A 72,089-nucleotide genomic window follows, 5' to 3' on the forward strand; every position below is an offset into this window, starting at 1 on the left:
GCAAATCTCAGTACTACTGGCCCTTTCGGCAACAGTCCGCAGAGCGCCAACTGAGGTCTAACTCGAAGTAGTATGGGAGGATGCTGGAACTAGGTTTCCGCACCATGGGGATGTCTAATATGGGGTGATAGGTAGACAATTCAACCTTCATGCTTACCAGGTTACGCGCACAAGAGAGATCCTTGCATCCTGTGGTATTGCCTTCGCACAGCTCTAGCCATAGTGTGACTAGTACTAATTAACCAAGTCTTCCTTAATTAGGTAATGTTTGCTAAGTACTTAGAGGTTTTTCATACATAAGCATTCATACCAATTTTTATCGAGTGCATGCATATAAGTAAACAAATACAATTAACACATAACATCAAAATATAGATCCACGAAATAGATGCACAATACGCCGAATCAAAGTTATCTTTATTAATAATTCTCTTCAAGTTCAGTTCAATACAGACCTGGCTCCACCCTGCACACTCTGTTGTAGGGGTCTACGCACTCAGTTGCAGACTCTACTAGGCCTCTGCACACTTAGCTATAGAGCCTCTACCTACTACTATGACCCAATACACTTCAAATCCACTTCTATCTTCTAACCATGCCTTTGCATCTTTCTATTACTTTCTTTCCAAAAACTAACTTTACGCTTAGAGCCTCACTCTATTTATACAATCCCATGGTCCGTGGATCTTGGGTAGGCAAACACAACTTTACATTAAATTACATTATTTTAGGGCAGACAACCCTATGACTCATCCTATACTCTCACGCTCCGTCCCTGCATTTCATGGGGTATTTACATTACATTGACCAAAACTCGGGCTTTACGCCCCAAAACCATGCTGTTAGGGGATTTTCTACCCAAAAAGCCCCCAACACAATCATCGTGACTCATCCTAAGTCATTGTGTGGCGATATTGGCACGAAGCCCTTCCAACTATGTCTGGGCTACGCAAAGGTCTACAACACACTACACTGTCATCTGCTAAATCTGCTCTACTTGCTCGACTGAATGCTCGCTGCCAAAGGCAAATCCTTGTCGTAAAGCTTGCATCACTTTCATTTGCACAAGTTTTTCTTCAATGTCAGCAGTGATGAGGAAGGCCTCATCAATCGAAGGTTGGACGTGTGCTTTAAGTAATGCCTCCTTTTGGTGTGTGACATCCACTTGTTCCTTCAATGCCTTCGCATGCTATAGCTTCGCTAGCCACTGAGTCAGGATCACTGTCTGCATCATCTCACGCACACTGTTATATTGCATTTGAAGCTCCCACACCTCTATTTCCAGGCGCTGTATGGTGGGGTCCTCTTGTAAGATAGTGCCCAAAGGATTCTTCCAACAGAGTTGTACAGGTCTACACTACCTATCCTATTTACTCCAACCTCTTTTGGATAGTGTCAATGTGATGTTCCCAAAGTTCCGGGGGCGTGGACAACTGTGCCTTTAATCACAGTTCGACAATCTGCAAGTTGAGGTCTAGCTGGATCCTCGCTGCTTCCTCCTTTGCCTCGTGGAAGCCACTGGCCAATTTGTGGATCCACACTCCTATTGGTAGGTCGGTCGTAATTTCTAGCTTTGGGGTGTAGTGACATGCTTCCTCTATGATCTACTCCAACTACTAATTCTGCGCCAATGCTTCATCACGTTGTAGGCTACACTACTCGATGTTGATTCACTGTTCACTAAGCATTTGCATTGCACGTCCTTCCCTAGTGCGGAGTTCTGCTGTTGCCCCATCCTGTAGCTGGTATAATATATCTTGTGGAAGGGTTGCCAAGTTTAGGCCAAGTCACTTGATCCGGCCCACCATGGCTTTGTCCTCCGTGCTGTCTGCTATCAGTGCTCCTTTCAGCAGCACGACAGTGTTGGCCATTTTGGCTCGCAACAGCTGCTTTGTTTCCAATGTACCCACGACACCTTAGGTGACTACCTTTCCTTCTTGTGGGGGCCACACCTGAAGTCCTTGCAGTTGCACCCTGAGGGCCCCCAACACATTCTGCTGCTCCGTCATTGCTTCCTAGAGTGCTTCCTTGGTGACCTCGCAAACTGTGTTGCTGATGTCGTATAGGTCACCCTCTGTCAATGTAATAGGTTCCCCATCCAGCTTGAAAGCTTTGTTCTTCTTTCGTGGCCCTATTCGTTCTGTACTGAGCGGCCGTTTCAGTTGTGTAGATGTCATGCTTGGGTCCACACCTTTCTCCACGTCATCTATCCCCTATCCCGTGGTTAGGTCTGGGCCTCTTTCCTCCTACATCGTGGTGGCCCCAGCTGCTGTTGCTTTTTTAACAACCTTGGTCTACTCTATGGTGGCCTTCACTACCTCGCGGGAAGCCCTTACCTCTGTGACGAATTACTCATTTAGCTTCTGTTGTGCCAGCAACTTTGTGGCATCCTTTCGTCTTTGTATCGCTATCTCATCGCATGCTGCCAGATCCGGGGTGTGCCATTTGGGTGGCCATGAGTCGAGCACTGTGAAAACAACAACATCAATTGCAATGAAAGGGAGTTTGGTCCAGTTCTACTCTGGATCCTTCTACGCCCTGATATACACATTGTGCATATCCACCTTAAAGTCTACAAAGCTCTGCAGAATGTCATACACTATGGGGGATAGGCACGACCTTTGTTTGATACACATTTACATGCTTGCCTCCATGAGTATCCAGAAGATCTTGGTCTCACGGATTCGTGTGGTGTCCTTTGTCACCCAGAGTGATGCATACTTTGTTGCCTCTGGTAAGTCTTGTTCAAGAGGAGGAAACTAATTGTCCTCAGGAAATTCCCCTACAACCAACAAGATGGATAAGAACAACCATGCATAGTGGAAGGTCTTACCCTGCTCCTGGGCCTCCTTACAGTTTGTCAAAAACTCCTCGCAGAGGAACTGCACCCAGTTGAATTGTACCCCCTCTACGCATTGTTTGGCTAGCAAGATGACCATTGCTGGTACCTCATTGCTACAACATTTTCTCATCACTTTTCCTTCCAGCAGCTGGGTGGCTACACACACCGATTTGTCTTGAATTCTAGTAATGACGTAGCCCCTCTGTTTTTTCTCCAACTTGTATTTCTTCTTCATGGCCTATCCGAGTGCCAAGTCTCTGCTTTTGCCAACTATTTCTACGAGGTCCCTTCCCATATAGGGAAGCTAACAAATCCTATGAATAATCTCTGTTGTGATGGGAATAGGCTCCTCTAGCCACAAGTACCCATCATGCACTAGGCCATTCAGTTTCCTAATGACAAAGATCGTGATTGGTGCCCGGTGACAGTGTGGAATCCATAGTAAGTGGAGTAGCCCGACCTCCTCCACCCTGCACAGTCATTTCCATGGTTGTAGCACTGTAACTGACCCCTCCTTTCTTTGTTTCATGTGTTGGCTGGTCTCCAAATGTGGGAACTTTTCGCTGTCTGTGAGGTCCCTCTTGGGTTGTGTTATATTCTTTCCATGACTAACCTACGTAGTGAACCAGGGGGTTAGAGCCGGGGTGGAGCTCCCCCTTCATTGCGCTGATTGCATAGTGGGGGGTTCACAGGGGATTTGAGGGGGGCAGGTAGCCCCCCTCTATGGGGTCCAGGGAAATTTTTTTTGGACCCTCTATTAGGTTGGACGAACCTACCTATGGTTTTCGGTCCATGGTATTGGACGCAATGGTTTTTGGTCCACGGTATTGGATGCTTTGGCATGTATAAATATGTATTATAACTTTGAAAGGAATATAATGAAAAAAATCAAGTTGGTAGTCCTGGTTTTGGGATCCAGGGGAAAATCTATGTGTATATATGTTTTATGTCTTATGCTCTCGCATTGTTTAATTTTTGTGTTTTAGAATTAGTATGTAGGTAATTTCTATACGAGGTTAAAACCTATAGTCCCAGTCTTCAAATTTCATCATGGGCACACGTCCCAAAGCTGATCCTTCAAATAGAATCCCATCTGGAAGAAGTGGGGTTTGGAGTGCGCTCTTAATGGCATCCAAATCTTTGGGTACTATTACTCTCCCTTTCTGCGGAGGGACATACTTGGGTAGTTTTGCTGCAGCGTGCACTTGCTGAATGTCTTCCTCCATTTCTTCATCTACCTTGATTTCTTCTACGAGCTCTTGGAGATCCTCCTCGTCATAATCTATCTCAATATTAATAGTCTTGCCCTTGTCTTCCATAGATAGTTTACCGAACCATGGATTTCGCAGAGACATGTGGACCAGTCCTACTACCTGTGGGTCCTTTTTGGGCCTCGACGTCTGGGGCAATTTAGGAATTTCTGGTGCATCCACCGGCGACATAGGGTCTACATGGCTCCCTTGGTTGTTGACATCATTGTGTTCAGGAAATCCTATGTCTCCTTTGGCAATGTCTCAAACACTGAACTTGGTCTCAAAGCCTCCAAATTTGTCAAGTCCATACCCACTTGATAGCACATCAACTGAATTCTCAAAATGCCAAGAGTTTTTCGATGGAAAACCACTTTTGATTTATAGGCCTTTTTTTATTCAAATTTTACCATTCCCCCCTCATTCAGCTCATTAATACGAGATTGGTGGCAAATCTTCCCAAATCTAGTTCTTAATTCGTGTCTTAATTGCCCGTTGTCGGCTCCTTTTTGCTTTAAATTGGACCTCTTATCATGAACAATGACACCAACAATCACCTCCTAGCCTACCCGCATGGTAGCGCAACCCCCTATTCATGGCCACAACATTTGTGACATATTGATCCTGTGCACAACCTCCTTATAGCGTAGCTCCCATACAGACTCTTTTATAGTCCTATGCTCTCTTTCAACTACTTGGAGCATTGAGACTGTGCTCCCTACAGATAATCAGGTGGTTGCACCACCTATGTGAGGCTCTAGTCCACCTTCCAGCCCGGTCCATGGGCACTCCTTAATTACCCTTGCAATAGTCAACACCGTGTGTTCTTCCTTATGTGGTGCACTACCCCGGTGACTTTGTCTGGTAAGGTGTGGTCGCAGCCATGGTAGAAGAGCCACAAATTCTCGATGGCAATCTTCTAATGCAATAGTATGGCCACTCATATCTTGTCCTATCATTCATATTTTATCTTGTGTGATTTCATTTTCCAGTTTGTTGATTTCTTCGATAGTTTATCTTGTGCGATTTGGTTTTCTAGTTTGTTGATTTCTTCGTCCATTAACCTGCTTTTCTTCCTCAACCGTACCAGATCTTCTTCAAGTTTGTGAAGTTTAATATTCCCTTGCTGAATGGCTTCCTATAACTGCATATGTTTGACCTCGTGTGACTGCATAATTCCTTCTTCCTTGCTCCCGCGTATTGTTCCAACGATGTGAGGATTCCTTCCTCCCAAAACTATGGCCTCTACTCTGCCCGTCATCTTCGAGATCGTCTTTGCGCTCAAATTCTTGTACATGGCCCTAGAGGCCCATCGGACTGCTGGTACGTGCAGGTCCCAATTAGTTCATCTGGCCTGGAGAACCTTATTCAGGACCTTGCATACCTTCTTGAATGCTTCTACATGGAACATTTGTGGTGTGCATCGCTTTTCCTGCTGTTGCGTCTAGTTCTGATTTTCGATCCTTGGTCTGGAGTGTGCTTGTGTGGACTGCACAACACACATCTCCACCCAGCGACACAGATGGGAGTGCAAGCTGCTTCATCCTAGTTTCCTAGCTCTCGTTCAACATTTGGGTTTTCCAAACCATAGGCGCATCCACCTTCTACATTCATGCTAGTTTACAATAGTCCCCTGATGTGTACTCCACCATTGTGTAGGTGGTGCGCATAGTACCCATTCCAGTAGACGTACTGTTGTTGTTCTAGTACAACACTTTCAAATTTGTCTACGAATTCTTCCACCACTATCACTCCATCATATGTTGGTAGTTCCTTTGCCTCTGTCATTATGCAACGCAGTGATCTAATCATCATGTTTCAATTCAGCATTGTCACTTCGTGCAACCGGTTCTGCCAATGCTCTACTTCTTCGTCTGAATCCGAAGTACAAGAGTTGTCGCACTCCCACAAGATTCTCCCATCTACAGTTAGATTCATCTGATCCTAATCTCACACTGTTATCTGGTAAATACAATCCAGCTCATTGTCGCTTTAATCGTTGTGCACTGTTTCAGTGTAGTGCGCTCCTTCGGCTGGGTCTAGTAGGACTACTATGCGTAGTGATTTTTTTCGAATATCATCTTTCGCTTCTTCAGGTTGATGAATCCATTCATATCAATGGCCTAGTCTATTCCTAACAACACGGGATAGGGATTGCTGTCATCAAGAATCTCTATCACTTCAAAGTCTGTCTGTGTGCTCGCACCTTCAATATCAACTGTCACCCCCTGCAACCTTCCCATGGGTAAAATATTTTGTTGGTTCGCCATTTGTAATTGAATAGGGGACCACTGCAATGTGGGCTTGCCCATGCGTTCCCATGTTTTCTTGGGTAACACATTCACATCCGACCCCAAGTCTATGATTACCTGATCCATTTCGTACTCACTAATCTGCACTATCAATCTCATTTCTCTCCCGGTGCACAATGCATGCTTTTCCAGTTCTTGGATTACACGTGGTTCTCCTGACCTTGTGCACCTAGTGATCAGATCCTGTAGTCCCTTAACTGCCTTGTTGTCGTGCAGTAGTTTCATGCATGACTCTAGAAAGGTAGTAAGCATTGAAAGATCCATTGCTGGCTCTAGCTGATCCTTACTACCTGAAGTGGAGGCCTCCGTGAAGCTCTTCTTAGCTTCCATGAATGTCTCCTTTGCACATTCTAGGTCAAACTTAGGTTCCTTCGCGGGAGCCTTACGAACCCATGTATCTTCCTCCAGTTGCTTCCATTTATCTTCCCCTATGGTCGCACCACTTCTGAGCACCATGTTCACATTTGGGTCTTCTTCGCAGTTCAGACCTCATCATTTGGATATTCTGAGTCGGAGGAGGCTAGAGTACCCCTTTTTCGTGCATCTGTGTGATCAACATAGGACAATATATCATTTCATGATCAAGTTGAGCACAGTACAAATAGGATATCCTCATCGGGTTGGTGTAATCACGGGAATAGTGCCCTGGTCCTCTGCAATTGTCACAAATAAATTGTCCATGGCCCCTTCCTGGTCCCATTGCTCCTTGTCCTTGACCTTGCCCTTGAAATCCTGCACACGCCATCCCCGCAGCTGGGTCGAGGGCTCACGTTTTTGTCTACACCCTATAGGCTGGGGTTTGATCCATCATTAGCTCATACCTACGCTAAGTGCACTTGTCATGGCCTACTGACCTACAAAAATTACAAAACAATTTTTGGGGAGTCTATGTATACTTCTGCAACAAATGACAATTGTTTGTCGTGTGTTTTCCTCCTATTTGACAGATCACACACCATAACACGGGTGTCGCACTCGACCCTGCCTATGCCTCTAGTCTCAATGGCATTGGGCCCCCTCCTACCAAGTAGTTTGCGAATAATGGACAATGGTCCTTGTCATGGCCCTGACCTTTGCATTTTATGCACCATACTTCCTTGCACGCCTCTGGCCGTGGTGCCCTATCTTGCTTCAAACTCTACATTTCTAGGCATAGATTTTGTAGTTGCGTGTGGATTTGTTGAACTTCCAACCCAGGGTCTTGTATTGGGGTCTCATGCAACCTCATCGCCATTTCCAATGCTTCGGCCTGGGTGGAAAGTTTCTGTTGTGACAGTGCCATCCTCAAGTGCGGTGTCAGGGATGCCACAAACCATGTGCAATGTTGGGAATCTTTTAGCATCATATTGGCCTCGCTGATGGTACTCTTCAGCCACTGATCCAGATCCCAGGGGGTCTCACCTGGAAGCATCGTGATTTCTTTAAACCTTATTATTGACAATGTCTCTGATTTCTGCTGGCTAAATTCTTTGTTCAACGCATTCCTGATCTCTGCTATCCCTGCATTTGGGTGGTCCTTAGAGTCCTTGATATACCATGTCAATGCACGATCCTGCAGCACGCTCAGCAATGTAGCCTTCTTAATGTTGTCATCAGTGACCCCTTGCGCTTCCCATACTACTCTTACCATGAGCCAGAATTGGTCCGGATCCTCATTCCCTACTCCTCTAAATACCGGTAGTTTGATCATGCTCGCCATACCGAACTGTGGAGGTGGTGGAGGTGGAGTCAGCATGGATGGAGGTGAGGGAGGTGAAGTGGGTGGAGGTAGGCATTGAATCCAATGCCTTATCAAACTGACTGCGCTTCTCAGAGAAACTTTCACGAGCTCCTCCTCGTTCTCCCGCGAAGGTGAAATTAAGGGACTATTTTCTAATTCCTCACTACTTCCACTTCTGTAGATTCTTCTACTCCATGTAGTCCCAAACATTAATTTATTCACATAACTCACTTTTCACATAGAGAATCTTAATCCGGGTATTCAAATATTTAATATAAACAATGTAAACTTTGAAACGGGAACTGATACTGTTACCCGTTTCGTAGAGATAGCTAAAAAGTGACCTGATTTTGAAAAGGGGTGATGCAGAATGCACATGTTTTTTTTTAGCATAGTTTTTGGCACTTTAGTTTTTTTTATGTACATCACGTTTTAGAATGGTAGTGATTTTCATGCTGATTTAAAAAAGTGAGCATTCTGCATCACACTCCTTTTTTAAAAACCCTGTTTTTTGGCTTTAAATTTTTTAATGTATAAAATGTAAATAATTATTTAGTAAATTTGATCATTTTTGAAGTGGTCGTTTTCTTCACATTTTCTTGTTTTTTATTATAATTTTAATTTTTTTTTTTGTGAGGTTTTTACTGTTTTGCATTTTTAAATTAGAAGGTCGATATTTAGACTTTTCGATATTCTACATGTTTATACATCCTTAATTAATTTTTCAATCGACATGAAATAATTGTTTCTAAAAAACAATATTTTTTAACGATGGACATAAAAATAACAATTTTTAACATAAATATAACTAAAAAACTACACGTTTTGATAATTTTTTGTTAGAATTGACATGTCAAAATCACAATTTTTATACGATAATTTTAACTAAAAATGGTTAAATAATAGCTTCTTCTATGAATTTCATGTCAAAAAAATAATAAAAATCACTTTTTTTTTCAAAAAATAATGATTAACTTAAAAATCAATGCAAAAATCACATATTACCAATATTGAACGTAAAACAACCCTAATTGAGTGTTTATTCTTCTCATAAAATGTCAAAGTCAAAACATTGCAAAGCTTGATTTACAAGCATAACTTAAATTTAATCAACAATGTCATGTAATCCAAACTCTTCGTCCTCTAGAGTTTCATCATTGTCCTCTTTCACAATATTTTTTGTTTCATTTTGCTCATTTTCCTCTTCTAATGGGTCTTTGATGTCTGCGAAACTCCCAATGTATGTCTTTCCAAACATTCCATGTAATGGTGGTTGGGGTTCCTTTGCCTTTTTTGCCACACGTGATTCACTAAAGTCCCCTTTCTTCAACCCAATTTCTTGCATTGCATCTGGAAAAAATTGAAGAGCATTAATTCTTTGTTGAATGAAATTGCACTGTACTGGATCGTTTTCAATTGCAATGCAATTTCTTCCTTTTTGAAGGCAACATGCTAGTGTTGTACCTAATTTTCAAGCACAAAAGAAATAATGAACTAAATTAGTACAATGACATATTAATTAAAAAAATAACATATTGAAATTCAATTCCATATAATAAAACTTACCTGAGCTAGAAAATAAATCCAAAACCCAATCTCCTTCATTTGAACAAATGTCTATAAGATAGTTAATCAATAATTGTGGTTTTTGATAAATGTTAACTATCTCTCCTTTTGCTTCTTTGTCTTCATATGTTAGTTTTCTCACAACAGCATCATAACTCAGTATTTGGCTATGACTCTTTCTATCTACCCGATTAAAAATCATAGACATATGGCTATCATCTTTTGCCCAACTATCAATATGAATGAACTCACAATCATTTATAAATTGTTGATCTTCATTATGAAGAAGATTTGACTTTTCCCTGTAACATGAAATAGTAAAAGTTAAATTAACTTGTACATAAATAAATTTTTCAACATTAATCAAATATACATTTTAAACGTCCTACCATGTAAGCTGCATCCTTGAATTTGTTTTCCCCTTGAAGCTTGACAATATCATTGCCAATTGTGTGTCTGAATGAAATGTCACAAATCTCCATAATGGTGATGACGTGACTTCTACAAATCCCGCAACCACTTTACTAAAAGATTGATAAGTATAAGGGTCACTATCATAGTCAATGTTTGGAATACTAAAACCATGGGGAATATCTGCAATGACTAGGGCATAATCCCTTTTAGGTATGAGTTTAGCAATTTCTTCACAGTCGCCTTGTATTACTTGATATTGAATAGTGTCTAGCCCATTCCAAATGAAATGATTAAGGTTTGGATCAAGTTGAATATCCTTAATACGTTGCTTCCTCAGTCTTTCGATCTTTATTTTTTCGATAAAGGTTTTGAAACTATCTGGCACTCCATTATCATCCTTCCTCGTCTTTTATAAAATAAACAAATATATGTGTAAGTTATAAATTAAAAATAGTACACAGGTGAATAAAAATGAATGTATAAATCAAGATACCTTTTTAAATGCAAGATAAAAAGCTTTTAATGTTGATGTAGAACTTGAATCTGGATAGTTGCGTACGACATCATCCCAACTATCTTCATTCAACAATCTAACCATTTGTTCTTGAATTTTTATGTAAACTTTGTGATTGCATAGATAAAGTAACAAAAAGTTAATATAATGATATGTATAACAAATACTACCAAGAACAACATGTTTTATTTAAAATATAATTATAATCTAGAAATAAATAAAAATATTTCAAGAAACTTACTTTTGAAATTCTTCAGACATTTCCTCCAATGATAATTCCCCTGACTTCACACGAGATAATATTGTTTTGACAATTTTTTCATCTTTCACTCCTTGCATCGCCCTCCAAGGTGTGATAGTCATATTGTCTGGAAGATGCTTCATTTCAGGAGCTAATTTACTGTTGCCACATATGAATGGCTTAGACTTTTTGACCTTCTGGTTTTTAATGGCAATGTCTTCCCACATGCCAAAAATCTCATCAATCAACCTCCAAACATCTCCAGTTCTAAATGCCAATTGGAAAATGTTATCAACACCTCTGAATAAATCACTATGTTTGCTGCCCTTTCCACCTTTTGAATTGGTTTTCTCTTCAATTTGATATCCTATTTCCATACAACATTCCTTTTGGAACTCTGCAGTAACTTTTGTCCTATCCCCACCACATTTTTCTTCAAATTCACTATGAATAAATCTAACCCTTTGGATGAAAGTCATAGACATCCTATATTCATTATCTGAATTATGATCCCATGCCACTAACTTTGCTTTTGTATCAGATAAACCAGCGTAAATGATACATTTCATTGTTTCAAAACGTGGGTTATTAGGATATTCCTCCATCAATTGTCTTTGAGCTTCTACAAAATGGTTCCCCCCAAGCACATAATAATTGTATTCAAAACATTTTGACTTATCAAATGCTTCTTTGTTGGGAACTTGAAGTGGATCAACAAGAAGCACATAACTAACCACATGAGCATATGGATTGTACCTCATCAATGTCTTCAAGTTGTGAACATGCAGATGATGTGGCTTTCTAACTTGATATTGACATTCTCCTTCACTTGCTTTATAGGTTTGCTTGACATTAAGCTGAAATGTGCGACCACCATCAATTAAGTTTCTCTTTGTCAAATTCTCTCGAATGACATTTTGTTTTGTTTTGATAATGCCATCTTCTAAATCGGCTCCTAGTGTAATGATTTCTCTGTTTTCTTTTGAAGTTTCACTAGGTTCTTGGCTGCTAGTAATGACTACTTCAAAATCATCAACTCTACTTTTCTTGGTCATAACATTCCCACCAAAGTTATTCTTGGGCATTGTTACTTTTGGATTTTTATGGATCTTCTCAGTTCCAATGTCATCTTCAGTAATGACAACATATGTTTCATCGTCAATTTCAACTTCATCGTTCTCAAAAGTAACTTGTTTACCCATGCTAGATTTATCCACCAGAGACCTTTTTTTTCTGATTCTTTGGATGTAGTTTTGTAGCATTATCAATTACTTCATTTTGCCTATTTTCCATATTTTCTTCTGACACTGAGTAAAAACTGCTGACAACTTTCATGATATCATTCTCAATGAAATGAATGCATCCCAACCTAATAGAACAACTTTCAATGAAATTCTGCCAAACAAAATATCATATGTCAATAAAAAACAAAGTTAAAAAATATAGTGAGACACTTTCAAAAACACAAAATACAAATATAAATAATAATACTTACGATGTTTTGTGTCATCTCATTTACGATTTGACTACACAACTTTGTGATACCTCTCTCGTGTCATACAATGAATATGATAGTTGGTATTTAAACCTTTCATGTGACTTGGGAGCTTTTGTAAGTACGTAAACAATTTCAGTGTCCGGTACCCAACACATATCTATGACTCTTCCCATCACCTCGAAAATTCCATTATCATTCGGTATATCGATATATAGATATATATTCACATTTGCGCTTTCTCTTTCTTTCACATACCACATTCTTGATGGAAATTTCACCTCTTTCGAATTCTTCCAGTTTGAAATCATCTTCTTATCACTTGAGGCACTTGAAAGATTTGTAGTCATGAGCTTAGGTGGAGTTCGTTCACCAATGTTTCTTTTAGATGCACCTTTATGAGTCTTTGGTCCAGAAAGATTCACTGAAATTCTCTTTGATGCCATTTTCCTGAAAAATAGAAACACATAAATCAGTAAATAATAAAAACATATTAACTTAAAGTAACAATGAAAACATATCATAAAATTTAATCAACAATTGCCCCACCCACCGCCCCTCATATTCCAAATGGACATGCATTAACATTCCAGTGTAAAAAAGTAAATGACGAATAAAACATTTTGCTCGGGCGCCCTCACCCACCCCCCCCGCACGGCATGGGTGCCCTCACCCACCCACCCCCCACAAGCATCCCAACCCCCCCACCCCGGCGACCCAGGCGCCCTCACCCGCCCCATCGCCCGGGTGCCCCGACCCAACCCCCACAACCCTCTCCAGCCCAGGCGCCCTCACCCGCCCGCCCACCCCAACTCTCTCCCTACTCCGCCCCTGCCCCACCCCCCCGCCCACCCGCCCGCCCGACCGACCGACCCAGGTGCCCTCACCCACCCCTCCGGGTGCCCTCCCTACCTCTCCCCCAACCCGTGCGCCCCGCACCCCCTCACCCGCCCGCTCCAACCCTCTCGGCGCCCCACCCCTCGGGGCGCCCTCGCCCACCGAACCGCCCCACCCCTCAGGGCACCCTCACCCAGCCCCCCGCCCGACGCCCTCACCCTCCCGCCCGCCTCACCCGAACCCCCCTCCGCCTGGGCTCCCTACCTCTCCCCACACACGCCCACCCCGCACCCCCTAACCCGCCCGCCCCAACCCTCCCGGTTCCCTCACCCCTTCAGGCGCCCTCACTCGCCCGTCCGCCCGGCGCCCTCACCCACCCGCCCACCTCAACCGAACCCCCCTCTGCCCGAGCTCCCTACCTCTCCCCCAACCCCCGCACCCCCTCACGCACCCCTCACCCACCCGCTCCAACCCTCCCGGCGCCCTCGCCCGCCCCCCTACCCGGCGCCCTCACCCACCCGCCTGCCTCACCCGAACGCCCTCCGCCCGGGCTCCCTACCGCACCCCCTCACCCCGCACCCATTCACCCGCACACCCCGCACCCCCTCACCCGCCCGCTCCAACCCGCTCGCCCTGCCCCTTCAGGCGCCCTCGCCCGCCCGCCCACCCCACACCTCCAGGCGCCTTCACCCGGCCCCCCACCCGGCGCCCTCACCCGCCCCCCCGCCCGGCGCCCTCACCCACCCGCCCGCTTCACCCGAACCACCCTCCGCCCTGGCGCCCTCGTGTAGGCGCCACCAGCACCGCCCGCGCCCTCGCTCGGCAGGCAGGGTTGCCCTGCCTGCCGGGCGAGGGTGCGGGTGGCTCGGGTGGCGCCAACACGACGTTGGGCGCCCTCGTGCAGGTGCCACCCAGGCCGACGCGCCCTCGCCCGGCAGGCAGGGCGACCCTGCCTGCTAGGCGAGGGCGCGGACGGCCCGGGTGGCGCCTGCACGAGGGGGGGCGCCCTGGTGCAGGCGCCACCCGGGCTGCCCGCGCCCTCGCCCGGCAGGCAGGGCGATTCCAGGAATCACCCTGCCTGCCGAGCGAGGGCGCGGGCAGCCTGGGTGGCGCCTGCACGAGGGCGCCCACCCTCGTGCAGGCACCACCCGGGTCCCTCGCGCCCTCGCCCGGCAGGCAGGGCGACCGTGCCTGCCGAACGAGGGCGCGACCGGCCCGGGTGGCGCCTACACGAGGGCGCCACCCGGGTGGCGCCTGCACGAGGCGGAGCGCCCTCGTGCAGGCGCCACCCGGGCCGCCTGCGCCCTCGCCCGGCAAGCAGGGCGATTCCCGGAATCGCCCTGCCTGCCGGGCGGGGGCGCGGGCAGCCCAGGTGCACCTGCACGAGCCTCGCTCATGGGGTTGAGGGAGGGTGGGTGAGGCCGAGGGCGGAGGGTGGGTGAGGCGGGCGAGCGGAGGCGGGTGTGGCAGGTTGGTGGGGCTGAGGGAGGGTGGGTAGGGCGGGCGGGCGGGTAATGGCGCCCGGGCTGGGCGGGCGGGTGAGGGTGCCCGGGGGTGGGTGGGGCGGGCGGGTAAGGGTGCCCGGTCCGGGTGGGGCAGGTGGGTGGGTGGGGCGGGCGGGCAGTGAGAGCGCCCGCACGCGGGTGGGGCGGGCGGGCGGGTTAGGGCGCCCGCGGGTGTGTGGGGCGGGCAGGTCAGGGCGTCCGTGCCGGGCGAGCAGGTGGGTGAGGGCGCCCGGGGGTGGGTGGCCCGCCCGGAGGGGTGAGTCGCCCGGGTGAGGGCGCCGGGAGGGTTGGGTGGGCGGGTGAGGGTGCCCGGGCGGGGCGAGCGGGTGAGGGGCGCATGGGTGGTTCGATCACAGGGGTGGGGCGGGCGGGTTAGGGCGCCCGGGCCAGGCCGAGTAGGCGGGTGAGGGGGGACGGGGTGGGTGGGTCGGGCGGGTGAGGGCACCCGGGTCGGGCAGGTGGGTGAGGGGGGGTTGTTAGGGTGCCCAGAGGGGCTGGGCAGGCGGGTGAGGGGGGGCGCTGTTAAGGCGCCCAGAGGGGCCGAGTGGGTGGGCGGGCGAGGGGGGTGGGGCGCACCCACGGGTGTTAAGAAAATGAGGTTGACGGGGCCCACCATGCTCACGATTTTTCATTAAACTAATTTAATATAAAAGTTTTCGAGAAAAAAAATTTAACTTACCTTTTAATTGCGAGAATTCTTCGTTGATTATGTTGTTGATAGCGATTTAGCTGCTCCACAAATTCACGACCTCTTTCAACGATTTTCAGAAAGCCTGGATGTGATGTTAGCAATAGTGATAATGAAATTTTAATATGTAAGTGAAGTTACAAGGATGTTTTACTGTACGGTTAATATGGGATAATTTGTTTTACAATATTATAAAGTGAATATTATAGATTTGTTTTACAACGGGTTGAATGTGGGATAATTTGTTTTAAAATATTTTAAAGTCAATATTGTAGTATTGGAAAGCAAATATTATATGGTTTAACTATTATAATAATTAATGTAGAAGTTGTAGTGTACAATTTTAATTATGATTTCATAAAAAGATTTAGTTTACATTTTCCAATAAATTGTAAAACAAAGTAATAAAGGTAAATAAATTTAACAAACTTTTTGGAGGGAAATATTTTAGCGAAACTTTTTGGAGGGAAATATTTTCGCTAAATTTTTTGGAGGGAAAATTTTTTGAGGGAAAATTTCATTCTTTAAGCTATATAATATCTTTAGGAGACTCTCCATTTGTATCATTCAACATCTTCTATTTGAAAGGTATGGATTGTTCTGATAGTGAAGTTTCGATTTATACACCATCAACTTCTTCATCGCGTAACAACTCTATTCATATTGATGAACATAGCGGGAATTCTTCCACTATGAATAGAAAGTCACTTCTTCCACTTAGTCCTGATTCTAAGGACTATGAGAGCAGCACTGATGAAAGAGGGGATGGAGAATTTCAAATAAATAAAGAGTCACAGATTCCACTTAGTCCTACTTCTAAGGACTATGAAAGCCGCAGTGATGAAGAGCATGATGGTGAAGTTCAAAAGAACAGAGTGTCACGATGTCCACTTAGTCCTAATTCTGAGGACTATGAGAGCAGCAGTTTTGAAGAGCATGATGGTGAAGTTCAAAAGAATGGAGGGTCACAGTGTCCACTTAGTCCTAATTCTGAGGACTATGAGAGCAGCAGTTTTGACGAGCATGATGGTGAAGTTCAAAAGAATGGAGTGTCACGGTGTCCACTTAGTCCTAATTCCGAGGACTATGAGAGCAGTAGTTTTGAAGAGCATAATGGTGAAGTTCAAAAGAAGGGAGTGTCACGGTGTCCACTTAATCCTAATTCTGAGGACTATGAGAGCAGTAGTTTTGAAAAGCATAATGGTGAAGTTCAAAAGAAGGGAGTGTCATGGTGTCCACTTAGTCCTAATTCTGAGGACTATGAGAGCAGCAGTTTTGAAGCGCATGATGGCAAATTTCAAAAGAATGGAGTGTCACGCTGTCCACTTAGTCCTAATTTTGAAGACTATGAGAGCAGTAGTGATGAAAAGCATGATGTTGATTTTCAAAAGTATGGAGTGTCAAATTGTCCACTTAGTCCTAATTCTAAGGACTATGAGAGCAGTAGTGATGAAAAACATGATGTGTATTTTCGAAAGTATGGAGTGTCATGGTGTCTAGTTAGTCCAAATTCTAAGGACTATGAGAGTAGCAGTGATGAAGAGTGGGATGATGAAATTCAAAAGATTGGAGTACCACAGTGTCCACTTAGTCCTAATTCTGCGGACTATGAGAGCAATAGTTATGAAGAGTGTGATGATGAATTTCAAAATAATAGAGTGTCACTGTGTCCTCTTAGTCCTAATTCTGCGGACTATGAGAGCAGCAGTGATGAAGGACAGGATGATGCACTTAGTCCTAATTCTAATGAGTATAAAGGTAGCAGTGACAAAGGACGGGATGTAGCATCTTCAATAAGTAAACAGTCACATTTTCAATGTAGTCCTAATTCTATGGACTATGAGAGTAGCACTGGCAATGCATATGAGGAAGAATATCCATTAAACATCGAGTCAGATTTTCCATTCAGTCCGAATTCTAAGGACTAAGACAGTAGCACTGAAGAAGCAGAAGATGAAGAATATTCTCCAAGTCAATATTTCAAAAGCAGAGCTGATCATAGTGTGGATAACATTGTATCAAGGAGATGTTGATGATGATGTTGTACAAATGATGATCAAATGATGGAGATGTTTCCAAGAAACATTGTATCAAGGAGTAGGAGCAGACCTTTTCGTATCAATGCAAGTTGTTCTAGTTATACAAGGGGTAGAGCAGAATATCTGACAAGAAGAAGTTCTATCAGTGCTCTCATTTCAAGTGAATGTTGCCAAAAAGATTGCTTGAAACATATGGATTTCAAATTTGCATTAGAAAGCAGGAAGAGATATTTGTCAATGAATAAAAGCATGCAAAATTCATATTTAGTTGGGTGCATGCAATCTACATTATCAGGTTATGATTATCATATTGGGACTTTTTTTATCTGTAGAAAAGGTTTCAAAATGTTTCATTCGATTAGGAATTTTCGTCTCTCGAGAATTCAAGAAAATTTGGAAAAGGATCCCACATTTTATTCAGAAGTACGTCATAAAAGACAGTTTGGTCCATTATCAAATACTGCAATGTCATGGATGAAAGATTTCTTTTCAAAGCATGGAGAGTGTATGCCAAATGGAGAGACAATACATATTCCAAATAATTTTTCAAGACGAGAAATCTACAACTTATACAAAGAATATGCAGAAGGTGCTGAGGGACATGGCCAGTTTATTACATATCAATATTTTTTGAAGGTATGGAAGAAAGAATTCAACAATGTCCGTATTCCTAAGAAGACAAGGATGGGGATTTGCAGTACAGGTGCTTCTCTTAAATCAAAAAGGGACAAATGTGAAGGCTCAGAAAGAGGTAATCATTCATAACTTTAACTTTTAAAATTGTATAGTCATCAACTATGAAAACATATTTGTTAATGAATCTCTTTTATGTTGTGTAGATTTAATTGTCAAACAACTTCAGGAGCATCGCAAACAACAAACAAACGAAAGGAAGAAGTTGTAAAAGCATCGAAAAAAGTATTATGATAATCCGAATAAATATTTGGGTTTGATAATTGATGGTATGGACCAGAAGAAAACACTTTTACCACATTTTGTTCACACACCCAAAAATTTACAGGAGGAAAACTTTATTCAATTTCACTTGGTCGGTTGTATGGTCTTCAATGGGAAAATGTTGCCAAGGGTGTACTTCACAACTCCAAATATTCATAATGATGCAAATCTGACCATAACCATAATTCATGATGTGATTTCTCATTGGTCTGGTAATCTTCCTGAAGTTTTGTATCTACAATTGGACAACACTTGCCGTGAAAACAAAAATCAGGTTGGTTTTGGATATCTAAACATGCTTGTTGAATTGGGAATTTTTTAGAAGGTAAAGGTTGGTTTCCTTCTTGTTGGTCACACTCATGACCATATTGATCAGATGTTCAGTCGTTTTTCAGTCACATTGAGGAGGAAGGAAGTTGGGAGCTTGCCATCACTAATTGAATGTATTAAGAAATCATACATGCCAGAGCCTACTTTTGATGTGTTGGAAGAAACTATTGACATGCGAAGGTTTATTCTGGGATCATATGGTGAGGGGAAATGCATTGAACAACTTAATGACATTAGCTTCCAACATCAATTTCGTATCAAAAAAATTGATGGGAAAACACTAATATGGGGCAAGAAGTATTCAACTACTACAGAATGGGCACCGTCATCAGGATTGCAATTTTTGAAGTTCATTCCAGATCATGCAATATTTGCATCAAAAATATTGTTATTATAATCAGTTGGTGAAGTTCAGAATGCACGTAGACAGAACAGGGCTATAAATTATTCTGATTGCCTGGAAGAAATTAAAAAATGTATTAGATATACATATGAGTACTTTGACATTGCTGATTCAGTTTGGTGGGAGTCATTTTTCAATAATCAAAGTGATATCATTTCGACAACAATAAATGAAGATATACCTTTGAAAAATCCATTTATTTGGCCACATAATGTGTCGAATGAACATGAGGAAGTAAACATTGTTGAACAACAACAATCTCAAGGTATTATTAATTCTTCACAGGCAGAGGAAAGAGAGATGTTTATTGGTTCTAGAAGATCTCGTGCACAACGTGAAGCCATGGAAGACCTTTATAGGGGTTCAGTACAGGATATTAAGGAGGGTTGCATGATTTCAGTGCTAGCAAATGGAGATCCCAATGGCTATCCATTTTGGGTTGCTAAAGTTATAAAGGTCTTTACAGAAAATGAGGATGTTACATGTGTTGAAGTACATTGGTATGCCACAAATACACACCCATTCAATGGTGTGTATAAGCCAGAGATGGTAGTTGACAAAAAAATTGGTGGAAAAAGAAAAAGAAAGGGTACAAATGTAAATCGCCGCCGCACAGACATATTAAAATTGGAGGATGTAGACATACTTGTTTATGACTTCAATTTAACAAAGAGAGGAACTCTTCGCTTCAAGACGATAGAGATTCTGAAAAGGTTGTTACCAGAAGGAACGGTGTTGACATGGGAGTCACCTGAAACCAGTCGTAGATCTAGAAGAATTTTGAAACCTGAAATGTTGGGCATGCATGTGGACTCAGATGGGGCACTAGTTGATGGAAGAGAAGAATATGGAACATCTTCGTCAGCATCCAGTCACTCATTTGAAGATGTGAATTCTGATGGTGTGCCAGAAAACATGAGTGATTTTGAATAATTGTTTAAGACAGTTTATATAACTGATGTATGCATCGTATCTTCAAATAAAATTAATGTTTTCCATATGGTGTTAAATGAGAAGTTATGAGGCATTTTTATGTTGTTGGATTATATGTCTTAGTTATGATAAATTTTATTGTTTAAAATATCTACAATGCAATATTAAATTAGAGATATAAAATATGTTTTATTCAATATACAAATAATGACTTTTGAATGCATTTAGTGATGTAATTTGTTCATAATGTCATGGTTTTTTTTATTTTATAGTTGAAAAAATTTCAATTTTTTTTGTATCTAGCATGTTATGGTTGAAAACATGTTAAATTTATACTTAGGAAAGAAAAATGATATTCTACCAAAAACATTAGTGTGTTTTTTTCCCGCATAAACAACTTTGTTTGACACATAGAAATTTGGTTTTATTAGCATTTTTTTTAAATACTGAAAACTGACCCTAAAAAAGAAATCATTGTTTCAGTGTCATCATTTTCATTTTGAAGCTATATTTTGCATGAAAATTTCATAGTAAATTTTGTAGTCTCTGCCAATTTTAAAACATGTTCAAAATTGACGCCTAAAAAATAAAAAATCGTTCCCGTATACACACTTTTCGTTTTGAGCACTGCTTTTGATGTTTTTTTGGGCTTTTTTGGCCATAGTTCCCATTTTGAGTTTATAGTTCCCGTTTCAAAGTTTACATTATTTATACTTACCTCGTGGTCCCTTGAGAAAAAGTCATTCTGCCTCATTGTAACTAACAATCATGTACACCATGACCTCAGTGATAAATCCTCCTATTATTCGGTCGAACTAGTGGTCCACAGCTCACGTTATCTTATCCTTTGAGGGTTCTAGTCTGCAAACTAGCTCCGGAGTCCACACTATCGGTTAGTCGAGCCTACACCTCTGCTGACTATTGGCTAACCTCATGATCCACTCATATAGTTTAGAAGGAAAGGATGCAAAGAAAATCTCGTGGATTTCTATATACATGTAGCGATCCAGCCACCTTTTCTTAGATACCTGCAGAGTTCTATTTTCCTATGTTGCAAACTTGTGAATCTTCTTGTCCAACCACTCTTCAATTTCCTTCTTTGTTGGGTTCTAGTGGCACGACATTAGACATCCCTTAGGAAGATCCCAGTCCCGGCAACGGAACCATTTGTTGGCTTAGTGGGACCTGACTTAGGTTCAGAAGTTATTTAGCCAAGCAAATCCTAGTACTACTAGCCCTTTCGGCAACAGCCCGCGGAGCGTGGATTGAGGTCTCACCCGAAGTAGTATGGGAGGGTGTTGGAACCAAGTTTGCGCACCCTGGGGATGTCTGATATGGGGCGATAGGTACGTTAGTTCCAATACCAATAGGTGTCATATATCATGATTGACTTAGTTTAGCTCTGAAATATGTACATACCTTTGCTTGCTGCAAATGTTTTCCATATTTGTCAAAAATTAAAAAATTAAAAAATGTAAAGAGGTTATGCCCTAAAAGAAAAATCAAAGGGCAAAAAGAATAAAGAAAAGGTCAAAAAATGAAAGAAAATGAACCCCAAGAAAAATAAAAGACCATGAAAGTGTGCAAGTCCAAATGCCACTGCTATTTTATTTTTTGTATGATAAAGATTGTATGCAACTTGTTACTTATGCCACAATCCATGGTAACCAAATAGTTTAATCTTGGTTATACCATGTTTTGAATTTCATGTTTATAGATGTGGATAATAAAATCTAACCAAACTATTTAATCTTGGCAGATAAGTAGATATGTAGAGTGAATAAAATGAGCTCAATAGTTTAATATGAACCCTTGGATGTAATAAGGATAGACTTAGATAGATTCCCATTGTAAAAGAAAAGAAAAGGTTTTAATAAGGGTTTTCCAATTTAAGTGCACCTGTTACACAAAAATATCGTCACCATGATTATTTGCAGTCAGTATGGGTCTATAATCACTTGTACTGTCCTCCTAAGCAAGTCTCAGACCTCAGCTCTTCAAGTCAAGCTTTGAAAATGGGAGAAAGACATTAAAAATCAATGAAACTCTGGTTCCGCACTTTCTCTCACTGTCACCTGTGGTCCCGCACCTTCTGTTTACAAAAACTGCGGACCTGCCCGCTCTGTCCCTAAAGTTGTGGGTGCGGACCCTTGTGAAAGTCAAAAGGCGCAAGTTTTATCTTAAAATACTCACTTTGGGTTAATTCTAGAGGATTCTAGAAGGAATTTTGACGTGGATTGTTCGCTCTGAGGTGGTTCATGCATCCCAAAAGAGAAGGAGCTAATCCCTTGATGAGAGGAGCTATCCCTTTGAAGGAGGGCTTTATCCCTTTGAAGGAGGACCTAGTAACCTCCCTCCATTGCACTATAAATTCAGGCATTGGGCTGGTTGCTGGAGAGGTTAGAAGCTGAACATTTTTTAGGGTAAATGCTGGTGAAATCAAAACTTCCTAGTTGAGCTTAAGAGGAGAGATCACATACCTTTTTGGCTTCATTAGTGAGTGAGTGAAACTTGTCAAAGTAGAGGAGACTTCTTGATGGACCCTGGGAGGAGCTTGTACAGCGTCAAGGCATAGGTTGTAAAGTTCTTCTTCTTGTGAATTAATACAATCAAACTCATTTTTCTCAACAAGTATCTCATGTTATTTGTTTCATGGACTCCTTGACTTTCATGTTGAATATGTTTTATGATATTGGCTTTTCAGGTGCTATTTAATTTGTTTGCCTTGTTTGTGTTTGCAGATTCGCGACAAAGGAGCTCATTTGGATCGAAGGAGCGAGGGCATCGACAAACTTGCGTTGGACCTAAGGTAGGCCCTAAAAACACTTGTTTGCAATTGTTTATAAAAGCATATTTAGAGAAAGATAGTGTCTGGTTGTTTTGCTTGTCATTAGGTCTTCTTTAGATTCTAGGAAGGTCTATCTTGTCCGCAAGATCGACTTATTCCGTGTGACAAAATGGTGACTCCACTGGGGACTTGATTGTTTTCCTTGTTTTTACTTTGACCTGAGAAATTGTGTTTTTGTTTCTGTTTTTGGCTTGTTGTGTGTAAAATTGGGTAGAGTTTGTAGATCTAGGGTTATTTTTTGTTTTTCATAGCTTTGGGAGAGGACCGCACCCTAGCCATTTGACACAGTGTGTACCTATCCGCATCTTGGCTTTTAGCACAGAGCGGGATCGCACCTGTGTCAACTGTGGGCCTGCGAACCCTGTCAAAATTTTGAAAAACCTAATATCTCCTCTGTTAGTCAGCTTAGTTTTTGTTTAGAAATTGTTATCCACTGCCCAGACCTGCATATAACTTGTTAGAAGCTTTCCTTAGGTTGATTTCATTAGTGTTAGGGTTTTAGGTGAAATTCCTAGGAGTTTTGCTTGTTGGGCTTGTTTTTCATTTTGGTTGTGTAGTGGCTCTGAGCTTAGAAGCTGTAGGGACTTCAGATCACCTTAGTGTCTACCAGCCTTCTTATGAGTTTGACCATTTATTAAATCTCCCCTTGTTGAGGAATCCGCTTTGAGTTTTCTCTTTACAAAACTTCGAAAAGCTTGTGTTTGAAAGTTTGGATTTTCATTTTCAAAAAGAAAACAAAATTGGTTGTTCTTGACTAATTTGTGATTCTGCATAAATTAGCCCTTAGCTTATATCTAGCTAAGTAAAACATCCTTAAAAAAGACGTCTAGTAGGCTTTGGCTTCAAATAGGTTTTTATAATTTATAGATCTCGAAGTTAGTCATTTGCATAGTTTTGAGTGTTTTATAAAAAAATAAAGAATCTCTTTTGAAAAAAGTTTGTTTTGTAGTGGTTGAGTGCTTTGAAACAAAAAAGGGAATTTTTTGTGAAATAACTAGTTGTCTCATTTTGAGTGCATTGGAAAAGGCAAAAGCTCTTCTTTTGATTTGTTTGATTGAGAAAGATTTGTGCTTACAAAGTATTTGCATTCTCAAACTATTTCTTAGTTTAGAAGTTCATCGAAGAGAAAAAGATTGTTTAAATCATCTTAGGTGCATTTTTAGTGATTTTGAGTCGAGTCTTCATACCACGAGTTTCATCTCCGCACCTTTTGACTTAAACAAAAACCAATAAAAATAACGCTTAAAGTAAAATTCATCTAGTAACATTTTTTATTTTCTAGGGCTCTGATACACCAACTTAGCTTAGGCTAGTGTCTTGGAGTAGGAGAGAAATTAACTCTCCAAGATAGTAAAAACAAACAAGCAGTTGTATCTTGTGGTAGGGAAGAAATCCAATTGTTGCATTTATGCTCTGGGAAAGCTCCTCTTAAAGGAGAAGCACGAGATCGTGTCCGAACCAGTGTGGGAATCAATCCTTCCTCATCGGGAACGACGCCAGATATTCACGTATTAAAAATGGTAAACCTCGGATTAACCATTGTCGAGGAGCCTGGGGTCACTTGTTGGTAAACCTTGGATTATGTCAAGGAGCCTTCAAGGGGATTGAGCTTGCTACTCTGCCCTTGCGTGCGCATCGGATCGTAGACTGTTCCCCCAAGTATATTTGTTTCAGTTGGTAACCTTAGTGGCCATATTATTTAGGATTCTTCCTGAGGTGATAGTGGTGGGAAGATCCCACTGTACCTGGAGTAGACGTCGGCTAGACTCACTTGGATTTTCTGGGGGGTTCTCTTCATTCGAGACGGTTAAGTGGAGGAACTTGTGCCAGTCTATTCATTAAGAAGGTTGCCGGGGTAACTGTTCCAACTGCCATTTCTGTATTGAACTCTGCGACGTTGGATTTCATCACCAACTAGTGTTTTCAGTACGGAAAGTTACTGTTTGTGTGTGTTTGATCTCCTAGATTCTTTAGGCATGTGATTCAAATTTGTTTGGTTCTTTAGAGCCTTTAGGTGGTTTTCGTTGAGATTTTGCTTTGTTTGCGTGTGAAGTAGTTAAAAGTTTTTAATTGTGGCTGAATTACCAAGGCAGTCCCGTAGACTTCGGGGCCAACCTCCTGAGTTTGTAAATGTGGCTGAGTTACTGAGGAAGTCTCGTAGACTTCGGGGCCAACTTCTTGAGGAAGTACCGAGCCAGCTTGAAGGCTTGAAAGTCCTCGTAACTCCTAGAGACAGTAGAGTTGGGTCACCTGAAGAAGGAGAATCTTCTTTGATAGTACATCCTGATTTTCAAACGTTAGCGGCAGATTATAATCCATAGTCAGTGTCTGTTTCTGATGTTACTGATAGATTTTCATCTACTAGTGATATAGGTGAGGAACCCAAAATATCTGAGCCTGAAAGTGAATTTGCTGCTACTCCAACATCGGGGTTTGTTTCTCCAACTTCTAGTGGTCTTGGTTCACCTAGGGTAGAAAGAGTAATCACCCAAGATCTTCCTTCTGGACTTATTGCTATTGAAGAACTTGCTACTTCGGAAGAAGAAGTAGGCATCCCTATCCCTGAAAATCAACCTGTTATTGAGCTAAGGGACTGTGAATCAATTTTTTACAATCCACCTAGGAGCAGTACTTGGTATCTTTCTTTGACTAATTTCTTAGAAAACCCAGGGTTAAGTTTTTCACCACCTCACGCTCCTTATCACCCAACACCTAGAGGTCATTATCCTTCATTAAATATGTTGAATCAGTCGTCCATGTTTACTCAATCGCCCGAATCCTTTTTGTACGGCGGTCCTTCTGTTCCCTCTGGGTATCACCCTTTTTGGTACTTTTTCGGGAGCATCTCCTCAACCCATTGAGCAAGGGTTATTAACTGGAAGCAATGGTACTAAGCCGTTGAGCGTAGAAGACATTCTCATGATGTCAGGTTCTATTCCCAATCCTCAAACTCAAGGTGGCCAGTTACCGCCTGGGGGCAGCCTCAATTATCGCCTGGGGGGCAACCTCAAGGTACACAATTTGCATCTGGGGGGCAACCTCAAGGACAGTACATACCTACGGGACAATACGTTCCTCAAGGTCAACCCCAGACTTAGTATGTACCCCAAGGTCAACCCAGTATCAATTTATACCTCAAGGTCAACCCCAGTATCAGTACATGCCTCAAGGGTATCAACCCCAAGGTCAGTACTCGAACCAAGGTTTCCAACCACCCTTCGGTCAAACGTATGTTCAAGGAACGGGAAATGTACCTCTAAATTATCAATCCTACCCTCAACCCGGTTATGGTCCTCAATATTTTCAACCTGTTATGGGTCAGTACCCCGGAATGAATATAGTGTGGGATCCATCGCAAACTCAACAGGTGTTGCAGCTAAATGTACAGTTGTCATCTCAAACTGGACAACCCTTAGTTTCTGGTACACCCCAGCAACCAGTCCAGTCTAACATTCAAACTTCTGTACCTTTGGTAGTTTCTTAGTTTGGGCCTAGTACACCTTGTACTCTGCCTCAAACGACTGCTACAACTGCTGCAACATCTGTTCAATCTACCCCACCTACTTCTGGAGTATCGACAAATCCGGTTTCTACTGTTCCTGTATCTACTCCTCAGACATCTTTACCACCATCTGGATCTACGATTCAAACTTCGGTTCAGATACCTGTAGGACAACCTGGTTCAAGTACGGCTGTCACAAGTCAACCACAATTTACTTATCAACCGTACCAGGGATAGTACCAATTCGGTCCTGTTGTGCAACAGCCAGTCTATCAGTATTAACCGTACCGTGGATACACTTATCAACAACCTCAACAACCCCAGTATGGTCCGGTTAATCCTAGTTTTTGGGGAGGATACAATATCCCAAATGCAATTCCTATTCCTATTTATCCTGGATATCCTCATCCTGGGGCTGGCCTCATGACCTAGAGTTTTAGGGACCCTAATTGTTAGTTACTGTTTATCACAACTTTGGACTTACCTGACTTGTCGTGCCTAACGAACGATCCCATTAATTATCTTCCGTTTTGGCCGCCAATGCCGAATAAGTTTCCCAGTGACATTCCTAAGTTCGAAGGTAAATCAGGAGAGGACCCATCGAACCATGTGATGACTTACCACCTCTGGTGTGTGTCTAACTCCATTTCAGATGATTCAATCCGTCTTAGACTTTTCCAGCGCACTCTAATTGGTCTCGCGGCCAAGTGGTACATTGAGTTACCGCGAGGCACTTTTTATAATTTTAGTCAGTTAGCTACCTTGTTTTTAACTCATTTTCAGTTGCCAGTCTTATATGACAATGGCACAGAATTATTAACTTCATTAAAACAATCAACATCCACTTACATTTCAGATCATATTCATGAGTGGAGACGTTGATGACGTTTAGTGAAGGTGTTTATTCCGGATCAGATCTTGGCCGAATGGTTTGTAAAATCTTTGTTACCAAAGATCACTGAAGATGTAGCTAAAGCCAAAGTTTTTACTGAGGAGCAAGTAATTGCTCAAGCACAGTACCTTGACTTGGTCTATACTTAGTCAGGTACGTTACGCGAGAAAATCCCCGATCTTCCCAAGCAAAATCAAATCGTTGTAGCTCCTTCGGGATCTCATGCCGCCGATGTTATGATTGGTACGGTTAACACTAAAAGTAAGAAGAAGTCTTCCAAGAATTCTTCTCCTATTATAACCTTGCCTGATTCCCCAACAAGAGATTCTTCTGCAGAGGTTTCCGCCGATATTCACGTTGTAGAGTCATCTACAGCCAAATCAAAATCCGGTGGGAAGAAGAAAGGAAAGAAGAAGAATAAAACGGACAAAAATTCAAAGGAGAAACCTGAAAAATCGGAATCCAATGATAAAAAACGCAAACATCGTTATCCTTGTCTCATTTGTGATGATGAACATTTTACAAGAGACTGCCCTCATCGTGCAGAGGTTGCGAAGATTGTCAAAGGTTCCCAAACTCCTGCTGTTTTGAAGGATCCTTTTCCAGCTCAAGACAGTAAGATGATAGGTTCGTCCTCGAGTGCCAATGAAGAACCCATACTGATGATGTCCCATGTTAGGATTGTGACTCGATCGCTAGATTATGGTAGTAAAAGTCCTGTTGATGGTAAAGAAGTAGAATCTTCTCATTCTAATCCATCAACCTCAGCTCTCGGTTTCGATCCACTACAGATCGAGAAACCTAATCCAGACTTAGTAATCAAACCGCCCGCCAAGGGTATACTTCGAAAGTCAGCTTTCAATCCACATGTGAGAGTAGCTCAGAATTATAACATTGTTGAGGATTTAGCTATTTCACCCTCAGCAATGTTGGCTTTGGAAGTGCTGCAATCATGTCCAGCACAACCACAATTACTTTTGTCAGCTTTAGGAGCTGTTGACGTTCAGGACTCGAACCTAATAATTTTCGATCTAGAAAATAGTACACCGCGTTTGCCTCATCAAATGGCTTTCCATATTCCAGTGATAGTCAAAAACAGGCATATTCATCGGACTGTAATTGATGAGGGAGCCTCAACGTGTATTATGTCGATACAGTGTTGGAGATCGCTTGGTTCTCCTTCGCTAAATCAATCCCCGACGATTCTAAAGGCCTTTGATGGCCGTGGGTTTCATCCTTTTGGCATTCTACAGGATTTGCCTATAGGGGTTGAAGGAAAAACCGTTAGTCTAGATGTGGAGGTGGTTGATGCCCCTCTAGATTACAACCTTCTCTTGGGTCGAAGTTGGTCTTACGCTATAACAGCGGTCGTTTCATCGGTCTTTCGAGTAATAAAGTTTCCACATAATGGAAAAATCGTAACAATAGACCAGCTGGCTTACTTTTCATCTGACCTAGCCTCTTCTGAGAGTATTCAGCATGTCGGTAAAATGACTATCCCATATAAGGCTGTTGGAGTAGGACTAGTTAAAGATGCCGGTTTACTAGGAACTTTTCCTTTTCCTCCGATCAACGCATCGTCTTCATTTGCAACCATTCATATGATTACATCAGACACCATTGTTTATGATGATCCTTGGATCATTCCTTCTGAATCTGAGATAGGCTCTTTTGGTGATGTCATGCCTTTGAGTCCATATGAAATTGCGTATGAGGCCGTACAATCGTTTACCGACCCATCTTCAACCGAAAATGACTTTATGAATGTGGTTCGTGAGGAATCACTTTTCACATCAAGCTCAGATTTAATCACATTTTCTGAACTTGTTCACTTTCATGAGCAAATTCGTGAAATCCTATGTGTAGATGATTTACCATGGGAAGATCTCCATCACAGATCTTCATTTCTACCCGAGAATGATCGTTTTGAAAATGCTTTCTCATCAATTTTTACAATTAAATATGTCAAGGAACCTCAGAATCCAATGAAACATCCCAATTCAGAGTTAAATTTGGGAAACATCTCTCAAACTATTCCTATTGACATTTCGGTTAAGCTCGGAATTGTTGAGAACATTCATATAGGTGCCTCGTGTACAGATGATGAAATTCAAATATATAAGGCCCTATTTCAAGAATTCCGCGACGTGTTTGCCTGGTCCTATGAGGAAATGCCAGGAATTGATCCCACGATTGTTGTTCATGAGATCAAGACTTACCCGGACGCTAAACCCATCCGGCAACGTTTGCGTCAGATTCACCCAAGAAAAGCTGCTGCAATTAAAGCAGAAGTTGAAAAATTACTGAAAGCAGGTTTCATTTATCCGATTGGGTATCGAATATTGTTCCAGTTAACAAAAAGCAGGGAAAAATAAGAATATGCATCGATTATAGGGACATTAATCGAGCCTGTCCAAAGGACAATTACCCAACTCCCTATATCGATCAAATTATTGATGATTGTGCCGGCAGCGAAATATTCTCTTTCATGGATGGTTTTTTCGGATACAATCAAATCAATATTCTACCTGCCGATCAACCAAAAACGGCTTTCATTTGTCCATGGGGGACATTTTCTTATTGCAAATTACCTTTTGGGCTCAAGAATACTGGAGAAACTTTTCAAAGGGTGATGTCTTATGCGTTTCATGACATCAAGCACATTGTGCAACTGTATCTTGATGACTTGCCTACTCATTCATTACATTGAGTTGATCACCTCGTCCATTTACGAGCAATATTTATGAGGTGTAGGCATTATTGGATTCGGTTGAACCCACACAAATGTGTCTTCTGTATAGAAACAATTCGATTGCTGGGGTTTGTAGTTTTGAAAGCCGGCATTCGTGTTGATCCCTCGAAGGTTGAAGCTATCATCAAAATGCCTCCTCCTTCGAGTCTTCGCCAACTCCAAAGTTTGCAGGGGAAAGCAAACTTTTTACGACGATTCATTCCTAACTACGCCGAGGTTACAAAGGGTTTTACCCGATTGTTGAAATAGAATACTCCATTCTATTGGGACGAGATAGCTCAGAAATCTTTTGATGCACTTAAACACGCGTTGACCCATGCGCCGTTATTGCATCCTCCCAACTACAACCAGGATTACTTCTTGTATCTCGCCGCCTCTCATTCCACCATTGGAATGGTCTTAGTTCAGGAAGATGAATTCGCAACTGAACATGTGATATATTACCTTAGTCAAACTTTCAATCCAACTGAGCTAAAAAACTCACATGTGGAGAAATTGGCATTGGCAGCTGTTCAAGCTGTCCAACGTTTTCATCACTACATTTTACTACGTAAAACTACAATGGATTGCAACGCTATGATCTACATTTTGACCAAGCAATTGCTAGGGGGCAAGTACTCTAAATGGATTTTTATCCTGCAGGAGTTTGACTTGGAATTTGAGAAATCCAAGTCTAAGAAATCTTTATTTTTTGTGGAGTTAATGTGTGACTTCCCGTGTGCTGACACGGAAACTGTGGCGGAGGAGCCCATTGCGGACGAATCCTTGTTTCTAATCAACACTTTAGATCTGTGGTATGGGGATAGCATTGTTTATCTCTAGACCAAATCCTTTCGGCCAAAAATTTCAAGGTCAAAACGTCGAAAAATTCGATTCCAGTCCCAACAGTTCAGGATTATTGGAGATACTCTTTATCGCCGTGGGGCGAACTCTATTTTTCGACGTTGTTTAACTCACGACGAAGATGAAAGGGTTCTAAATGACTGTCACTCTGGAGCATGTGGCGGTCATATGTCTGGATATGCCACAGCTCAAAAGATATTGCACGCTGGCTACTTTTGGCCGTCTTTATTTAAAGATTGTATTACGGCGGTCTGAAAATGCCACAACTGCCAAATTTTTTATCGAAAGATGCACGCTCCACCTACTCCTCTCCACCCTATAATTTTTGTTGGTCCTTTTGCCAAATGGGGTATCGATTTTATTACATGTAACCCTCACTTGGCCGGGGGGCATGCGTATATCATCCTGGCAGTAGATTATTTTACCAAGTGGGCTGAGGCGATGCCTACATTTGAGGCAGATGGCAAGACAGCTGCAATTTTCGTGTTCAATCATATAATTTCTAGGTTTGTGTCCCACAAGCGATAATCACTGATCATGGGCATCATTTTCAAAACGTTATGATGACCGAGCTTACAAGCCAGCTTGGTTTACGTCACGATAGTTCAACCCCTTATTATCCACAAGCTAATGGTCTGGTTGAATCCATCAACAAAGTTTTAGTTATCATGATCCGAAAAATCATTGGGATTCATCGGTCGAATTGGCATAACATGCTATTTTTAGCGCTTTGGGCGTACTGAACTTCAGTAAAAACATCAACAGGGTTCACTCCTTTCCAACTAGTCTATGGTTTGGAAGTTGTGTTACCCATTGAATGCAAAATCCCGTCACTGCAAATGGCCATCGAGTTACTTCCAGCCACTTCCGAAGAGGAAAAGCGTTTGTTATACTTGGCTCAATTAGATGAGAACCGACGTGATGTTGCATTAGCGATCAAGACTCACGCAAAACGCATGAAAGCACAGTATGATCGAAACGTGACCCCTCAAAAATTTTTGGAAGGAGATGTAGTCTTAGTTTACGATCAAGCTAATGATAAATTAGGCGCTAGAAAATTCATTCCTATGTGGCATGGTCCCTATATTGTCAAGTGAAAGCTAGTAAAAGGGGCCTATGAATTGGTAGACTTTAACGGGGACTCTTTGGGTAAACCCAGAAATGGTCTTTACTTGAAGAGGTATTATGCTTAAAGAATGGGTATGGAGATTTTTGGTTAGGATAGTTTTTCTTTCTAGCTGATGTGTTTCAGTTTAAACAGTGTGCTTAGCTTAGAGAGTGTTTTTTTCTCATTATTCCTGCTTATCTTGGTTTTACTCTTGATATTGCAGATGTCGATGCCTCTCCAAACATACATTGGTTTCACTGATGGTGCTTGTCGTAATACACAGAATATTTCTTCCGCAGCTTGGGTTATTTATTCGCCCTCTGACGAGTTAGTATCTATGCATGGGGTAAGCCTCGGTCAAACAACGAACAACATTGCCGAGTATAGTGCAGTGATTGAGTTATTATCTGAATCTATTTCACTTGGGATTCGGAGTTTGATAGTGAGGTTAGATTCTAAACTCGTTATATTACAGCTTAATAGAGTGTATGCCATTAGAAATCCAGTGTTATTAAGATTATTTTTGAGAGTGTGTCTCTTGGAACGTGAATTTGATTATATTGAATATCAACATATTCCAAGATCTTTAAATACATTAGCAGATGCAATTGCTTCTCGAATGTTAAATAGACATTTGCAATAATCATACATGTAAATTTAAAACCATTCCATAACATGATTTACAAGGTAAGCCGGTAATAGTGATATATATATAGGAGTGTCAAAAAATACATCGTCCTCGATCATAGGTTGAAAAACACCTTATGATCGGCAAAAATGATAAGTACAAAAAAAAAATGTCATATGTGCCCACAATAGGCAATCATCCTATCACTGGTGATGATCTCTATAAGAAACCACTGCACGGGCCACCTTGCAAAGGAACCTCCTAAAAGGTCCTAGGACCCCAATCACATAGCGCTGAAGTTGACGAGGAATGTCATCTATAGTGGTCTCCGGAATATCTCCTGTCAAGCGCTCAAGATGACCCTCCAACTCGGCCAAAACCTCTGTTGATTCATCCTGTGGGGCTGGCACGGGTGCAACTAATTGTTTCCTCTCGTAAGGCTGGAGAGTGGCTGGTCGCTGTGGACCCACATCTGCATTTGAAACTTTTGCTATCAGTTTTGAGACGATGGAAAAATAAAAAAATTTAAAATATGAAAAATGTTGAAAATGATTTTACCTGAATCATCCCACTGCTCTCCTGGTGGAAGAACCATGTCTGGGTCACCATGAAAATCTACCCCAGCGTAAGGGAAGTTCTGAATAGAAAAAACCTGGTTTTCCAACCATTGGAAATACTCAGGTTTGAATCGAGCAACCTCTTTCCTCTCGTCCGAGTGACGGGCCATAACTGCGACCCATCGCATCAGTTTGGGCTCTCGAGGAAGCCCAGCTCCAACAGTAAGGTGTTGCGGGATCAACATAGGAACCCTCTCCAGGCCAAAACTCACAACCAAAGCCCCATAACCAAAGGTCTTTAGTTGTCCGTTTTTGGCCCTGGTCAGTGGGCCTTTCAGATTGGCCAACACGGCATCGCACCAGTTGAAGATGGTGCCTCGGAAGCAATCAACTGCCATACGCATCTGGGATTCGGTGGCAATATGTAATGCGGCAGCCCCGCAAAGTCTGGTGACAGTAAACGCAATCACCATGAGTTCAGGACGGGATATGGTCTTTATGTCTATCCCTTTGTCTCTAGCCTGGCTGTTGCAATACTCTAGCCTGAGGCTATTGACAGACTGGCCACTTGGCCTAGCCCCAAACAGAGTCAAGTCTTCGCCTCTCTTAGGCAAACCAGTCAAGAAATATATGTCCGCCAGCTCGATTTCGAGCTGGTGGCCACCAATGAAGAAGCACTGGTCCTGTATGCTCCATCTGTCAACCAACCACTGTAAGAAATCCACCTGAGCCCTCATGCCAGGAATGGCCCAGAATTTGTACAAGCCACACGCCCTCAAAGCATCAAGTGAAGGCTGATGATTCCATGCGGCAGCATCTACGTCCTCATGCTCTCGTTGGCGCCAATCTAGCATGATATACTCTCTGCATCAAGTATAAGGATAAATTAAATTGCTAGAAATTATTTTATTTGGTCCATTTTTGAGAACTTTTGGGTTAAAAACCCTTGCGACGGGGACCGCACCCTCCAGGTTAGACACAGTGCATGGGACCGTACGTTGTCTACATGGAAGGTGCGGACCCCAAGCTTTTTCCCAATGGAGAAAAAGTCGGGGTCCGCAGGCCAGCAGTGGTAAACCTGTGGGCCCCCGCCCGCGGGTTTTAAGCCTAAAAACCCTCCCAAAAATGAAATAAATGACTAAAACAAAAATTGAAACGGTTAAAAATGAAGAGTAGGATGATGTGGATTACCTGGAGAAGACGGCGTTTGATTCCGACGGTTGGATTTTCCGCAATCTTCACAGGAAGTTTTCTGAGCAAAAGCACTATTTTCTCACCCAAAACTCAAAGGGTAAAAATGAATTGACAAAGGCCATTTTTATAAGTTTTTTGAGTAAATAAATTGCAAAATTGTTTACGTTTCACTTTGGAAAGGTATTTTTGCGACATTTTTATCCATTTCAAACAGGTATGAGTAATGTTAATGTTTTTATGCAGGAAAAAGGATTATTCCGGTGAAATCTATCATTTTCGACGAAAAACATTTAGAGTCACCTTTAAGCTCTTTTCTGACTCCTAAAACATGAAAAGATCGCCGAGTGTTTCTTTTAAACTCGTTAAAACAGAACTAAAAGACGGTCCACTTACAGCTCTTTTCCGACCATAAAAACATGAAAAGATTGCTGGATTTTTGTCGTTTCAAATTCGATATTGGTTATAAAACGACGTGTCGTTGATCGCTTTTTTACTTTTTCGGATCAAGGGCACTAATGACAAAAAGTACTCCTTGGTCGTAAAAGATCAAGCGGTTCTCTCAAGTATTATTTTATACTTTTTCAGGCTTGGGAGACACAAATTTACGAAAAAGGTCAACCCTGGAGTCTTCTTAAGTTTTTTCAGACTCTCTAAAATCGAAAAATGCCGAGTTTCTCCTATACTGGACTTGTTAAAATTTCACAGTAAAGGACTTGTTCAATTACAAACAGGAACGAACCACTCCTTCTTAGGGTTCGAATTTAAACAAAGTTGGACTCATCCGAAGGATGAGCTTATAATCAAGCAAATGTTATCCTCCTCAAGCTTGTCAAAAATAAAGAGGTACTTGCCAGAAATGGTGGGGAAAAAGAGAGAAAAATGAGCCTGTTTGTCATACTTTATAACCACTCTTGAACACGACACTTTCATTCACCTGGGTTGGGAAATCCTTTGCCTAACAGTTGATCAAACCACATTGAAAGTCTTCAGCCGGTTTCTGGGTATTAACTTTGGGTCAATTGTCACCAAACCATCTGTCGTGTCGTTATGTGTTCAAGAGGTCACTGCCAATAAGCCATTCATTTGCAAAATATCTGTCATCCATCTTGACCATCCATGAGTCAGTCCTTGCAACTAAATTTCTTCGACTTGATCTATGATTTCGTGTTGTGGGCTTGCCTACGACAGATCGCTTTCTATCAACTTCAGCTCATTATCTAGAAAGATGATCTAGAAATCGTTAGTACCTTGAGATATGCATGCCTCAATCGCAGGTTTCTCGCCTTTGACGACAGGTTGCATCATTGACCTTCGATCAAAGGATTCCGTGACATGTTCGACATCAACACATTTATTCGCATCTCATGGATTGTACTGGGTACTTTGAGAGCCATTAATGTCACTGGTGGTTTCTCTCACGCTTGTTAACAGTTTACATCATTGACTGGTAATCAAGTGGTTTCTACCATGTTCGACATCAATACATTCATTCGCATGGACAGAACCGTACTGTTTCTGGAAGTAGAAATGAAGACCCTGGATCTAGTTTCCACAATCCAGGATGCGAGGAATTTTGTATTCATAATATAATGGACTATTCATAAACAGATGGATGCGTCCATACTGTGTCCACCTGAGTCTATACTTGTGATGTTTTACAAGACCATTCCTGTATCAGAGCAGTAGTTAGTTTTCTAGTCAGTTTTGATCTGAGTATGGGAATGCCTACCTCAGCAATGATATGATCTCATATATATATATCTTGCATTGAATGTTTTTACAGGTTCCAACCGGGCTCTCCACAAGATGATCCTCGAAATGATAAAGTACTTCACTCTTCCTAAATGATAAATGAAATCCTCATCTACTACAAACTTCGCACTTTAGGGGGCAATCTGTTACACAAAAATATCATCACCATGATTATTTGCAGTCAGTATGGGTCTATCATCACTTGTACTGTCCTCCTAAGCAAGTCTCAGACCTTAACTCTTCAAGTCAAGCTTTGAAAATGGGAGAAAGACATTAAAAATCAATGAAACTCTGGTTACGCACTTTCTCTCACTGTCACTTGTGGTCCCGCACCTTCTGTTTACAAAAACTGCGGACCTGCCCGCTCTGTCCCTAAAGGTGTGGGTGCAGACCCCTGTGAAAGTCAAAAGGCGCAAGTTTTATCTTAAAAAACTCACTTTGGGTTAATTATAGAGGATTCTAGAAGGAATTTTGACGTGGATTGTTCGCTTTGAGGTGGTTCATGCATCCCAAAAGAGAAGGAGCCTATCCCTTGATGAGAGGAGCCATCCCTTTGAAGGAGGGCTTTATCCCTTTGAAGGAGGACCTAGTAACCTCCCTCCATTGCGCTATAAATTCAGGCATTGGGCTGGTTGCTGGAGAGGTTAGAAGCTGAACATTTTTGAGGGTAAATGCTGGTGAAATCAAAACTTCCTAGTTGAGCTTAAGAGGAGAGATCACATACCTTTTTGGCTTCATTGGGGAGTGAGTGAGTGAAACTTGTCAAAGTAGAGGAGACTTCTTGCTGGACCCTGGGAGGAGCTTGTACACCGTCAAGGCACAGGTTGTAAAGTTCTTCTTCTTTTGAATTAATACAATCAAACTCATTTTTCTCAACAAGTATCTCATGTTATTTGTTTCATGGACTCCTTGACTTTCATGTTGAATATGTTTTATGATATTGGCTTTTCAAGTGCTATTTAATTTGTTTGCCTTGTTTGTGTTTGCAGATTCGCGACAAAGGAGCTCATTTGGATCGAAGGAGCGAGGGCATCCACAAACTTGCGTTGGACCCAAGGTAGGCCCTAAAAACACTTGTTTGCCATTATTTATAAAAGAATATTTAGAGGAAGATAGTGTCTGGTTGGTTTGCTTGTCATTAGGTCTTCTTTAGATTCTAGGAAGGTCTATCTTGTCCACAAGATCGACTTATTCTGTGTGACAACACCCTAATAAAAGAAGTAAAAATGGTAGGATGTGTAGGTGGGTAAGTAGATGATTGGTTGCAGAATTCTATATGATGAATGGTTAAGTTAAAAGTGCAAATCATATACTCTCATCATCAAAAGCACTTAAAGATATGGATGACAATGAAGACATTTACATCATGGAAAAAGTCAAACTAATTAACTTCCTCACTCATTTTCTCCCTAAATTTTAGTAATTTCCCAGAAGTACTAAAGGCACCAATAACATGAAAGTTAAAGGGGCTCAGAGCATTCCTCTAACTTCTGGAGGGACTGGACCCTCTGCCCAATAACTCGTAAGACCTAAGTGCTAATGCCCCTTCATTAAAATTCACCCCCTTCATAATTCATTCATTCCCTTCAAATCCTTTTCCTAAGGTAAAATCACTCTTTTACTTAGGAAAAATAAAGGTTCTTTATAAAAACCCCCCAAACACATTTTAGCCTAATTTATAATGTTGGATGATGAATGTATTTTCGGAAACATTTACTTACCACATTTTCTTTTCCATAGTCATATTAACTTTTAATTATTACTATTTAACTCTCGAAACAAATTACCCTTTCCCGTATTATTACTAATAATCCCAAAATAAATAAATATCCCCTCCTGATGGTTTGAAAAATAAACCATAAAAAAGGTTTATTTTATTGGATTTATTAATCGGACTGCGATTAATTAAGAACCAAACCCTCGACGCATTAAAAAAGGGATTAATTAGTCATCTGAACTAATTAAATAACCTCTCCGCCAATACCATCATCCCCAATATAATTAAGTCATTTTAATTATTGTAATTATGCAGCAGGCCCCCTCCATTAAATCCCTTACATTTTCCGCTACCGACTGTCGTTCGCTCTGCCCTCCCTCATCTAATGACTCTCACTCATATCACACAGGCCTTTTGGTCGAGTGTTAACCATGCAATGAAAGTTGTTTTGACTTTTCGTCGATGCTACATGTCGTCCCATTTTTGGCATCGTGCAACCCTCTGCCAAAACCACCAACCTCCCAAAAGTTGTGCGATGAAAACCATTACCACTCCTGCTTACAACTTTCACTATACGACAAAGTGTCCCATCGATTAATTAAACCAACTGTCGTTTTCCATTCACCCACCAAATTCCCAAAAAGTCTTTGACTTTGTACATAAAAACAAAAATAGTCATTGTTTTCCCTTTTTTCCGAGAAAAGAAAGTTCTGCTTCCATGCACGCACAGAGTATGTCTAGACCAGCAAATTATTCCCAACCGCCAACCACTATCAGTTGCTGAACTCTAGGCCACTGCAGACTACTGTGCGCACCCTACAAAGCCTTCACTATAGCCATTTGTCTCGATAGTCAACCATCAATAGGCATTTACCGCATTTCTTTCTCAGAAACCTTGTTTTTGTATTGAACTTCCACTAAATTGCTCTAAACCCAAATAATTCAATACGATTAAGTTGTTTTCTTAGTCCCAAGACTTCCCCAAGCACTTGTTTCATCTAAAATTCTTGAAAATCCCAACTTCCTTCCTTGAATACACAAGAACCAAGGATGGAAGCTCCTGTCACCCTAAATGTTGCACCAATCACTACTTCCCACAACAATTTGGACTACCTTCCCTTGGCTGAAAAAGATTTTCAAATTAAGGACCTTACTTTTGATAAAACCCCCTTGAAGTACAACCTCCTACATGTAAATACGACTATGTTGCATTCATTGCTGACAAGATGCATGAACAGTTCATGAGATTAGAGAATGAGAGGGTATTCAAATATTCTTCAGTCCTGTATCATCTTTTCCTTTACTACCAACCTAATAAATTCCCTTTCTCTATACAAAAGCTTGACACTAAAGGGAACCCTAGATCAATCATCTTCTGGACTTCCATTTTTCATTATTCTCCTTCTTCTCCTCATCGTTACACACATTTTATTGATCAATTTGTGCATCCAGTAACTATTATGTTGATAGGAAGTCCTGCTCCTAGAATCAGTGATAATATTAAGAGAATTCTTTAGTTATCAAAGCAATACAAGGTTGGGGACTGGTACTTGTACCAGAACCACACCAAGATCAGGATTTATATGTGTGAGCTACCTCCCTTTAAACTACCTAAATACGTTCCCGTGAGATTATTTGCCCTAGAGTACTACAAGAAAATGATCAATTCTGATGAAATCCACTTTAGGAAAGCTAAGAAGAAAGCTCAGTTAAGGATAAAGGATCACCTAGGCCCATTTATTTGCAACAAAAAAAGAGCAAGGAAGAGGCAGACGAAATCCTTGAGAGAATGAGATTGAAAAAGAGTTTCATCTGGCCTTATGATCCTCATAGCTTCATCTGTGATAGAAGGAAAAAGCATAAGCTATCCCCCTACTTCCATCATATAATTCCAGAGATAGAATAGTATGCAAATCAAAATGATTTGGTGGAGGGAACACTTATAGAACAAGATAATACAGAAGTTGAAGTAGAAAATGTTATGAAAGGTTTGGAAAGACAACTTGATATGGATTCCTTTGTACATGTGCCTAGAGAATCTTCACAGGAACCAACATAGGAGCATAGTGCACAGACATCAGGACAACCAGAGACTTCAGAATAGAGAAAAGATTCAGGATCATAGAGCATTTCTGAGGAGTTGACCCAAACTGATACAAACATGGGCAACCCTACAGTATTGCAGACCCCTATTAATGAGGAACAAAATCAAAAAAGAAGTAGGAGTGAGGCTAATCCCTCTACAGTGCCATTGGACCAGGTATATGTGAAAACACAGAGATTGAATCCTCTATCTAAGCAGTAATATGAAGAGACAAGAAGTGACACAATGCAGATAGCACTAGCAAGGGAGACGCCATCTACCTCTCAAACACAAGCACTAAATAGGCATCCAAGTGTAGCAAGTGTAGAAGTGTCATCACTAAGGACAATTTCCGAGCAAAGCCAAGATTTGAAATAAAAGTACAAAGAGATTAAGGCTAGGAATGAGCAGCTCAAAGCTCAATCCTATGCCAAGTATCTGAAAATGGCTCCTACAATCGGATAAGGTTGATGTCAGCCTTTGACATAAAAAAGGGAAAGATGCAGATGAGCTTTTTGAAGCCAACAGTACAACAGCCAAAGTCTATGGCTGATTATTTAAAAATAGATTTTGAAGTTCTTGCCAGAGACATCCACCCAATTGATCAGATTGAGCTCCATAAGCAGACGGGTAAGATGGCCTACTCCACATTGACCAGTAAAGCCATCATTACACATCAGTTGCAGAATTCTTTGAGTAATACTACAACACAGTTACAGTTGGAAAAAGTCTCTTCTCAGGCTAAGGAGACAAGGATAAAATCACTAGAAGATCTGGTGATTGAGTTGGGACATGATCCCAAAGATGTTAAAGCAGCTGAAAGTTTGATAAAGAAAAAGAATGATGACATTGCTACACTCAGGAAACAACTCAAACTCCCTCCCCTCATACATCCACAAACTGCAGAAGTAATTGAGAAACAAAATGAGGAAGAACTTATGGACTTGATCCTTAAGTTGAATGAGCAGCTGAAAGAAAAGAGTAGGAAATAGAAAAAATTTTGCACTCCAAACATGGTGAGTCGACCACCATGCCCCAAACTATAATACCCATAATTTCTACAACAGTGCTATCTACTATTGCAGCATCTTTAGCACCCAACATTCCTCCAGCAACAACTCTGCCAGTAACAACAATAGCAGGTACATCAGAAGTAACAACAACTTCAACAAAGCAAACAAAGGACTTAATAAAGTCTATGGAAGAAATGAAAATCCAAGCAAATGAAATAAAGAAACTAAAAGAAATGGTTACCAGCTTAGAAAACAAGTGTGAGACTTCATAGATCAAATACACAGAAGAAGAGAGAAAGAATCGAAGGATGACTAAAACAATAAAGCCATTAGAGAAAGACTTAACATTGGAAAAGCCTTTAAGAGACATTAGAGAGATTTTATGGACCAATATCATTGATTCTATCAATGATATTTGGTCTTCCACTCAGATCATTTTTGAACAGACTGAGTTAACGAAACTAGCTACAGAGGCTATACAGAAGACCAAGCAAGAATTGGGGAAGAAACCTAAAGAAGTCACCCAATTAATCAAATTTTTAAATAGCCAAAATAGTCAACAGCTGGAAAAATGTGATATCGAAGATCGAACTGGTAGTATCCTTGAAATTAAGAAAGTTCTAACCAAAAAGAACTTAATGCTTAACCTGGAAAGAAGATGTCAAAGTATCCAAGAAGACATAGATGATTTTATGGTCAGATATAACATTCTAAGGGATAAAGGACTTCCAAACCTATTGGTCATAAAAGAAAAGTTGATGACTCATGATGAATACATTGATATACTGCACAAACAAGCCAGAAGTCAAGCCAGCTCTTCCACAGTGAAAGCACTACCCACAGGTAAAGTGTTGTATGATGGTTTGGAAAATCTTTTCTATATTGAGCATGAAGTTAAGCATTTGTTCACAGTCTAGCTTAATTTTGAAAAATATACTGAAGTTGACAAAGTGTATAGGAAATTAATCAGGATGAATATACCAAATGAAGAATGGTGGATCAATATGCTTGATATCCTATAATTTAATATGGTAACTTTGAAGTAAATAGAAAATATTCATTGAGGTAAAGTCTGGTAAATAGGTGAAGAGTATCAGGAACAGGTGAAGAGTATGAGTAGGGAAAAGTAAGCAAGGATCCAACACATAATTACTAAAGCAACAGTAAGAAGCAAATTTGAGGTTCAACCTCTAGCTCTTCCATGAATAAAGGGACAACAACAATCAGTTTTACATCTGTCTCTATATTTTTGTAAAAGATATTTTGTATTCCCTAGAATAAATATCATGTAGTTATGAGATATTTTTGATGTAATTTTTGTATAAATACTTCTCCATTCAAAGTATTGAGGGTGGATTCTATAACATCTTTGTAAACTATGCTATCAAGTTGAGAAAGCTTTTGTACTCAAATCTGGATTTTTTGCTGGAAAAGGAATGAAAGTTGAGGACATTTCATCATATTCTTGTGCAGTATAATTGAAAATAAATATTCTATCCTTGTGATTTTATGTGTTTTCAATATGTTTCAATGTTTCATGCATATGAAATATAAATGGTAAAATAGCCAAAGTATATCAGAATTAGCTTTATTGCTCTCTGTTATCAACAATATACCATTTATATGGTTTCTTCTAAACTATCTTGATAAAGGAATTCTTAATTGCTCCTTTATCCCTGTATTTTTTCTCTAATAAGTCCCTAGTATTGGATTCTTAATTACTCTCTGCCGGTTGACCCATCTTCCTTTCCTCTTTCTAATCCTAACTCGATGATTGTTGATTTCCCTCTAGTTTTGAGCAGAACTATCATCCATTCAAGCCCCAAAGTTTGTTGTTACTCTGTTATCCTGCCTGTTGAAATCCTACCTCAGCAATTTGACTTATTTTTGTGAACTATCCCTGTTTGACTCCATAGCCCAATCGCCTAAAAGCCTAGTTTACCCATTTGTTTCAGAACTCCACCACTCTCAAACAAAACAACCTCATTGAACATTAATACTAGCCTAAAATCCTTTCAAACATAGTTAAATCATAAAGAGAGAGCCCTCTTTGGACTTAGGTGGGCTAGCACCTAAGTCTAAAAGTTGGTTTGTGGTTACCTCAGATCCTTTCCCTCTTTTCAATAACTTCTAAGGAAAACCTGAGTGATAACATAGTATCGAATCCGCTGGGGAAAACTAATCCTCAGTTGAAACAAACCTTTAAGAAACTCAAAAGTTTGATTTAAAGCATCTTAAAGGATTTTTTAGAATTTATTTTGAACATCTATAAAAGAATAGCATTGAAAAACTTGAAATATGGCTTCAGGAAGAACTCACTACACCAGGGCTAATCCTAATCCAAATCCTCCCCCTATGTTTTAAAATCCTAACCTGATTCCAAGAATCATTAGAAGGCAAGAAAGTTCATTAAGTCCTAGACCTTTGTTCAGATCACATTCATGTCCTGTTGAGCGGCTTTTCCTAGAAGATCTTCCTTTTGATGAACACTTTGAACTCTCTCTATTTAGAACCACATCTAACAGTTAACTATTTGACCTAGTCCAAGATCCAAAATTCCTCAGAGAACTTGAAACTCAATGAGCCAATTTTTCAATTGATCGATATCTGCAGAATTCCACTCAGTCATCTCTTACCACTAATAGAACACCTAAACTTTCTAAGACAATTTCTATTTTTGTTAGTTCATCATTATTCCCTCACTCATCTAAAATCCATTCCACTCCTCCTTTCATCCCTTCACTCCCTCTTCAATCAATCATCACTCAACACCCTACCACTACCTCTAGTTCTTCTTCCACAACCCAGACACCACCTGTTACCCCAACTCCTGCCCAACCTACAATCATGGCCAATAGATATGCTCCCCTTGTGTTTCCTACTGCCCCAGGTGCTATGCCACAGGATTATCAGAGTAAAATTACTACTTTTGATGGCACTGGGACCTACATAGCTCAACAACATACTAGGAAAATGACAGACTACTTTGAACTTCATTAGATTGACATAGCAGATGTCCAAATGAGAATTTTCATCCAAAGTCTAGCTGGAGAAGTTAGAACCTAGTTTATATATTTAGCTCCCCAAAGCATAGATAGTTTAAGAGTCCTTTACCGACAATTCTTGAATAGGTGGGAGAAAAAGAAGGAACCCTTTTAGATTTTATCTAAATATGAGAACCTTAAAAGGGGATCTCATGAAACCATTAAGGACTATTGCACTAGGTTCAATAGTGTTTATAATGCCATTCTAATTGACCTTAGGCACCCACCAGGCTTAGCCCTAATTATATTTCCTGATGGATTTGATTCAGATATGGCTTTCTAGTTAAGAGAGAGAAATCCCCCCACTCTTGAGGAAATGCAGAGTGTGGTAGTAAGTGTTCAGGCTAACCTACTTTCCAAAAGAGCCAAAGCTAGAAATGAAAGAAGAATACCTGTAAAAGATGAAAGTATAGCCTTTGAACAAAAGCTTGATGCTATTGTCAAAGGAATGGAAAAATTGTTGGATAGAGTTGAAATTATCGAAATGAAATCTCCTTGGGATGACCAATAGGCTATTTCAGGGAGAAATCCTAACTTTAGAAAAAATCAGAACCAAAATACTGGAAAGAATATTCCTGACTAGAATATCAGACCACCTTTCCAAGAAAACTATGCAGAGGCCTCCAATTCAGAAGACCCTGAACCAAATACTTAGATAAATTTAATGGGTCTAGATGATGAGGAAGATGTCTTCCTAACTCAAGATGACCAAGAGTCCCATATGCTGCAACAATTCAAAACCCAAACAGGAGAGTGATTTGATTTCAGACAGGGGTATGACTCTTCTATTTTTGAGGCACATAAGCAGTATAATTTAAGAAGCAGAAAAAGTATTGATGCCCCAGAAATAAATCAGAAAATAGATCCTAATCAACCTAAAAAGGGTAAAACAATTCTACTGAAAAGACCACTTTAGATCCTTGCAAAAACAAATCAAAATCCCTCCAGCCCCACCATAGAAGATGTTTCTAATAATCAGCCCAATAATTAACAACCTTCCACTTCACTTCCCTCCAAGGAAACAGTGGAAGAGTCTCCAAAGATCGTGTTAGAAAAATCAGCAAAGGATGTCCCAAATCCTGAAAGACAAGAAAACATAGAAAACGCTGCTGCCAGAAATCCAAAAATTCAAATAGACAAAGTAATCCTGCCTTTAATCTTGAAGCGGAGGTAGTCAAGCTTAAAATTTTAGTTCCTTTGACAGAACTGGTAAAACATGATATTTATAGGTCTCAGATAAACAAATCATTAAATATCATTGAAAATGCAGATTCTGTAAATCTCTTTGATGACCAGCTCGAGTTGATTTTTGGCCCTAAAGTAAATGGGAAACCACTAGAAGGAGGTATACCACCTTTCTATGTCAGTCTCAATATCTGTGATAAGATTTTGCATAATGCGATGTTTGACTTTGGTGCCTCGCACAACCTCATGCCCAAGTCTGTTATGGAGAAACTTAACTTAGACATCACTAGACCCTATATGGATTTATTTTCCTTTGATTCAAGGGAGGTGTTTAGGACTTATAAAGGATTTATGTGTCTCTTTGGTTTAATACCCCGCCAAAACTATACTCATGGACATAGTGTTAGCGGACATTCCACCCAAGTATGGCATGTTGTTGTCTAGATCCTGGGGTGCCAAACTTTAGGGATCTCTACAATTAGACATGTCATATGCTACCATATCTATTTTTGGACAACCAAAGAAGCTATATAGAGAAGCTTTAATGAAGTATGTAGTGAGTAGTCAGGAGAAGCCTAAAAAATTTCCCATTTACTCAGTGCATTCTGATATAGATTTCTTTAATCTCTATAATTTAGAAGCTAATTTAGATGATATTACAAATGGTAGAGTAGTAGAACCAAAAGAAATTAGATGATTCAAAGATATAGCAGCAGAACCAAAAGAAATTGTAAAAGAAAATTCAACTGTCCAAATTTAAGAAATATCAGATGAAAAAGAAAATCTAGATACCTTAGCTAAGAAATATCAGATGAAAAAGAAAATCTAGATACCTTAGCTAAGAAATATCCCATTACTCTTGATACAAATTATGAACATGAAATCTTATGGCATTTAGAGTTTGATGGTTCAGTAAGCAAAATAGGTGCAGGTGCAGGGGTATGGATCTATAACTTAGAAAATGATCATGTAGAGGGACACACCTATAGGTTCAATTTCAAATGCACAAAAAATATGGCAGAATATCAAGCACTCCTACTAGGCCTCAAGCTAGTCAAATGATTAGGAGCTATAAGGGTATCAATCATGAGAGATTCTGAACTAATAGTTATGTAGATTAATGGATTTTACATAACCATAGACCATAGATTAGGACTTTACAGAGGTATAGTTGTAGAAATCCTTAACACTTTTTTAGAAACCAAGCTTGCAACTATTCCTAGAAAACATAACATGCAAGCTCATAGCCTGGCTATGTTTGCCAGCACCTGCAAATTTCCTTTTCAGCCCAATCACTAGTATACTGTTGAAGTTAGGCATAGGCCAGCTATACCTTATAATATTAAGAACTGGCAAGTTTTTGAAAACGATAAGTAGATTAATCACTTTATGACATTAGATGAAGAATTTGCTAGCATTAATATAGATGTAGACAGTTTCAAATTTTGACCATGCTAATGAGTTAGACATTAAAAAATTGGAAGAAAACTCAATAAACATGCTTCACCCTACTAAATTCATGAAAACAGATATTCAACACTTAAAGCAAATGGATATTGATGAAATAATTGATGATGAAACTAAAGTCATAAATCTTAAAGATAACCAATTACCCAAGGGATTAACTCCTTTGGAGGACTTATTTGACTCTAATGATATTCCTAAAAAGCCTAAGATGGAGCCCTTGAAAGAAAACATTGAAGAATGCAACATAGGAATTCAAGAGAATCCTAAACTAATAAAATTGTCCAAATCATTACCCCTTGATGAAAAGCAGAAATATATCGAGCTAATGAAATAATTCCATGATGTTTTTTCCTAGAGTTATGAAGACTTAAAATCCTATGATACCAGTATCATACAACACACTATCCCTTTGAAAGAAGATCAGAAGCCTTTTAGGCAAAAGCTAAGAAGAATTAATCTTGTTTTATTACCTTCCATTGAAAAAGAGATCAAACAAATGTATGAAGCAGGAATCATTGCTCCCATTAGGTTTTCAGATTGGGTGTCTAATCTTGTCCCTACAAGAAAGAAATCAGACTGTGTGTTGACCTTAGAAATTTGAACAAAGTCTCACTCAAGGAAAACTATCCCTTACCTAAAATGGATCACATATTGCAAAGGGTAGTAGGTTCTACAAGGATTTCACTTTTCGATGGATTCTCAGGTTACAACCAAATTTTAGTCCATCCTGATGATCAAGAAAAAACTGCATTCACAACACCATGGGGTACCTTCATGTATGTCAAAATGCCCTTTGGATTGAAAAATTCAAGGGACACCTTTCAAAGGGAAATGGATATTACCTTTGCAAAGGAAATCCATGATTTCTTGGTTATATACCTTTATGATATAACAATATTTTCAAAGTCAGATCAACAACACCTGGATCATCTCAGGCAAGTTTTTCTTAAATGCAGAAAATTTGGCATCTCTCTGAACCCAAAAAAAAATTATTTGGTTTGAAAGAAGGAAAACTGTTAGGCCACATTACCTCTAAATATGGAATATGGATTGAGCCAACCACGATTGAAGCTATTTTGCAAATACCTCACCCAAGAAACATTAAATAACTTCAGGCATTTTTAGGAAAAATAAATGTTTTAAGAAGGTTCATCTCTAACTTAGCTGAACTAATTAGATTATTGAATAACATGTTGAAAAAAGATTCGACTATTAAGTGCATAGTAGAGTCTAAACAATCATTCGAAGAAATCAAATTAGCCTTAACTCAAACACTAGTCCTCATAAGCCCAAAATTTGACAGATACTTATCTTTTCCTTTGCATCAGAACACACCATAGCTACAGTTTTACTACAAAAGGATGATCAAGGATGTGAAATACCAATAGCCTTTTTTAGTAAATCTCTTAGAAATGTCTCATTAAAATATAAAATAATGGAGAAACAAGATTTTTCTTTGGTAAAAGCTATTAAAGATTTTAGAGTGTATATTTTGTATTCTCATGTAGCAACTTATGTTCTCAATGCTGTAGTCAAAGATATCCTGACACATAGTGGAGTTGATGGCAAGAGGGGAAAATGGATAGCTACTATTTTAGGGTATGATATAGAGATAAAACCTACCAAGTTAATTAAAGGTTAGGGGTTGGCAAAACTTATGACAGAAACAAATTACCAAGACCTAGACATAAATCTGATTTCAAAACTAGATAACGAACAGGAGATGGTGACTCCACAGATCAGCCAGCCCTTTCTATATTCCCCCTGGTATGCTAATATTATATATGTTCTACACAACGTGCAGGCTCCTCCAGGGTTATCCAGAACTATAAGTAGGTTTTTGAAAATGAAAGCTTCAAAATTTTTCATTATGGGTAATACTTTATTTTGGAAAAATCATGAAGGCATTTTGTTAAACTGTTTATTAAAAGAAGAATCTGACAAAGTACTCCAAGAATTTCATGCAGGGGATTGCGGTGGGCATCCCTACTAGAAGTCAACTACTGACAAAATTCTAAGAGCTGGATTTGACTGGTCAACCTTGTTTTTAGATGTAAAAAAGTTTGTAACTTCCTTCCATAAGTGTCAGATCTTCGAAGGCAAAAGAAAAATTTTACCCTTGCCTTTGAAACCTATTTCCACATAAAAACATGTTCAACAATGGGGTCTTGACTTCATTGGAAAAATCCATCCACCCTCTTCTGCTTAGCATAAATGGGTACTCACTGCCACTGATTACTTTACCAAATGGATAGAAGCTATTCCCTCTAGACAGGCCACTGATACTGTAATAATAGGTTTTCTAGAGTCTCATATTTTGTCTAGGTTTGGTTGTCCTGACAAAATTTTCACAGATAATGATGCAGCCTTCAAGTCAAAGAAAATGATTGATTTCTGTCACAAGTATCATATAACACTCAGTCATTCCACAACTTACTATCCTCAAGGGAATGGACTTGCTGAATCCTCCAATAAAAGTCTAATGAATATTATCAAAGAATTATTGGAAGACAATAAGAAAACTTGGAACAAGAAATTAACCAATGCTTTGTGGGATGATAGGCTTACAACTAAGAAGTCCATTGGAACTAGTCCCTGTGAGCTAGTGTATGGAATGGAGGCAGTTTTCCCCTCATCTTTAGGAGTTCCAGTCATGAAATTACTCCAAGAAGCCCAAGTGGAACCAAACGATATACAGAGGAGAATTAACCAGACTATCCATTTACAACAAACCAGGGAGGAAGTATACAATAGAGCACAAGTACTGCAAGAAAAACTTAAGAAGATTTTTGACAAAAGGACCAAAGCAGAAGACGAGATAAAGTGTTAAAGTGGGATTCAAGAAGAGAGGACAAATGGAAACATGGGAAGTTTGACTTCTTGTGGAAACGTATCTACATTATATATGCCTTCAGAGGAAATAATTCGTACTTTCTTAACAAATTGAATGGTACAGAGATGGAAGGAGGATCAGTCAATGGTCGAATGCTGAAGCACTACATTGACCTAATTTACTAATGTTACAAGTTCAGTTGTACATACTATATCCTTCATAATGTTAAGTGTTGATTGGATGGTAAAAGTTTTGAAGTGAAGCTTGAAGAGAAGGCCCTAAGCTTCAGAATTATCACTGTCATAAATATAAATAAAGTAGTAGGGAAAAGGAGATATGCAAAGCACAATCAAAGTCTATCAAAGTCCATTGATCTATAGTTATTGACTTTCCCCCAGGAAAATCCATCCCCAAGTGGAGCCACTGTTATGTTCCTATACCAATAGGTGTCATATATCATGATTGGCTTGGTTTAGCTCTAAAATATCTACATACCTTTGCTTATTGCAAATGTTTTCCATATTTGTAAAAAATCAAAAAATTAAAAAATGTAAAGAGGGTATGGCCTAAAAGAAAAATCAAAGGGAAAAAAGAATAAAGAAAAGGTCAAAAAATGAAAGAAAATGAACCCCAAGAAAAATAAAAGACCATGAAAGTGTGCAAGTCCAAATGCTACTGCTATTTTACTTTTTGTATAATAAAGATTGTGTGCAACTTGTTACTTATGCCACAATCCATGGTAACAAAATATTTTAATCTTGGTTATACCATGTTTTGAATTTCATGTTTATATATATAGAGAATAAAATCTGACCAAATTGGTTAATCTTGGCAGATAAGTAGATAGGTAGAGTGAATAAAAGGAGCTCAATAGTTTAACCTGAGCCCTTGGATGTAATAAGGATAGACTTAGATAGATTCCCATTGTAAAAGAAAAGAAAAGGTTTTGATAAGGGTTTTCTAGTTTAAGTACACCCTAATAAAAAATGTAAAAATGGTAGTATGTGTAGGTGGGTAAGTAGATGATTGGTTTCAAAATTATGTATGATGAATGGTTAAGTTAAAAGCTCAAGTCATATACTCTCATCATCAAAAGCACTGAAATATATGGATGACAATGAAGACATTTACATCATGGACAAAGTTAATCTAATTAACTTCCTCACTCATTTTTTCCCTAAATTTTACTAATTTCCCATAAGTACTAAAGGCACCAACAACCTGAAAGTTAAACGGGCTCAGAGCATTTCTCTGACTTCTGGAGGGACCAGACCCTTGGCCCAATAACTTGTATGGCCTAAGTGCTAAATCCCCTTCATAATTCATTCATTCCCTTCAAATCCTTTTCCTAAGGTAAAATCACTCTTTTACTTAGGAAAAATAAAGGTTCTTTATAAAAACCCCCCAAACACATTTTAGCCTAAGTTATAATGTTGGATGATGAATGTATTTTCGGAAACATTTACTTAGTGCATTTTCTTTTCCACGGTCATATTAACTTTTAATTTTTATTATTTAACTCCTGAAACAAATTACCCTTTCCTTTATTATTACTAATAATCCCAAAATAAATAAATATCCCCTCCCGATGGTTTGAAAAATAAACCATAAATAAATTTAATTAAATTGGATTAATTAATCGAACCGCGATTAATTAAGAACCAAACCGCTGATGCATTAAAAAGGGATTAATTAGTCATCTGGACTAATTAAATAATCTCTCCACCAATACCATCATCCCTGATATAATTAAGTCATTTTAATTATTGTAATTATGTAGCAGCCCCCCTCCATTAAATCCCTAACAGTTTTCACTGCCAACCATTGTTCGATTTGCCCTCCCTCATCCGACAACTCTCGCTCATATTGCGCAGGCCTTTTGGTTGAGCATTAACCATGTGATGAAAGTTGTTTTGACTTTTCACCAATGCTACGTTTCATCCCATTTGTGGCATCGCATGACCCTCTGCCAAAACCACTAACCTCCCAAAAACTGTGCGATGAAAACCATTACCGCTCCCACTTATAGCTTTCGCTATACAATAAAGTGCCCTGTCGGTTAATTAAACCAACTATCATTTTCCATTCACCCACCAAATTCCCAAAAAGTCCTTGACTTTGTACATAAAAACAAAAATATTCATTGTTTTCCCTTTTTTCCAAGAAAAGAAAGTTTTGCTTCCATGCATGCACAGAGTACGTCCAGACCAGCAAATTATTCCCAACCGCCAACCACTATCAGTTGCTGAACTCCAAGCCACTGCAGATTACTATGCACACCCTACAAAGTAGCCATTTTTCCCAACAGCCAACCATAAACAGGTATTTACCGCATTTCCTTCTTAGAAACCCTGTTTTTGTACTGAACTTCCACTAAATTGCTCTAAACCCAAATAATTCAATACAATTAAGCTATTTTCTTAGTCCCAAGACTTCCCCATGCACCTGTTTCATCTGAAATTCTTGAAAACCCCAACTTAATTGAATACACAAGAACCAAGGATGGAAGCTCCTATCACCCTAAATGTTGCACCATTCACTACTCCCCACAGGGATTTGCACTACCTTCCCTTGGCCGATAAAATTTTTCAAGTTCAGGACCTTACTTTTGATGAAACCCCCTTGAAGCTATATTGCAGGTATCAGGACAATTATCTAAATAATGCTGATAAAATAGGTCTTTGGGAGTCCAACCTCCGCAAATATCAGTTCCCCATTATCCATATCTTCCCAGAGAGTGTCCACCAATGACATGCAAACTACAACCCCAATCTGAGAGTTGTAATGTACGCTAACCGAGAAGTTCTTTTCACCATTACAGCTGAGTCTATAAATGAAATGTTGCAATTACAGCCTGGCCGAAACCTCACTCCCCTTTCAATTGTTGATTTACTTGATAAATCTTCAAGGCTGTCTAGTGCTGAAATCAACCAAGTCATTCAAACTTTCATTGAAGAACAATACAGATCAAAATACCCCCGTCCCTACATGACATGTGCCTTTACTAGTCTAGGTAGGGGTATTATCACCATGTTTGCTTGCATTATGGGTTTTAGCACTAGTGAGTATGTAGATGAAATGACCTTTGCCTACATGACTATTTTTACCCTTGGCCAACCTCCTGCATGCAAATATGACTATGCTACGTTCATTGCTGACAAGATGCATGACCAGTTCATGAGATCAGAGAATTAGAGGGTATTCAAATATTCTTCAGTCCTGTATCACATTTTCCTTTACTACCAAGCTGATAAATTCCATTTCTTTGTATAAAAGCTTGACACTAGAGGGAACCCTAGGTCAGTCATCTTCTGGACTTCCATTTTTCATTATTCTCTTCTTCTCCTCATCCTTACACACATTTTATTGATCAATTTGTACATCCAATAACTACTATGTTGATAGGAAGTCCCCCTCCTAGAATCAATGATGATACAAGGTTGGGGACTGGTACTTGTACTAGAACCATACCGAGATCAAGCTTTATGGGTGTGAGCTACCTCTCTTTAAACTGCCTAAATACGTTCCCATGAGATTATTTGCCCTGGAGTACGACTGGAAAATGATCAATTCTAATGAAATACACTTTATGAAAGCTAAGAAGAAAGCTCAATTAAGGGTAAAGGATCACCTAGGCCCATTTATTTGCAACAACAGAAGAGCAGGGAAAGACGCGGAGGAAATCCTTGAGAGAATGAGATTGAAAAAGAGTTTCATTTGGCCTTATGATCCTCATAGCTTCATCTGTGATAGAAGGCAAAAGCATAAGCTATCCCCCTACTTCCATCATAGAAATCCAGAGATAGAATAATATGCAAATCAAAATTAATGGGTGGAGGGAACACATATAGAACAAGATAGTACACAAGTTGAAGTAGAAAATGTTCTGAAAGATTTGGAAAGACAACTTGATCTGGATTCCTTTGTACAGGTGTGTTATAGACATTTTTGTGTCTTGCAACTCCAAGCATGAAATGTCCATAAAACAAGGGCTCCTAAGTCCCTAAAAGTGTTGTTCTAACCCCTAAAGGAACAAGGTCAACAGATTACAGCTTCTCCCAGAAGTTCTCCACCAGAAACTGCTCAGAATAAGTCAAAACAGGATCATTTCAGCTGCTCCATTGGCTAGGTGCGTTGCATTGCACCTAAATACACTGTGAGGGTGCGTTTCATTTCAAAATTCCCTTCTGTGGGGTGCGATGGGTGAGAAATGACAAATGGCAGTGTCATTCTGCGAGGTGGAGAGACAATGGAAGCTTCCAGAATCTTCTCCTGTGACACTTGCCTCACTGAATTTGACCAAGGATGAGTAAGAGGCCTTCAGTCTCCAAGTGGAAGCAAGAACTGACAAAGAGAAGACACTAATCAAATCACAAGCTGACTCATCCTCCTTACACATATCTATATATGGATCCCTCATCTCAGAGATCCAGAGGCTGGAATTTTGCATATTGTAAGGAATTGCTGTTGGTTTTTTTAGACAAACATCAGAGTATTGGGTGATCTATGCTTTGTTTGAGGTGAAGAGGGGCTTCTTTGCTAGGAGGTTGATGCTGGGTCAGGAACCACCGGTTGTAACTCCTCTTGGATCTTTTCTTGTTTATCAATAAAAACTATTTGAGTTTTTCCTCCATGCTTTTGTATCATTGATGCTTGTTACATTTGTATGGTTAACTTAAATCTGATCCTGAGTTGTTTATGAATATAGATCCATGTCTTTGTATAGTGTTATTCTTCTGTGATCTTACAGGTACTTTGTGAAGCTGGGCAAGTAAGGGAGCAGGTAGCTGGAGACTGTCAAAGAAGAGAGGGATTAGATCAAAGGATTAGTGCAAGACACAGGTTGGTTCTTTATATTCCTCTCTATCTATAGTTCATAAAGGAAATACAAAAGTAGTTTTTCTCTATTTGTTTCTAAGGCAGCTATCACACCTTAGTGGGATAGAGCAGTTCTAAATAGACACTTTTCCCTGTAACAAGGTGCCTGGAGAATCTTCACAGGAACCACCACAGGAGCATAGTGCAGAGACATCAGGACAACCAGAGACTTCAAAACGGGGAAAATATTTAGGATCACAGAGAATTTATGAGGATTTGACCCAAACTGATACAAACATGGGAAACTATCCAGTATTACAGACCCCTCTTAATGAGGATCGAAATCAAAAAAGAAGTAGGAGTGAGGCTAGTCCCTCTATAGTGCCATTGGACTAGGTATATCTGAAAAGGCAGAGATTGAATCCTCTATCTGAGCAAGAATATGAAGAGACAAGAAGTGACACAGTGCAGACAACACTAGCAGGGGAGACAACATCTACCACTCAAACACAAGCACTAAACAGACAACCAAGTGTAGCAAGTGTAGAAGTGTCATCACTAAGGAAAGTTTCAGAGCAAAGCCAAGATTTGAAAGAAAAGTATAAAGAGATTAAGGCTAGAAATGAGCAGCTCAAAGCTCAAACCTATGCCAAGTATCTGAAAATGCCTCCTACAAATCAGAGAAGGTTGATGTCATCTTTTGACATCAAAGAGGGAAAGATGTAGATGAGCTTTTTGAAGCCAATAGTACAATAGCCAAAGTCTATGGCTGATTATTTAAAAATAGATTTTGAAGTTCTTGCTAGAGACATCAACCTAATTGATCAAATTGAGCTCCATAAGTAGACAGGTGAGATGGTCTACTCCACATTGACCAGTAAAGCCATCATTGCACATCAGTTGCAGAATTCTTTGAGTAATACTACAGCACAGTTATAGTTGTAAAAAACCGTTTCTCAAGCTAAGGACACAAGGATAAAATCACTAGAAGATCTAGTGATTGAGTTGGGACATGATCCCAGAGATGTTAAAGCAGTTGAAATTTTGATAAAGAAAAAGAATGATGACATTGTTGCACTCAGGAAACAACTCAAACTCCCTCCCCTCATACATCCAAAAACTGCAGAAGTAATTGAGAAACAAAATGAGGAAGAACTTATGGACTTGATCCTTAAGTTGAATGAGCAGCTGAAAGAAACAGAGCAGGAACTAGAAAAAGTTTTGCACTCCAAACACGGTGAGTCGACCACCATGCCCCAGACTGTAATACCCATAATTTCTACAGTAGTGCCATCTACTATTACAACATCTTTAGCACCCAACATTCCTCTAGCAACAGCTCTGCCAGTAACAACAACAACAAGTACATCAGAAGCAGTAGCAACTTTAACAAAGCAAATAGAGGACTTAATAAAGTCTATGGATTAAATGAAAATCCAAGCAACTGAAATAAAGAAACTAAAAGAAATTGTTACCAGCCTGGAAAAGAAGTGTGAGATTTCACAGTTCAATTACACTGAAGAAGAGAGAAAGAATCGAAGGATGACTGAAACAATAAAGACATTAGAGAAAGACTTGACATTGGAAAGCCTCTAAGAGACATTAGAGAGATTTTATGGACCAATATCATTGATTCTATCAATGATATTTGGTCTTCCATTCAGATCATTTTTGAATAGATTGAGTTAATGAATCTAGCTACAGAGGCTATATAGAAGACTAGGCAAGAATTGGGGGAGAAACCTGAAGAAGCAACCAAATTAATCAACTTTTTGAATAGCCAAAACAGGCAACAACCGGAACAATGGGATATCGAAGATCGAACTGGTGCTATCCTTGAAATTAAGAAAGTTCTGACCCAAAAGAACTTAATGCTTAACCTGGAAAGAAGATGTTAAAGTATCCAAGAAGACATAGATGATTTTATGGTCAGATATAACATTCTAAGGGATAAAGGACTTCCAAACCTATTGGTCATTAATGACAAGCTGATGACTCATGATGACTACATTAAAATACAGCACAAACAAGCTAGAAGTCAAGCCATATATTTCACAGTGAAAGCACTACCCATAGGCAATGTGTTGTATGATGGTTTGGAAAATCTTTTCTATATTGAGCATGAAGTTAAGCATTTGTTCACAGTCCAGGGTAATCTTGAAAATAACACTGAATCTGATGAATTACTATGGTAACTCTGAAGTAAATAGAAAATTTTCACTGAGGTAAAGTCTGGTAAACAGGTAAAGAGTATCAGGAACAGGTAAAGAGTATCAGTAGGGAAAAGTAATCAAGGATCCAACACATAATTACTAAAGCAACAACAAGAGGCAAATTCGAGGTTCAACCTCCAGCTCTTCCATGAATAAAGGGACAGCAGCGATCAGTTTTACATCTGTCTCTATATTTTGTAAAAGATATTTTGTATTCCCTAGAATAAATCTCATGTAGTTATGAGATATTTTTGATGTAATTTTTGTATAAATACTTCTCCATTCGAAGAATTGAGGGTGGATTCTATAACATCTCTATAAATCTATGTTATCAAGTTGAGAAAGCTTTTGTACTCAAATATGGATTTTTTGCTGGAAAAGGAATGAAAGTTGAGGACATTTCATCAGATTCTCATGCAGTATAATTGCAAATAAGTATTCTATCCTTGTGATTTTATGTGTTTTCAATATGTTTCAATGTTTCATGCATCTGAAATCTAAATGGTAAAATAGTCAAAGTATATCAGAATTATCTCTATTTCTCTCTGGTATCAACAATATACCATTTATATGTTTTCTTCTAAACTATCTCGATAAAGGAATTCTTAATTGCTCCGTTATCCCTGTAGTTTTTCTCTAATAAGTCCCTGGTATTGGATTCTTAATTCCCCTCTGCTGGTTGACCTATCTTCCTTTCCTCTTTCTAATCCTAACTCGAGGATTCTTGATTGCCCTCTAGTTTTGAGTAGATCTATCATCCATTCAAGCCCCAAAGTTTGTTGTTTCTCTGTCATCTTGCCTGTTGAAATCCTACCTCAGCAATTTGGCTTATTCCAGTGAAATATTTTTGTTTGACTCCATAACCCAATGGCCTAAAAGCATAGTTTGCCCATTTGTTTCAGAACTCCACCACTCTCAAACAAAACAACCTCATTGAACATTAATACTAGCCTAAAATCCTTTCAAACATAGCTAAATCATAAAGAGAGAGCCCTCTCTGGACTTAGGTGGGCTAGCACCTAAGTCTAAAAGTTGGTTTGTGGTTACCTCGGACCCTTTCCTTCTTTTCAATAACTTCTAAGGAAAATCTGAGCGATAACAAGGTACATGATTCAACCTTCGCACTTACCAAGTTACACGCACTAGCGAGATCCTTGCGTCCTGTGGTATTGCCTTCACGTAGCTCTAGCCACAATGCAACTAATGCTAATTAGCCAAGTCTTCCTTAATTAGCTTCTGTTCGCTAATTACTTAGAGGTTTTTCATACATAAGAATTCATACCAATTTTTATCGAGTGCGCACATATAAGTAAACAGATACAATTAACACGTAACATCAAAATATAGATCGACGAAATAGATGCACAATACGATGAATCAAACTTATCTTTATTAATAATTCTCTTCAAGTTCAGTTTAATACAGACCTGACTACACCCTACACACTCAGCTGCAGGGGTCCGCACACTCAACTGTGGACTCTACTAGGCCTCTGTACACTTAGCAGCAGATCCTCTACCTACTACTATGACCCAATACACTTAAGATCCACTTCTATCTTCTAGCCATGCCTTTGCATCTTTCTATTACTTTCTTTCCAAAAACTAAATTTACACTTAGAGCCTCACTCCATTTATACAATCCAATGTTCCGCAGACCATGGGTGGGCTGACACAACTTTACATTAAATTACATTATTTTAGGGTAGATAACCCTATGACTCATCCTAGACTCTCGCACTCCACACCCACATTTCGTGGGGTCTTTACATTACATTGACCAAAACTCAGGCTTTACGCCCCAAAACCACGTTGTGGGGGGATCTGCTGCCCAAAACCTCCTCAAAATCCATCACAAGAATTTGATAGCACTCATTCGCAGGTTGGTGAGGGAGGAGGTGGAGGATTCTAGCCAGCTTGGGAGGCCACATATCATTAGTGAGGGAATGGGTTGGTAAGAATTTCTGGTTGCATAGAGGGAGGTTTTGGAAAAGCAATAGGTTTCTTACCTATAGAAACAAACTCCTGACCTTCCCATGCTTTGTGCATTGGTAGGAAAAGGGGACAGTCATGAGTATAATGGCCATAAGTACCAGAAAAAGAATAGGGTTTATTGGTTCGAAGGGCATTGTTATGCTTGGGTAGTCCGCCCTATTTCTGGGTGGCGATATTGGGTTTTTCATCTTTATTACGATTAGGTTGACGCATTGGTTCCTTTGGTTTCCCTAAACTGGCCAATTTTGGTTATGTTTCCCCTTGTTCCTGCTCTTTGGATTGGGGGGAGGGGAAATTATACTATGTATAGAATTCGCCTTGAAGAGGCAGTTTTTTTTGCAGAAGAGGTGGTTGAGACATGGGAGGTTGAGGTGCTATTTACATTTTGCCTAGATTACTAGGTGGTGAATATGGATAAAAAGGATTTGAAGCAATGTTCTGGTAACTAGGATAAGTAATAGTTGGCCCTGGCTTTGACTGGTGTGGATGGGAAAATTAATAATAAGTACTCATTCTTTAGTATGAGTTAATACATGAAGTATCAGGACGGGATAAGCATAGTTGGAACTAGTTCACCCTTGAGGTTGAGAATAACCCATAGGAGTTTGATTATATGGAGATGGTTGAGGGCAAGACACTAACCCAATGATACTTTCAATAACATGAGATGCCCCTAGTGCAGATGAAGCACTAGGCCTAGGAGGTTCAGGGAGAATGATATATACATAACCTAACAAGGCATATATCAGATAATAATTCAAAGATATTAAGAGAGCTTATTCTTTGGTTTGAGGTAAATGTGAAGTGACATATCTACTAATGGGAGCCAAGAGTGTTCAAAAGAACCAATCCATGTAGATATAGTCTTTGAATTCTAGAGCTTTACATATTCCTTTCCTTCTACACCATTCTTGTATATGGTGAGAAAGGAAGGTGGCAGAAAGTTTATGGAATGAGGCCAAGAGTCCAGTACTAGGGTCATAACGAAGAGGTAATTGGAAAGAGGATAAAAAGGTGTTGGCTAGAGTCAAAAATGTGTAATTAGAGGCATGTTATTGGTCTACATACCATTTTGCAGTAGCTCTGATGATAGTGCATTGGAGAAGGAGTAGATGAATGGAGTCCTATATGATAGAATTGGAATAACACCACATATGAAACGAGCGTACATGGTTGGTGGTATCCTATCTAGGATTCCATTGAAATTTGGGTAAATCTGATGGGAGTTTGGTTGGCATAGCTGGAAAACTCATTTTTGAAAATGTAACTAGTTTCGATCTTCAGAATTATTATTGTACTCATTTAAATATGTATCTTTTGTAACATATAAAAGAAGAAAATAAAAATTTATTATTATTAAATAATGGGTTTCATTATTCCTTATTGATGGTCTTCTGGGTAAAAGCATGTTCTTCATGATTCTAGGGTTGTTAGATCTTAATATTTATTGTCATGAGTCAAAGGAGTCAATGTCATGTTTATAAGACCCTTGCGGGAAAAATGTAATTGGAAAAAAAAAATGTCTAGAAAGACCGAGAAACTCCAAAATTACAATTCGACCTAAAGGAGGGAATTCCACCCTTTGGAAAGGTTATATAAAGGATTATTTTAGATTCATTTATAAAACACTCACTTAAGAAATTTTATATTTTTAGCAAGAATTCAATTTGTAGCTAGGAAGTTTGAAAAAGGAAGATCAAAGTTCTAGAAGGCAAGAGGAATCCAAAGAGGAAGCATATTTTTTTTTTGGGCTCTATTTCTCTAACACATGCAAAATATAGGTTTTGTGTAGCTTCTTAGAAAGGTTGAAATTGAATATTAATGTTGCAGGTGCAAAATCATGTTGTAGTAAGAGCGAGTATTCTATTTGGATCTCATTAACCTTGGGAAGACTCATTTTTTAAAACAAGGATCCTTGCAAGAGTTGTCTTAATGTTATTTGTGCAACTGCTACAAGATCAATGTTGTAGAAGAGTTTCAGTATTGAAACTAGCAGGTCGAAGTTATAGTTTTGAAGTTGGCTGAAGCAAGATCAAGGAAGGGCTTACTGCAAGGGTTATCTTTGTACATGGAGGAGGATTTGATCTAGGACTTGGGTATTTCGGTCTCATTTGAAGTATATTCTATAAGAAGCAAAGAGTTTTCTTGGTTTTCCCCTAAGAGGAGATTTTCCCTGGCTGAGAGCCTATTTTATGTGTCCTCTTTTCTTATTGGTTTTGTTCTTGATATTTGTTTCATGAAAATATATAAATAAAGAACACAATAATATTAACTAGGTTGAAAATAAAATATTAAGGTTATAGGAAAATTGATTTAATATGCTGCCACTTTGAATTTTCCAACATGGTATTAGAGCTACGGTGAAGAAGAAATCAACTCGAAGGAATCTTGTGGAAACAAAGAAGGGGTTTCTTTTCAAGGGGAATCATTTGTGGAAGAAAATAAATAGAGGACCTATTGATATAGATGAAGGGTTTCCACATTTAAGAAGATCAAGTCTACATCAAGCTCTCATCAAAGGAAGGCTTGAGAGGAAGACTACAAGAAAGGTTGCCTCTTGAGAAAATGATACCTATTTAAAGGCTCATTGAAAGACATCTTTGAAGGAAGAATCAAAAGGATCTTGGTATCACTCTTGAAAGTTGTTATTGGAGGAATCCTAGGAACATATTTCAAGGACATTATTAAAGTTTCTTCAAAGGTCTTGAGGGCATCAAAAAAGGTTGAATACATCATCAAGGAAGAGGATAATCCTGGTTATCAAGTAAGTATCATGTTTTCGTTGTATATCTAAATATACTCTCCATTTGGGTTCTTTTCGAAAGGAGAGAAATAAGCTCGTTAGCGCATAAAATTATCTAGCATGGAAGAAAATGATTGACCTGACACTTATAGAGCATGACTTAATGGAATATGTAATTGGGGAAATTATTGAACCTAGCAAAGAAAAGAGTCAAGAACTAGAAAAGTACAAGAAAGGAGAAGAAGAAAGGATCGTAGTTGAGTCCATTAAACATCCTCTTGTTCCATTTTTTGCAAATTTGACAACTTCCAAGGCTATGTAAGATAAGCTACTGAGATTTTGCTTTGCAAGTACATCACGATAAAAGATGTACTTATGGAATAAACTATATGTTGGACATGTGATCCCCTGCAGTATGTTTTGGGGCTCAAAGCCCAAGTTTTGGTCAATTAGGTTGTAAGACTCCGCAAATTACGAGCGCAGAGCACGAAGTCTAGGATGATTCATAGGGTTGTCTGCACTAAAATATTGTAATTTAATGTAAAGTTGTGTTAGCCTGGATTGTATAAATAGAGCGAGGCTGTAAGTGTAAAGAGAGCTAAGGAATGATAGAATAGCGAAGGCATGGTTAGAGGTTAGAGTTGAATTTGAAGTGTACTAGGTCATAGTAATAGGTAGAGGCTTTGTAGCTGAGTGCACAAATGCCTAGAATAGTCCACAGTTGAGTGCGCTAACCCCTGCAGCTGAGTGTGTAGGGAGGAGTCGAGTCTGTACTTGGGATTGAAAGTTAATAAAGAGAAGTTTACTCTGTGCATCTGTTCTTGAATCTATATTTTGATGTTATGCATTACTTGTACTCTATTTATTTACAGCACACAATTGATAAATACTTGTATGAATACTCCTATATAAAAATAATCTAAGTAATCAGCTAACGGAGACTAATTAAGGAAGACTTGGGTAAATAACACGGGTTGTAATGCGGCTAGAATTGCGCGAAGACAGTATCGCACGGTGCGGGGTGCCCACTGGGGTGTGTAGCGTAGTGAGTGAAAAGGTTGAACACGTATAAATCACCTCATATCATATATCCCCAGTGTGTGGAAACCTGGTTCTAGCACCCTCCCATACTACTTTGGGTAAGACCTCAGTTTGCGCTCTGCAGACTATTGCTAAAGGGCTAGTAGTACTGGGATTTTCTTGGCTAAATCACTTCTGAACCTAGGTCAGGCCCCACTAAGCCAAAAAATGGTTCCGTTTCTGAGACCGGGATCTGCATAAGGGATGTATGATGTCATGCCATTGGAATCCAAAAAAGAAGGAAATTGAAGAGTGGTTGGACAAGAATATTCACGAGCTCACGACATAGGAAAATATAACTCTGCAAGTATCTAAGGAAAAGTGGTTGGAGCACTACGTGAATACATAAATCCACGAGATTTTCTTTACATCCTTTCCATCTGAGCTGTATGAGTGGATCACAAAGTTAGCCAATAGCCAAGGAAGGTGTAGGCTTGGCAAACCAATAGTGTGGACTCTGGAATTAGTGCACAGACTAGAAGCATCAGAAGATAAGATCGCACAAGCTGTGGACCATTGGCTCGACCAGATAATAGGGGGATTGATCACTGAGTTTGTGGTAGAGATGACTGTGATCTATAGCGAGGCAGAATGACGCTTTCTCAAAGGACCGCGAGGTAAGTATATTAAATCTTCAAATACTTGGATTAAGATGCTATTGTGTGAAAAAAGGGTCATGCAAACACATTAATGTTTGGGGCTACGTGGAGCAGAAACATCTACAAATGTAGTTAAGAATTAGAAAACAGTCCCTTAATTTCACCCTCGCGAGAGAGTGAGGAAGAGTTTGTTAAGGTCTCTCCGAGAAGCATGTTTAGTTTGATAAGGCATCACATTCCACAGTTACTGTCTCCACCCATGCTGCCACTCGCTTCACCTCCCTCACTTCTAGCTCTGCCCACTCCACCTCCACCACCACCATAGTTTAGTATCACAAGCGCGATCAAACTACCAGTGTTCAGAGGAGTAGGGAATGAATATCTGGACTAATTCTGGTTTGTGGTAAGAGCAGTATGGGAAGCACAATGTGTCACAGACGACAATATTAAGAAGGCTACATTGGTGAGCACACTACAGGATCGCGTGTTAACATGGTGTATCAAGCACTATAATGACCACCCAAACGCTGGGATAGAAGAGATCCAAAACGCGCTGAACAGGGAATTTAGCAAGCCAAAGTCAGAAACAAAATCAATCATCAGGTTTAAAGAAATCAAAATGCTCCTGGACGAGACTCCCTAGGATCTGAATTAGCAACTGAAGAGTACAATCTGTGGACCAATATGACATTGACAGATGGACAACATCACGCATGGTTTGTAGCATCTCTGACACCACACTTGAGGATAGCACTGTCACAATAGAAACTTTCCACCCAGGCTGAAGCGTTGGAAATGGCAATGACATGACATGAGACCCCGATATAAGACCCTGGGTTGGGAGTTCAAAAAATGCATGCATAACTACAAAATCTGTGTTTGGAAATGCAAAGTTTGAAGCAGAATAGGGCACCATAGCTAGAGGCGCACGAGGCAGTGTGGTGCATAAAATGCAAAGGCCAAGGCCATGACAAGGATCATTATCCAGTGTTTGCGAACTACTTGGTAGGAGGAGGGCCAATGCCATTGAGACTGGAGGCACAAGCAAGGCCGAGTGCAGCCCCCGCTTTATGGTGCGCGATCTATCAGCTAGGAGGGAAACACACGACGGATAATTGTAATTTGTTGTAGAAGTATACACAGACACCCCAACAACTGTTTTGTAATTTCTACAGGTTGGTAGGTCATGATGAGCACACTTGTCGTAGTTACAAGCTAATGATGGATCAGACCCCCTGCATATAGGATGCAGACTGAAACACAAACCCTCAACCTAGATATGGGGATGGCACATGTTGGATTTCAAGGGAGAGGTCGAGGATGCGGTGGAATGGGACCAGGGCACTATGCCCGTGATTGTACCAACCCGAGAAGGATATCCTGTTCGTATTGTGCTCAGTTTGATCATGAAACAATAAGCTGTCCTACGTTGATCACAAGGATGCATGAAAAAGGGGTATTCTAGCCTCCCTTGACTCAGAATATACAAATGATGAGGTCTAAGCCACACAAAGAGGACCCGAATGTAAACATGATGCTCAGAAGCAGTATGACCACGGGAGAGGATACGGGGAAGCAGCTAGAGGAAAGTATGTGGGTTCACAAGGCTCCTGCGAAGGAACATGAGTTTGACTTCAAACGTGCAAAGGACACATTCATGGAAGCTAAGAAGAGCTTCGCGGAGGCCTCCACTTTAGGCAGTAAGGATCAACTGGAGCCAGGAAGGGATCCTTCAATGCTCACTGCCTTTCTAGAGACATGCATGAAACTGCTAGGTGACAACAAGACAATTAAAGAACTACAGGAACTGATCACTAGGTGCGCGGGGTCATGAGAACCGCACATAGTCCATAAATTGGGGAAACATGCATTGTGCACTGGAAGGGAAATGAGGTTGACTGCATAGATTGGTGAGTATGAAATGGATCAGGTAATCCTAGATCTGGGTTCGGACGCGAATGTATTACCGAAGCAGACATGGGAACGCATCGGCAGGCCCACATTACAATGGTCCCCTTATTCAGTTACGAATGGCGAACCAACAAACGATTTCACCCATGGGAAGGTTGCAAGGGGTAATAGTTGATATTGAAGGCACAAGCGCGCAGGTGAATTTTGAAGTAATAAAGATTATCGATGACAACAATCCCTATCCCATACTATTAGTGTTATAGAAAATTTTGTGCCTGGCAGCATCAGGCATGAATTGTCAATAATCCAAGGGATCCAAAGTCCCTAAACATGATGTTCCTACCCCTAGAGGAACAAGGTCAGCAAACCAACAGCTCTCAGATCAGTTCTCCACCTGAAAACACTCAAAAACAAGCAATCCTGAAATCAAAGCAGGTGCTCCACTAGGTTTCTGCGCTGAAACTCAACTCCTCCATGGTGTACCTGCGTTGCAAAGCAGGTAGAACAAAGGCCACCTGCGCTGAGCGAGATGGGACAAGTGGCACACTGAGTCATTGCTCTGGAATCTTCCAAAAATGACACTTGGATCAGGGATTTCGCCTTGTGATGAGTCAGAGGCTCTGTTTCTCCAAGTGGAAGCAAGGTTCTCCAAGTGGACTCAAGAACTGAAGATCAACTGAAGAGAGAGAGGACACAAGGCAGCTACACACCAGTTGCAAGCTGACTCATCCTTTCTCAATTCATCTATATATTGAGCTCTCTCCTATGAGCTCAGGAGGCTGGAATTTTGTGCAAAGTAATGATATGCTGTTGGTTTCACTATAGAACTATTGGGTGATTGCTTGAAGGAGGTGAAGAGGAGAAATTCTTTCTGCTGGGAGGTGTTGCTGGATTGGGGCCTTCAATGGTTGTAACCTTCTCAGAACTTTACTTCTTCCATTAATAAAAGCTATTGAGGTTCTTCTATATGCACTTGTTCCAATGATGTATTGTGATGATTGTATATTTGATTTATGCTAATCCTTGAATCAGTTATGAATGCATGCTTCTTGTAGTTTCCTTCTTTGTTATTTTGCAGGATCTCATTGTAGCTGGGCCAGCAAAAGAGCAAAGAGCTAGGAGCAAGCAGCAAAGAAAAGAGATTGGAGCAAATATTAAGCGCAAGGCAATGGTTAGTGCATTTCTTCATTCTCTCTTGCTTTCATAAAGAAGTAAACCTTAAGTAGTTTTATTTACAGTTGTTGTTGAGGTACTATCACCCTTAGAGTGGGATAGGGTCATCCGAATCGGATACTTTTCCCTACAACAAACTGGCGACTCCGCTGGGGATCGTATCTGTTTGATTGTTTGTAGTATTTTGCTATTCATTTCTTGAACAAAAGAGTACCAAATCGAAAAGCTTTTGACTATATCAAAAGCGAAGTAGAGGGCAGCTACTCTAGCTCATTTCTGAGCATGTTCATGATTTGAAGAGCTGATCTACAAGGATCCTTGTAAGCTCTTAGTGATAGCTTTTCATCTTCCTTGTCATCCCTTAGTGTGTGCTTGACTGATAGCTTCTGATTTGAGCAAAAACTGTGAATTTTTGAGAAAATTGTGACCCAGAAACTGAGAAAACACAGCTTTCGTTTTCCAAAGCAGGTAGTAAACAGGCTACCTGCTTTGCAACGCAGGTCCCGAAGGGGCTACCTGCGCTGAGAGCCAGACTGGCTGTGCAGCACCTGCGTTGGCCCAATTTTGCCTTGTGCATTTGGGGTTTCCTCCCTTTTTCTTGCCTGTTTTCACTATAGATTTTGCAGCCAGTTACCAGTCTTGTACCTGTTCTGAAACCAACCTTACTTGCCATCATTCCGCCTCTGTTATATAACGAAATTGTACTTGTTCTTTTGTATTTCTTACATCATTTACAATTTCCCATAACGAAAGTGAACTAGTCTTGCTTTGGCCTCTTAGATCTGAACCTGTGTTAGGCATTTTGCTGGTCTAAAGAGTTAGCTTGTTTGCTGTCCATAGCTGATTAGTCTTTTTACTTTCGTCATTATGGTTTGATTTCATGCATTTCCAGTGTTTAAACAAGTAAATCTTAAGGTGTCTTTTGATTTTGGACTAGCTTGTTTACTTTCGCTTGAAATCGAAATCAAAGTTATATAACAACTTTCTTTTTGTAATACATCAACATTAAGAAAGGGAAAAGAAAATACATGCATTGTGCATTTTGCATTTGACTGTTTGCATGCTGATTTAGGAAATTTTGCATTAGTGTGTGCTCTATGATCTATGTGAAAAGATTTGCCTTTCTTTTCCCTCAGTAGTTAAGATTTTCAAAGTTGAAAGATTGAAAAGTTTGCTTCTCATCTTAGACTGCATTCAGGAATTTGTTACATACATCTCGTGGTGATCCTTAAAGGCAAACTGCTAAACAAGATCAACATTAAAATAAATTCAATTTACATAACAACGCTTTGTAACATAACGCAAACACATAGAGGTCTAGGTAGGGACGTGTTCCGGCGTTGTTAAACATAGTGACTGTCGATCTCTACGAAGGTGGGTGATTCCTCCTGAGAGTCGGTGGCACTAATACGGACTTGTGCTCCCACGTACCGTCGCGTATATATTGGGAGACCCCTATAGGAACAAAGCCTTTATCCATAGGAAGCCGTGTCGGCCGCCCTACTAATCGCGATGCAGTGAACACAGCATTCACGAAGATCGACCACCCGTACCGTAAAACGTATTCTGTGGTTTCGCGAAAAGTTTGGCACACCCTCTGCCTAGAACTCCAGAGTAGTTTCTTTTGGCCTTTTTCAAACTCTATAACTGAAAAAGTCCATCCGAGCATTTGTCACTTCGGGCTCGTTAAAACATCGAAGGAGACTAGAGTCATCTTTAGCTTTTTCTCGACTCTTAAAACATGAAAAAGCAAAGTTGTGTCTAAAGCGTCGTTAATAAAATTTATTTTAATCGGAACATAATCACCTATTATTCCCGCGTTGATCTTTTAGTTGAAAAGTATGGAGCCCACCAACCAAGGAAGTCACCTGGGCGGAAGTCCCAGTCCCTTCTCCTCTTGGGGAGATGTTGGTGCGCCCCATATGGCCACATTGTCACTTCCAGGATTGACAATTGGCCTACCTGTATGGCTCTTTTCAACTAATGTAGTTTAGATCACCACTAATCCTGAGCAGTCGAATCAATAGTCAGACCAGTCTAGAGCTACCCACCAGCCTTCCACTTCTTACAATTCTTCCTCTGATCCTTCATCTTCGCAAGGTAGAGCCGGCAAAAGTCAGCCTCCCATGGAGAAGAAGGAGAAGAAGAAGAAAGAAAAGAAGCAGAAGGAGCCTAAGGCGAAGGCGACTGGGGGCAAGCAAAAGACATCTAACAAAAATCCACACACTGCACCGACCGGGCCTAAATCGCCATGTGTCATTTGCAAAGGGACCCACTTCCACCGTGACTGTCCTTGTATTCCCCGGATACTAAGGGACTGGTCCCCCAGGTTGCACAATCTGGTAGCATCAACCTCTGATAGACATGTTGATTGCATTCCGTCAACTAGCGAGAGTGAAGGACAAAGAGGGAGACCAAGATCACCCTGCAGACTGTGTGAAGGCGATCATGCCATCCACCGTTGTCAATTCTTAGATGAGGCGAAGAGAGTTTTGGAAGATCGTCTGGTTTCACCGTTACGACTTCCTCCTGGATGCCAAAAACTCGTGCCAAGTCCCTCGATAGTTGAAAATCCAGCTGGCCCGATCAAGTGGTCAGCTGAAGTGTCGGTCATTGAGAATGAACCTACTGAATCCAGACCAGACGAAAGTCTAAAGGTCGAAACGGCAGTTGACCCGGTTCTTCCTTCAGAGGTTTCATCCTCAAATGACACCGTCGTTGAAGATTCATCTTCAAATGACACCCTCACTGAAGAGAACAGGGATGACACCATCCAGATTCTTTTCATCAACACAGACTCTGATGAGCATCAGGGCAACGCGCCCATTCCTTTATCGCAGGAAGGAACATCGTCAGGGTCGTATCCGGCCGTGTATTCGGTCCCACCACCAAGCAACCTGGTTGTGTCCTTTGATTGGAATCAACTAGGCAGACCCCGGTTACCAGCCAGTATCCCATTCAGAATCATCGTCCAAATCTACAGAATGGCGATGGCTGGAGTTATCATTGATGAAGGGGCATCTGTGAGTATCCTTTCCTCTATTGCTTGGAAAGCACTGGGTTCCCCGGCGCTTTTACCTGAGATGAGAAATCTATCAGGTTTTGATAAAGGAACCAGTCGCCCGTTAGGGATTCTCCCCAATGTTCCCGTTACATTGAAGGGGAAGACAGTTCATATGAATGTCATGGTTGTCCAAGGACCCTTGGTGTATAACTTACTCCTTGGACGAGACTATATATATTGCATGGAGGCGATAGTGTCCTCACTCTTCAGAGTTATGTGTTTTCCGCACGAAGGAAGAATGGTCAAGCTCGTAGACCAACTTTCATTTCCAGGATCACGCATCGCAAATAGTCAAATACCATCCCTTAACAGTTTATTCACTCAAGGAATACCTCCACCCCCGGTTCTACTTCCCGATGAATGCGAGTGATTCGGAAGAAAGAACTGGGACCCAGGGGGCATGCACCCTGGCCTGCCTTGGGCAGAGGAAACCTTGGGTAGAAAGTTAATTTCTGCAGAAGAATGGGACTAGTCCGTACCCCGTCCGAAAGAAGGAAGAGAGGGTTGTTCTAGGATAAAGTTCTTTTGTCAAAGTTATGTGAGTGAGATAATCAGCTTCTCGCTCCCTTTGTCTAAAAAGTAGGCTCTCCTGAGGGAGGAGATCCATTTGTGGCGGCAAGTAGCCACCATCTTTGAAGGCAAGCCTCACCCATTAAAACATATGTTTTGAAGGATAAGTAGGGGCAGCCTCCAAAGAAAGAGATGAAATTGCTGCAACAAGTAGTCACCATCCTTAGCAACCTAATGATAGACATCGCCGGGAAAAAGAGTTTAGTTTGCGGCAGCGAACAGAACCATTTTTCGGATAGTAAGAAAGAGGCAGCGCCTTGAAATTATACTTTATACCTGGGGGCATGCGAACCTTTTGGAGTGCAAGCATGGGACGACTATTTATTTTTTAAATTTTTAGGTCCTCCCTTTAAACCTGTAGGTCTAACCCGTTAAACTCGTAGGATTAGCCGTTTCCAGCTTGCATAAAGAAAGGATGTGGGGCAAAAGTTAAAACTTGCCAAATTGGAGTAACTAGTGAGGTATAGCTACCTCACCTGAGGCGTTCCTTGTATTAAGACTGGTATAATCGAGCAGTTTTAACACACAGTTCATGCTCGTTAAAAAATAAACACAAGATCCGAGCAGTTTTAGCACATAGTTCATGCTCGTTAAAAAATAAACATAAGTTGTGAGCAATCTTCCCCTAGAATTCAAGCTCACCCAGAAAAAATGAACCGGTAAATAACCTTGGTAAATGTAACCTTTGACAGCCATATTAAAGCCCTTGGTCGTGTTCTTGCAGTCTCACCTCCATCCGTTCATTTGGCCAATCGTTCATCTCCATATGTTTGTTTACCCATTTTGAGGAACAACTGCGAAGAGTGATTTCACTTAGCCATCCTTGTGACACTGCCGTGATTGGAAAATTCCAACCTGTACCTGGAATCTGCTGCTATCCCTGTTTATCACTCGTTCCTCAAAAGACGAGTCTTCTTTGAGCTCTTTTCTCCTGACTCGTAAAATATGAAAAGTTTGCCGAGTTTTGGCCTTCCAGCTCGTTAAACGACCGGAAGAGCTATCCCTCCTCTAGATTTTAATCTTTTTGGAGGTGAGGGATTATTGCACAAAAAGATCGAGCGCTTGTTTTGTTCGGCTCGTTAAAGCAATCGAAAATTCATCCCTTCTGTATTGTTTTATACTTTTTTGGACTTAAGGGATTAGATGACGAAAAAGGAATTCTGGAGTTGACTTTATGTACCTTTTCAGACTCTCTAAAAATGAAAAGGACCGAGTTATCCTTGTCGTTAGACTCGTTAAATTCATTAAATAGCGACAAACTTGTCTTTAGACGAGAACGAGTTTCCCTATCGCTAGGCTCGTTAAAACATAGCGATGGGCTTGCCCGAAGGGTAGGTTATAGAACAAGCATATGTTATCCTCCTCAAGCTTGATAAAAATAAAGAGGTATTGGTCAGCAATGACTGGGGAAAAATTGGGAGAACCTCACAGCTTTAATGGTAGCAAGTCGCTCTTGAACATGACACTTTGTCCTCCGTATCACATCGGGTTGGGTTGTTTCATTCACCGGTCTCATCACCATGGTCCTCGCCACACCATCCACATTTGGGGTAATGCTACCAATCCATCACATCAGTGTCGTTATATGTTCAAGAGATGTTGTTCTGCAAAGAGTCAACCGTGTCCCATCCACTGCCATACATTGTCCTTCATCCATTTCATGACCGCCACCCTGAATCATACATCACAGTTTGTTTTCACCTCATCACAATCACTAGCTCCGTTCCGTGTCACTGATGTGGGATTCATTAAGGCCCTCCTTTGACGGATCGCTCCTTGTCGACATCAGCTCATTATCCAAGGAGTTGATCTAGGAACAACCCCTTCAGTACTTTGAAGCTTGCATGCCTCAATGGCAAGTTTCTCACTTCCGGCGACAGGTATACATCAATGACCTTCGACCAGAAGATTTTGCATGGTGGTCGACGCCAAGTCCTTTATTCCCACCATGTGAATTGTACTGCCGTACCTTGAGGGTCATCATCCTTATCGGTGATTCCTCTCGCGCTTGTTAACGGTTTACATCATTGACCGGTAATCAAGCGATGTCTTTCCATGTTCGACTTCAAGAAATTCTCACATGGATCGACTTGTACATCGAGTGAAGATCGGAAGAGATTGAAGACCCCGGATCTAGTTTCATCCATCCGGGCTGCGATATATATTCAGGATATAAAGACATTTGATATGTACATCATTGCAGCAGATGATCATCCTTCTCAAAGGATGATAATTTCAGCAGAGAATTATCAGTCTATCATCAGACGATCGTCTGTGCTATGTACCAAAATGAATTTATAAAGCTGAGCATGGGAATGCCCGCCTCAGCTAGATCATGAAAAAGAATGAAAAATAATGTATTGTATTGTATCTTATTACAGGACACTTCTCAGCAGATTGAATGAACTTCGGATCCTCCTAATAAAGCATTTCACCCGATAAACGACCTCATACTTTAGG

Source organism: Pinus tabuliformis, chromosome 8 (genome assembly GCF_031772625.1).
Source record: "Pinus tabuliformis cultivar Carrire ecotype Pingquan chromosome 8, CPIR1, whole genome shotgun sequence".
Lineage (NCBI taxonomy): Eukaryota > Viridiplantae > Streptophyta > Pinopsida > Pinales > Pinaceae > Pinus > Pinus tabuliformis.